A 71,794-nucleotide genomic window follows, 5' to 3' on the forward strand; every position below is an offset into this window, starting at 1 on the left:
ACTTCAGCGCTTGCATCAGCATGAATTAACTACAGGCTAATTCGATAAATATATAGGGCCAAAGTTACCTCTAAGGTACAGAAAATATTATTTTGGTCTAAACTAAAACCACCTGAATTTCAATGCAAAATAACAAAAAAGTCATGTGCATGTCCATTCATCCAGAGTTCAATATTTTTGAAATTTCAAGGCAAAGACAGTATTGGTGCCTTCTGCCCGATTCACAGAAGTGTTTTATTAAGGAAGGTAACTTCACTGAGCTCATAATGCAAGTAAGCAAGCAAATGAACAAACCAACTTAGCATTGGACAGTTCATAACGTTAGCATTATTGTTCACATCTGTAACTAGAGACGATTGCGCTCCTCAGCCTTTTAACTGACGGGTGACCGTACAGTATTCAGAGCAATAGCTTATACTGGGAACATCAAAAGCACTGGTTTAGGCAAAAACCTTGGCATAAGGATAGACTTCAGCTTTGTATCATAATCCTGTGCAATTAACCATGACATTACGAAGGGCAAATACCTCAGTGTCTCACTGCCAGATCTTGTCATTTTAGAGGTATTTCACATTGTGATATTTTTCTCACCCTTGTGAGAGCTCTGCTCTGTCTGTCAGGAAAACTTGCCTTTTCCCTTCTGAGTAAGAATGCAAGTAGAAGCTTTTAGACATGTGGCACCAAGGTATTTTGCAGTTTTAGGTAATATCAGAGAGCCCACCCACAAACTCCTTTTCCCTGATACTTCCAGTTCCAGGAACAATGTTTACAAGAAACATAATTCATTTCCCTGGAAGAAAACAGGGAGTGGATAAATGCTACCACCAGGGAGCATTTCATATACTTCATAAACCATCAATTCAAGTTAGTGCATATGGACTCACAGAATGTAAATGCGATGCCAAGGAAAAACATATGCTTTCCATACAGAAACAATAAAAACTTTCCAAAACTGTCTTTCAAGATTCTCTTTCTTCTTTGGCCTGAGCCAATGCAGTCTAATTACAGGCAGTCACTTGGGTGAACCATGCAAAAAATGCCTTGACTGGTGCTGCATTGTTCCTTGCAGCATTTTGAAGCAGTTTCCTTTTCCATGAGCTATGCTCATTACATCCTTCATTTATTTTTTCCAGAAAAGGTTCCCTAACCCTAGCCTGTTTGTCTGAAACACTGTTGCTCCATTCCTTACCTCTGCTGCCTCACCATGTGAAAAACAATCACTTCAGGGAGGAGAGATACAACACATCTGTTCTGAACCCCTTTATTATCAACTAGACAAACTGGTGGCCCAGCTGGTAGAGGTCAGAAGAGAGCCTGGGTCTTGCATAGCTTGAAATTTTGCATCTCAAAGCCTAGGAATGCAACTGACTGACAGCTTCGAACCAACACTTCCATCCACTGTTTCTCTGTGATATCCTTCCCATAAGCATCTTAAATGGAAAATGCTCAAATTAGCATCCAGAAAAAACTGTGGCTGCCTTGTAGGAAAAAAAAAAGTTTTAATGTTTTGTAAAGGAATATAGATAAGACAGTAAGATGGCTTCTGAAGAGAGACATCAAACATATTTACCAACTGAAAGTTCAATCATAACTAAAATAGTGACACCTTCATATACGGATGTTTACTTACTCAGGCAGCCAGGAACACAGCCTTACAGTCATCAACATAACCCCTTCCAGATCTTCTAACAGTCACGTTAACCAATAATAACATTCATAATTTTATCTGTTACCTTAAGCTATCACAAATAAACTATGTTTCAATTTGGGGCCTGCCTCTTTCAGTCAAATCTATAGAAGAGATAACAAATACCAGGAAACATGCAGGCTGAGGGTTAGGAATTTATTCTTAAGAATTCCCTATATTACTTCAGAAACCTTGTTAACACTTCCAACCTTCCACAGATATGTGTAAGTGTATATACACACACAAGTACGAGTGAACCATAGAGACCGTATTCTAGGGCAGGCACTAAACTGGTCAAGAGGATTTTCTGTTCATTGAAAAAAAGTGATCCACTTTCATTGCATAGCCTACTCTTTTGTCTAGCAAGAAGAAAATTCTCTAATAGTTAAAGAATTGTCTGTAATATTCTAGATAGGGGAATACAAACTGGGTAATCTAAATACAAAGGCATCCCTTTTTTCATTTGCATATACATCAAACATTTTGAGGAACAGATTGCCATACAAGAACATCATAGAATGGTTTAGGTTAGAAAGGACCTTGAAGATCATCGAGTTCCAACCCCCCTGCCATACACAAGGACACCTCCCACTAGACCAGGTTGCCCAAGGCCACGTCCAGCCTGGCCTTGAACACCTCCAGGGATGGGGCCTCAACAACATCTCTGGGCAACCTGTTCCAGTGCCTTACCACCCTCAAAGTGAAAAATTTCTTCCTAATGTTTAATCTAAACCTGCCCTCTTCCAGTTTAAAGCCATTCCCCCTCGTCCTATCGCTACATGCCCTAGTAAAAAGTTGCAACCACAGTGGCTTTATGCATAACTAAAGACGCTAATTTTTGCAACTAAGAATTATATGCACACTAATGTTTAGCCTTTGACCTAATAAGGTATTTTTTTCTGCTGCTATTTAAATAAAATCTGAGTGAAATCCAGAAGAATTCCTTTCTGAAATACTTGGATTTTGGAATTACACTCTTGCAGTTTTGTCAGTCTTTCTGATACAAAAATGTTAACTTAAAACCACATCAGAAAAGGTGTGTTCATCCAAGCCTTCATCTGCAATTCTTTGGCACCATCTCTTTATTATAAAAGACAAAGTAAAACGTGTAATGGGGGCCACGTGTCTCCGATTCTGCTGGTTTTGTCTTTACCTAGGGCACGTGGAAGTCTGCAGGCAAGACAGTGTAATATAATACACATAGATAGATCAAAGAATCATAGAATGGTTTAGGTTGGAAAGGACCTTGAAGATCATTGAGTTCCAACCCCCTTGCCATAAACAGGGACACCTCCCACTAGACCAGGTTGCCCAAGGCCACGTCCTGCCTGGCCTTGAACACCTCCAAGGATGGGGCCTCAACAACCTCTCTGGGCAACCTGTTCCAGTGCCTTACCACCCTCAAAGTGAAAAATTTCTTCCTAATGTTTAATCTAAACCTGCACTCTTCCAGTTTAAAGCCATTCCCCCTCGTCCTATCGCTACATGCCCTAGTAAAAAGTCCTTCCCCAGCTCTCCTATAAGCCCCCTTTAGGTACTAGAAGGTTGCAATAAGATTTCCCTGGAGCTTTCTCTTCTCCAGACTGAACAGCCCCAACTCTTTCAGCCTCTCCTCATAGGAGAGGTGCTGCAGCCCTCGGATCATCCTCGTGGCTCTCCTCTGGACACGCTCCAGCAGGTCCACGTCCTTCTTATGTTGGGGACTCCAGAGCTGGATGCAGAACTGCAGGTGGGGTCTCACAAGAGTGGAGTAGAGGGGCAGAATCACCTCCTTTGACCTGTTGGCCACACTTCTTTTGATGCAGCCCAGGATACGGTTGGCCTTCTGGGCTGCAATCGCGCATTGCTGGCTCATGTTGAGCTTCTCGTCAATCAGCACCCCCAGGTCCTTCTCCTCAGGGCTGCTCTCCAGCCATCCCCCTCCAAGCCTGTATTTGTGATTGGGATTGCCCCAACCCAGATGTAAGACCTTGCACTTGACCTTGTTGAACTGCATGAGGTTGGCTTGGGCCCACCTCTCCAGCCTGTCTAGGTCCCTCCGGATGGCATCCCTCCCCTCCAGCATGTCTACCTCGCCAAAGAGCTTGGTATCATCGGCAAACTTGCTGAGGGTGCACTCAACCCCACTATCCATGTCGCCCACAAAGATGTTGAACAGTACACATCCCAGTACTGACCCCTGAGGAATGCCACTCGTCACTGCTCTCCACTTGGACATCGAGCTGTTGACCGCAACTCTTCGAGTGTGACCGTCCAGCCAGTTCTTTATTCACCAAGTGGTCCATCTGTCAAATCCATGTCTCTTCAATTTAGAGACCAGGATATCGTGTGGGACAGTGTCAAATGCTTTGCACAAGTCCAAGTAGATGACATCAGTTGATCTTCCCTTTTCCACTGCCGCTGTAACCCCTTTGTAGAAGGCCACCAGATTTGTCAGGCATGACTTGCCCTTGGTGAAGCCATGCTGGCTGTCACCAATCACCTCCTTGTTTTCTATGTGCCTCAGCAGAGTTTCCAGGAGGGTCTGCTCCATGATCTTGCCAGGCACAGGGGTAAGACTGACTGGCCTGTAGTTCCCCGGGTCTTCCTTATTTCCTTACATCCTCCAGCACTCTGACCTTCCTACCAGAAAAAATAATGGTTGGGTGCTGATCTTGCTTATACACAAGGGACTATTATGAATTCTGGCCTTACAGATGATGAAGTTTTAGTAAGTAGTGGGGTTTTTTGTTAATAGTTATATGTATATATATTACATATTGTAGTGGAATACTGAGAGACTGTTAGTGTTCCCAGTGCATTCAATTTCTCCTGGGTTGGGAGGATTAGAAATGTTTTCCCTTCCTAAATAGGACTGAAGAAAGTACACAGGTTAAACTCCTTGTAATACTTTAAAATCTCCCTTAACCAGAAAACGTGGAAAACTTTAAGCCTCAGGAGACAGCAGCTAGTAGAATTGCATTTAGATGGCTTTGACTTACAAAGTACAGTTTAGACAAGAATGCCACCACCTCCCTAAAGTAAGGTATATGCCACTTATGAAAATGAAAATAGAATCTCAAATGCCAGCACACAAATGAAAAGATCTAAGCTCCTTTTTTGTTTTCGAAGGCAAGGCTGATCAACTAGCTCATGCTTGTGTATTGTCTTCACCTGCAAACAGGAGTAAGCACTGTTATGGACTCCTGCAATCGTTAACATGCCTCACATGGATGCTAAACCCCCATTTCAAACAAGCATGTGAACTAGGGACAGTCTCAGTGGCACTGGAAAATACACACTCCTGGTCTTAAACATCACAGAGAAAACCTTGAAAAAACCCATGACTTTAATGAGTGTACAAGCTCAGAAAGCCAGAATAAAACAAATCAAAAGCAGTCAGATCTCGGAGTTCAGTTTGGTTTACAAATAAGTTTTACAAATATTAAGCCGCTACCATCATTTTTGACTGCTTGTGGTCAGCAATATTGGATCAGAACAATGACAAAAAACTAAAGGGGAAGATTAGTAGGTAATACCAGGATGCCAACTATGCAGATGATGGTCTGATGTAGCAAGATTCATTACGGGGATGCACTGGTTCAACTGCAGAGACTAGGCTCCACAAGGGAGAACTGCTGCTGAAAGAAGGCACAATTGCAACCCAGCATTGCAAGGCAGAGATACGGAGATGGAATATAAATGATTTCTCACACTTCCACAAAGCTCACGACTGCTGGACCAGGCTGATATCTGAGCAGAGAACCCAATGACTTCTGAGCAGTCTGCACTCCTTTGGGAGCTCCGTCTAGGACAGTTTTTTTAAAAATTAAAAACAGCAAAGAGGTAACAGAGGGAATAGGTAGCCAAGGGGAGGAAGGAGAGGAGTAAACCTTTCTTTGCCCGCAATTAAATTGTTTGTGGTGTGGCGTGCTTAGGAGCATTGCGCTGACTGCTGCCACATGAGGATCCTGGGGAGAAAGCACATGCTGCAGCAGTACTCTTTACTCATGAAGGTGAGCATGGTGAGTTTTTAAATCACCACTGACTATTTTATCTTTTCTCTGAGAGGCATAGCTGTTAACCAGAGAGCTACATGAATCAGGAAGTATTTTCTACTTTCCTTTTCTAGTGTTTTGTCAACAGTTAGTAAGAAGTCTGGGTCAGAGCTTATAAATAAGATGAAGCTTGAAGGTAGGCTAACAAATAGTGCAGAGCTTGCAAGAGAATGAGAGCTGTGTTTCTTCTATTTGAGCAAGTAGTACAGTACACAATTTGCTGAACCAAAATACTCTATGATGCGTTGCATTGTAATTCAATCTCTGTCTCTTTTAATTGATGTCCTGCATATGCCTTTTTTCCACACCCTCGTCTTGATTGCCAGGAAGATCTGACTCTTGCCCTCTGCATAACCCAGAGGACTGTTAAATAGGAAAGAGAATTATAATGTAGAAAAATAAGGCACTGATAAACTTAAGTCTTAAATCAATATTAGAACAGGAAGCTTTAGTCTGGTATATAAGTGAGGGAAGTACTTGAAGGACAAACAGTGGGCAATTCGATTCATGGAGAGGGCTGGCTCAGAGAGCCCTGCTGCTCTGAGAAAAGCAGCATACAGCTGCTCTGGGCAGCCAGGCTGTCACCCATGTAACACCATAGAGGCTATTTTACTGCTCCAAGACCATGTTAGGGTAGAACAGGTCTGGTTTCACGCAAAGCTGGGCTTTGGTCTGCACTCAAGAGAGGAAAATCATTGTTCCTGCTCTGTGACAAAGCAACATACACAGTAAGGCTCAATAATGTTCCGAGCAGCTCTCAAGAAAATTTATCAAACTGAGGCTCAGATTTATAAAAGGAATCTAAAACTGGAATTATAAAGTCTGCAATGTGACAAGCACTCTGGTCATAATTCTGACACCCCTCGCCCCCCCCAGAAAAAAAAGAAACCAAAAAAACCCCAAAAACCACAACCAACCCCCCCAAAAACCCAGAACCCCAAAAAACCCAAACAAACCAAAATTCCTACAAATCCATGAAACTTAAAAAGCAAGACTAAAACTATACAATCTGTGGTACTTCTAAGGAATATTTAGTAGGACTGGGGCTAGTACACTCAACAGCATCTTGTATTGTTGAGTGCCCAGGCTCCTCAGTGAATTGCAGCATATTCTGAAGCATGCTGAAATCAAAGGGAGTCATTTACAAGACTGAATAGGTTTTGAGTCATGTCTTATGTGAGCCAACTTCAGCAGTGCAACTGTCTAATACTATTCACTAAGTCATTGAAAAAGCCTAGGTACTCAGGCTTTGGAAAAATAGAGGTATGAGGTCTCAAACAAGCAAAATGCATGCTTTAAAAGAACATGCTAATGAAGCACAAACACTGGAGGTAGACTGACCTGACAGAAATTGAACTAGGCCGAGACTGGAGAACTGCATCCTCTTGTTGGCTCAGCAGGTGCACCTGGATATTCAAGACCTCCTCCACCCACCCCCTATTTCCATCTGTAAATGAACATATTAAATAAAATGCTCTGAAAGCTGCATGCAAAACAGGTTTTTCATTTCTCAGTGATTTCAAGAGACCAGGTACAATGGTTGGCTTATAGGGCACACGTACATTAATATTCTGTATGTATACAACGCCTTTTTAGGAGTGATATATACCTTAGGTTTCTGCACCTTATCCTTATTGCAAATACACTGAGGGGTTAGTGCATGATATGCAGTTAAACTCACTGCTTGTGAGCTGGTTAAACAGCTGTATACCCAGGAAAATATGAAGCTGTGTAGCAAGCATAAAGGACAGTAGTTCTTTAAGAATTCCATTGAGAACTAATCATAAGGAAGGTGATCAAAATGGAAACAATACTTCAAACACAAGGATTATTTTGACAGCATGTCATATATTTACACAGGCCTTCTGACCTCTCTGAAGTGTTTGTGCCTTATGCCACACGGGGACTTCCTTCGGTGCCTTTTATTTAAAAAACTGCCAAAGGATACCCACACACAGCTCTACAGTGTATGGCTTAAGAATTTTGGCAGACCCATCCCAGTATAACATTAATCACGCAGTAGCTTGCACACTGTCTGAAGAAATTCCATGCAATACAGTTCACTCTTGCCTACAAAGACAAAACAAAATGGGAAGAATTACAAATTCTTATCTCTCCTCAGTACTGTCTTCCCAGGGACAATACTCTTGTATTCCCAAAGTGTCTTTTCTTCCACATTTACTTGGTGTTGCTCTTGTCTGTGTTAGCAGAAATCACCATTAAAAATACTAGAATGGAGCAAGGCATTGAGAATAATGGGATGGAAGCTATTTAAACAAGTGATAATAACCACACTGTATTTGAATCCCCTGAACACATACAGTGTTTCCTATTTAGGATCTTTGATCTGCACTCAGGACCAGACATTCAAATATCCACTGAAAATATAATCTTTCTGGACAATCTCCAGGGAGAAAAGCAAAGCAGAAGAGAAGAAAACATTTAAAACACAGAAGCTAAAATCCAAACCCAGAGCTGTTTCACAAACTAAGGAGCATAAGAAATTAATCTAAGTTAAGCTGCTACAGCAGACTATAGGACTAACATGCAAGCGTTTGATGCATATGAGAGAACCTTGAATGAGAAAAGGCATGTGAATAAAATATGACTCAATAAAATAATTCATGCTGAAATAACAGGATTTTAATTATGTGCAACTTCAGCCCTGTGAATATGAAGCAGGAAGCACCTCAGGCATTTAGGGCCCTGATGACAGAAGTTACAAATTTATTCAGTGATTTACTTTTTGAAACATTATGTTGGATGCAGCATTTTGGGGAAAAAAAACCCAAACAAACCACAACCCAACAAAAAAAAAACCCAAAAAACAAACCAAACAAACAATAACCCCCCCAAAAAAAACCACAAAGACCACATTTCTAGATGTAATCCTGATTATTGATGAAGACCACCAGTTCAAGAACACCTGAAGTGACAGTATCAAGCCACTTCCCTCAGATATCTGCATGCTCAAAATTACTGTGTAGTCAGCAAAGGCACACTGCAATAGCGCTGTCAAGACTTCACAAAGAAATGCAACAGAAATGTGGGCAAGGAAAATGGAAATATGTGAAAGTGCATATATAGATTTCAAACCAGTCTTGTTCAGGACTAATTTCGGAACATGGAGAGCTAACACATTTGGGAGAAGGATGTATATTTGAATAAAAGCTCCAAATAGTTCCCAAATCATTCAGGAAGAAAGCAAGAATGGTAAAACAATTACATATGGTGCTGTTCACAAAGAAAACAGGAAATATAGTCCACTAGGGAGAAATATAGAAGACTACTAAAACAGGCAGCCTGTTTTGAATAGCTTTCTCATCTCTTTTAATTTCTTGTTTGCATTCACAACTCCCCCACAACAGCTCTTACAAACCACAAAGTCCAGCAAACCAGCTAAGAAGCAAGCACTGTACACTATATATCTAATTGAATCCTTTTAAAATCGTCTTTGCTTTGTTGCTCATTCTACATCGAAATGGTACAGGTAGGGTTCTTTAAGCAGATGGCTAGTGAAAGTTCTAGAAAAAATTTAGCAATAAGGAAAGATCATGTAAATGTAAGTTAAAAGGGCATTATCTTAGTAAAGCAGCACAGAAGCTAAAGCAAACAATCAGGTCTTTTGTGCTCAAACAATTGACTTGATTAGTGCTTGAATGGACACAGAAATTTTACATATCAAATAAACCGCATTGAGAGTTAGGATATCAATTTACATAAGACTGTGACTAGAGACCTGTGCAGGAGGGGGCATGCACTGTGACATGGTACTCTGGTCAATTTTCAAAATCCCTTGCATCCAGACAGGCCTTGACTTCAAGTGACACAGCTATGTCTGTCCCGGCAGAGACATGCAAACAAGCAGCCAGATAAGAGCTCATGAAAATCTGAGAACAGGAAACTAATGCTGGCCTTCCTTTGGAATTTTTTGAATATCTGAACCAGCACACTTTTTTTTTTTTTTTTAAGTAGCTTTGGACGTAATCTTTGAAACACAGATATCTTTTTTTTCTGGGCACAGGATGAAAGAAATCATCACTTAATGCACCATAAAGAAAGCAAAAGGAACAAGAAAGAAGGGAAGAGCATACTGAATATAGTGGAAAGACTAGGAACACACAAAGTGAAGAGAAACTATGGTGGTAATGTGTCATTGCACACACACAAAAAAAAAAAAAAAGAAAAAGAAAACCAACAATGAAACAAGGAAAGAAATCCTTATCGGTCACACACAGGGTCAGAAATAATGCTAGGGAGAAATCTGAAGATCTGAAGTACTCTTTGCTCCTATACTTAAGAGGAGAAATGAGATCCTGCAAACCAAGCTTGAGAATACATAAAAAGAAGTATGAAATTAGAGGAAATTATTCCAACACCAGATAAATACAGCAGGCTCATCTGCAATGGCGTGCTCAGCTCTGGTTAGGCTCTTAGAGACACTGAGATGTCTAAGAAAAGACAATCAAATGATTCTGATACTCCAATGAGATTAATGCATCTACAAATGAGTACCACCAGCTAATCTCCTGAATTAGCCACTGTACAAATACTAGATCTGCAAGAAGGTTAGGAAAGAAGAGGGTTGTGTGAAAGTAAGTAGGAAAGCAAGAAAGCCATTTGACTGCAGACTGAATATATCAGACAGTCTCATGAGAAGGCACTGACTGCTGCTAAAGAGAAGTAACACAGGGTCTTGCAAGTGAAGGCTTCAGCAGATGTGCCTTCACATTTTAAAGTTTTCTGAAGACTTCCCTCACAACTCAGCAAACCACTGTAAATCTTCTAGACCTAGTTTCTTCCTGTTAACAGAGATTATCCTACTTTTATCACACAATCAAGATAAATTCTATTGCCTATTTAGGTTGCTGATAGGCTAGGTGGAAAGGAGAATTTCTTGTAGGATTGAGGTGGTGTCCTGACAAAAACAAGTACAACACTGCAATTTCTGAGAAAAAATTAACACTCACCTACCTTTTAGCAGAGATGAGCAGCTAGAGAAAAATGTCCAGTCAGAACACTGACCCTCTCACAATGTTTTTATTTTGCTCAGTTTAGAAAAACTTACTTCCATTTCAGGGCTGTTACAGCTTCTGCTCTGAGGAGTCAGAATACGTACCGCTTCCTCTTTATATGAATCTTGCATTACATTCCACCTTTGATCCCCTTCCTCTCTCTACTTCTGCTGTTATAATTTCACAGATTTTGCCAGAAGGAGCCATTAGACTAAAGCAGATCTCCAGTATAATGCAGGCACTTTCACCCAGCTACCTCTGCTGAAACCCATATACTTCAGTGAAACGAAAGCAAGAGATTAAATTGTACACTGCAGGAGACCCTGCAGCACAGGCTGTACCCAGGGACACTGTACTGGCATAAAACAGGACAAAATGCATGCAGATGATTCCATCAGGATACAACAGACTCCACTGCAGAGAAAGATAGTGAATCTTACCTATCTGGAATTCAAAAAAACCTCCTTTCCAACCCAGAACACAAGAGTAGAATATGGCATGTGTAAGAATGACTGACCAGATAAAGAATCCACGTATCCCTTAGATGACTATGCTATCTCTGAGCAATGGAACGCTTTCTTCAGCCCCGACTAACTGCTGGTGTTTAGGAGCGAATAAAAACCAAAACGCAAACAAACAAAACCCACCACAAAATAATGTGAATGATAATGGATAAAGCCCTCCCTTACTCACAGTAGAAATCATGCTACCTAAAGTTTTAATTATTGTTTTAATGCAGCTGAATGCTGCTAGAAATTCAGATTCAAAATATGATCTGTCAATTTGCTTCTGAAACTTTTAAGTAGATACACAATCTAATAGTTTATAATCCGAGCCACAATGAGTCTACCATCTTTACAAGTATTTGTACAAATGTTTTACTACCCTCTTAGACAGAGGACTGGAACCTTATAGCGAGACTGAAATCACACAGTTTAATTCTCTCACCAGTGGCTTGCACCATGCTTTCACATGCAGAGACTGAACTACAACAGCAGGAACAATGCCTTCTCAAAGCACTTCTCAGTAGAAGTCCATACAGAATTCTGTGTATTAATAATGGAAACTCCAACCTATGCCAACAAGCAGTGCACACTGCACACAGAGGATCAGCGATTTCTCTATTGTTCTACCTTATGAAGACTCCCTCTTACCCTGGCAAAAAAAAGTGACTTAATGACACTAGCAACAAAAATGTAGAGAACAGGCTAACAGCTCAGGAGGTTCTGCTAGAGGGGCCTGAACCTGAGGTAGACCTAAGGGACAGTCACCCCACTGGTAATTAAAAATCACAAAGTACCTGACTGAGCTCATTATGGATTTTAATAATATATGTACTTTGAACATACAAGAAATTAGAGATTTCAGGCAGCTGCCAATCCAAGATAGATCTCTTAATGACTTAATTTCCACCCCAATCAAGCCAGCAGTGATTAGACGTTCACCTGTTTAATAATCAATGCTTTGCACAACATGAGTTAGACTACACAATTTCGTTTTAATTAGCTTGCTCTTCATTTTATTTTGCAGTCTTTCAGCCTTGTTCCCCAAGCCACTATTTCTATTTATCAGTTACCATTTTACTAAACAATACACACATCACAAAAAAATATCAGAAGTAATGACCTTATTTGCTGTCCTGCAGATAAGGAGCTTGAAGGTCCTTAAAGAGCGTAACACCACCAGCAAGCACGGAAACTGACATTCTGGCAGACCGATGGGCTTTAACAAGGCTACCCACATACTCAAGTTGCACCACTGAAACTTTAGCCTCCAGACTTGGCAGCTGGTACTTAAGTTATGGATACTGCACTTGCTAAATAATTCCAGAAAGTTCAGAAGAGAGAGATTATCAAGGCATTTCCCTCCCCTTTTTCATGCCTGATTTCTAGGGATGTGCCAGCTAATTACTTTAAGGCAGGGACAGCCTGTAGCTGGCTCTGATTTACCACAATTTTACCTGGGCAGCCTCTCCCATGCCTCCCCAATCAGACTGTGAAATCTCTGCAAACTTAAGGTTGGACTTCAGTTCTAATCTTGGAAACTCAGATCCTTCCCTTACGTACAAATGAGAGGAGAAGTACAGCTTGTTATGTAAAAGGTTACCATCAACTGCAAAATATAATTTAGAAAACCATTCAGGTCACCACTTGTTTCCCTATACATGCCAAATCTCCCACATCCTTGAGGCAAAGGGCTGCATCCTTGGTGAAATGCCATCTCTGCCAGGTGCAACAGTAGGAAATCAGGGATAGAAGATTTCCAATGCCAAAAAGACAGATTTGCCCATGTGGACAATCTCATCCTAACAGCCTGACACTACTGTGATCTAACCTTGCTTACACATGCACTTTGCTTTGCTTGTCCTGCTCCTTTCCCTCATAGATCCTGAGCATCACAGTACTAAGCTCACTATCAAAAGTCTTGTTCTGACAGCAAAGAAGGGAAGAAATGGCACACACCAAACTACAACGCGTCTAATTTTAGCTTGCCTCTATTTCTGAGAGAATAACTTCAAAGGCAGCAAAAATGTTGCACTCAGTCTGCTCTCATTAAAATCCATGACAGTTTCCTCATCAACTTCAATAGGAGGACCTTATATTAGGAAAAGCATCCATCATTGAATTCAGACAAAATACACATAAGAGACAGAGTTGTGATGAAGGGCATGTTTTCAATAGTGCTGTAGATATACATAGTGACTTACTCAACCTCCATCCTATTTGGCAGGACTGTAGAAACCCAAAAGAATAGCACATCAGCAATGGAAAAAAAAAAGATGGTAAAAGGAGTGAAACCCCTGTGACTCATTGCGACCAGTACTCACTGTGCAACTCCATTTGGCCCAGCTGCCCTTCCCTTAGAAGAATAAAAGCACAGCTACATAGGCAATATTTGCTTTTATAACAGCTAAATACCTCCTCCTATGCCCACATGTGGCCCAGTGCTTAGAGACCAATGGTCACATCCACATATGAGAAAGAGATGAAGCTGGAAATACTTCCTAGTACACACACTTGTATCCCATCTCATATAAGCTGGGACCCATCATGTGACAACAGCCTGCGAGGAATCTCAAAAGCCCCCACCTGCAGCCAATGAGGCACATGGGGCAGAAAACAAGTTTAACCACATTACACAATTAAAAACAGAAGCACGGGCTTGTGAAGTTTTGAAGGAGTATGATCACTATTGTGACATACAACATAACTTTTACTACTAAACAGCTTTCCAGCCATAAGACCTGAAAATAATTAACTAAATAGAACCTGGAATGAAGGTAAGGTCAAGCTTGAACACGTCTTAAAAACTGGAAAAGTTGAATGCGTTCCCCAAATGAACCAGGCAATGCTGGGACAGGAGGGAAAGGAACCACAACCATGATGATAAACATACTTTAAATCGTGAATATAAAACTCAGGCTTGCTACTGTCAGACATTAAGGTGCCCATGTGAATTCACATGTACAACTAATCTTTCCCATATTAAGAATGCTGTTAAATTGCCACTTTAAAATGGGTAGGCACTGCAGAGAGAACACAAGACACTATCATTGACTCAGGATGAAAGCCAGTAAGAATATGAAGACTTTTAATATGACAAGTCTAAATGATTTAAATAGCACTTAAACGAGAATCAATGCCTCTACTATCTTGTTCTTTATCCCTCTTACACTGTCACTAGTATCAGTCACTTCCTAGCCACAACAGCTTTGTGACCAAGGCCACCTACTGGTGAGTAGGGTGTGCAAATTAATAGGGTTTTTGTTGGTCAGATTTAATTGGTGCTTGTCAAGATTTAGACACATGCATTGAAATTGTGCCAAGCAGCTGTTTACAGTTGAGTAGTGTCAGTAATTAGTAAACACAACCACAGTTTCAGATGAACAAAACAAAACAATAAATAAATAAAGGTTTCCCAAACTTCACACGAACCTAAAGAAACATGACTTCACCCAGAGAAGAATGTGGTACTTTGAATCTCCATCCCCAGTTTAAGTGTAGTCCAGACACCTTGTGACCTCACTGTTCTGTGTAACATGAATCAGAAATGTCTGCATTGCTAATAGATATATGAATTTTACCCCCAAAATCACTACCAGACCTGGTAACATTGTTTTCTAGAATTACTGTGGTCTGAATGAAGAAGTTTGCAGACTAAAACTGCAAATACTTTAGACCGGCATGTATGGGGATTTTCAGGTTGTACACCATAATTACAATTGTACTTGTCCTCCTGACTTAAAACAACAGAAATGAAAGTCAGGCAAGGAGATGGAAGGGAAATAAAGGACACCCAAATCCTTACACACTGTGATTTTTAAGGTGATGCCTGAGACAAATCAGTAAGAGAATTTGGGAGCAATAGCATGCTGTGACAGAGATCCCCACATTGTTCTAGTGTTCCCTGTTCAGCATCATTATTCCTAAATCATGAAGATGTTTCTAACAAAACAGTTCCTTTAGCTCTGTTTTTAAATTCTATAACACTTAAGTTAGCATTGTGATGTTTAGAGTAAGGTGTTTGAATGGCAGCACTGGAAATCCCTGAATTACAAAACAATATTCTCCTCCATCTTTGTCTTAGATCAAGGTGAAGCAAACAACCCTTTATTCATTCTTTTAGCTATGAGAATTTAGGACAACTTTAATAGCATTCACTAGGAGCTAGCTAAATACACTAAATACATTTTTTATCTTAGATAATAGGAGGTTTGGGTAGATATATTTGGCTGGCAACGAAGAAATCAGAAGTTCCTGTTTTGCCTGAACAAGCGACATGGAAGAAAAGTATTTCCACAAGAAAAAATGTGGATGCCATAAGAAGACAAACAGCCTTCACTGACATTCACTTCAGTCTGATTAATTGCTATGACAATGAGAATTTATGGATGGCAGGTAAAAAGGAGTCAAAGCTTCCTGTAAACTTCAATGCCCTCTTCTTTAGGATGTACATTTATCCATTCCTTTGAAGTCAGGTTTGGGGTTGGTTTGGGTTTTTTTGGAGGGGTGGGGGGTGGGTTTTTCTGAAGCCAATATTAGACTGTAAATCCAGTTTAATTACACCAGTTTTATTCAATGTGGAAGCAAACCACTTCCCAGTACATTATGCTTAGTAATTTACATGCCTTTCTGACTTATTTGTGGTATAGTAAGGCCAGTGGTAATTCTGCATCCGATGTAGATTTGTAGTCTTCAGGATAATTTTAAAAATTAAGATTAGAGGAAAAAAGCCCAAACATCCAACAGCCTTCCCCCCGACCTACAAGACAAACACAACTTTGAAAGAATAAAATAGCACATGTAAGTTTCCAATTACATCTCTTTTTTCAGCAAAACTGTCTTATCAATTTGGAGCATGTTCATATCAAGTGAACAAAACAAAAAAAATATTTTTTCATTATAAGTCATACAGAAGGGTCTACTCTGCCTTTGCTTCCAAATATGGAGCACTCACTAGTAAACGGCAATACTTCATCAGTCATGACAGACTCCTGTTTTGATATATCAAATCAAAGAAAAAGATACTAATAAAGTAACCCAAATTAAAAATTAAGATATACTAGCATCTCTAGATAGACGTCTGTTACTTTAACGTGAAAGCAGACACTCTTGAACGCAAACATGGCTTCACTGATTTTGTCTTTTTTTACTCCATAATAATGACTTCTTTTAGAAGTGCATTTGCACACTTCACTAGTGTTCTGCTTGTTTCTCCTGTTACTATCTTAAATACAGCTGATTGCAGCTTCTTGTGGCACACCATTCAGTGGCCAAACTGGACATGTTACCATTTAGCATCACTCCACCAAATGGCCCACTTTGTCTCAAACTTTTCCAGACTGACTGCATACAAAATAGCTATATATAATTTTAAATACATAATTTTATTTATCCCCTGAAAACAAGGCTCTCTGTCATCACTGAACTTTGTCCAGAGGACAAATCACAAATTCGCCATTATAAGGCCAGGATGCTCCTGCTAAGGCAGAGCAAAATACCATAATTATTTTGCCAAGATTTGACATAAAAACTTGTTGAGAAGCTTTAATCATTCTTCTCATTAAATCACTGCATCAAAAAAGCTAAACCACAGAAAATTTAATTTATACTTTTCAATCACAACTACTGTGAATCACAGTAATTATACTTATTTTACACTTTCAAGACACTGCATGAATCTTTACAATATGCCTGGGTAGAAAGTTAGCTTTCTCTTTACAGTTGAGATAGGGAATTAAAAAAAAAACCAAAAAACAAACCAACTGTTATAATGATCTCCAGTTGATCTGCATATAAAAATCTCAAGTTAGTTACACCAGGAATCTCATGTTCCAGGAACAGAGATAACCTGATAAATGGGAAACTGTTAAGCTGCAACATCTAATTTTATGATTTGCTCATTTCTTCAACAGGCATTTCAAACAGACTTCATTTAGTTTCACTGTCAGGTCCTCTTTTAAATTCATGTTTTCGACTGATTTTTCTTTCATAAACTTCTAAACTTGGAATTGCCTGTAGGTTATTGAATTGAAAATCACGTTGTTTTTATTTTTATGTGTATATATCTATATATCTTTGATCCACTTTCCCAGTGCAATGCTAAAAGTTTTTTACTCCAATCCTGTACCAAATACTGATTATGGCTCTAACTTTCTTCTTCTCAAATATATTCAAAAGCAAGATTACCTCAAAATGAACCGCTGAGGCTAGACAATCTAAGAAGTCCATCTACCTTTTATTTCATCTTGCATATTATTCAATTATATATTGTACAGTCCCTAGAGAAAAAAGAAACATATGGAAATCACTCAGAAGGGCAACCAGCCATGAAACTGTTGTTTATCTTCAAGGAGTACCATTTCTTTTCAGAATGTAGTAAGTTGACATACCTGTAATACCAGCCTGCGTGAAACTGCACTGTGTAAATGCCTTGGATGAGCATTAGTACCAATTAAACTTGTACTAGCCTGTTCCAGGGAAAAGGCTTTATTGCAATGCTGCAGCATAGTGTAAATTTCAGAAAAAAAATTTGGGAAATCAAACATACAAAATTCATTCCTCTTTTGGAGGAGGTGGTAGGAAGGGGAAAAAAAGAGACCAAAAGAAGCCTGATATTTGTTACATCAGAACATTTACAATGGTACATAAAAAGACTACAGAAGGCATTTATTCTAATAGCCTGGGATGTTCAATCCGTGTAATTGTCCAGTCTGGTTTTACTCCTTCTGTAAATTCCCTTTGGAACCTGGAAAAGGAAAGACAGTAAGTGAAGAGTTCTTAAAATTTACTTGATCCTTAATGATCACCAACATGAAATCATGAAGAAATATTTCACTTCAAAGTTATTCCTGTAAGAGCTCCTTAGGCTCTGATGCTTATGCCCCAAAAAGGAAGTTCAAAATAAATTCTATAGTAAGAAACAAACTGCATTGACTTGAGAGTGTTTTAGTTCAGATCCAACAGACAGGATCAAGCAGCAACAGTATAGACCTTGATATCAAGAGAGCACTCAGTTTTCATAGCAGTAGCTACGAATATAGCTTTATGGCAGATCTTCATCCTAAATAAAGGGTTTCATTTAATGGGATGGTAACTGCATTGTAAAGGGAAATCACATGCTATGAATTCTACCTGAAAATTTTCATTTTTACCGAACTACACTTTAAAAAGTGATATATTTTCAGAAATACAAAGATCAAGCTAACAGTAGTACTGAATCTCCCTGAAAGAAAATTCCACAATTGTTGATAGGAAAATGAAAATGTCTACCCCTATTTTTAAAGAATCTTCCTCTTTCAAGTCTGAGCTTCAAGCTAATTATTCATGCTCCCAAGTAACTTGCATGTTGTGGACAAGAGTAGTATAACCTCATTGCTTTGCAGTTACATGCAAATCCACTCCGGGAAACCATCTTCTCCAGACACCCAAATACTTAACGCTAGGCTAGTATCTTTGCCCATTTGAGTTTAGGTTAGCACTGCAAGCAGCAGAAGGAATGTACACTTGCAAAGATCTCTCTGCTAGGGATTAGGAACAGATATTTAGGGCTTTAAGGGGAGGTTCTTGAGGTTAATGAAGTCTCAGAAGCCTCCAACTCTAAAAAAGATGCTGAATTCAGCTAAGGGATGGATCCACAAAAATCCATCCAGCCAAAAAGCACTGGTGTCCTCAGAGTGTTTCCTTTGTTTCAGAGCTCTTGATCTAGACCCCAGAGCCTCTCCATTTCAAACATGGGTGTAGAAGTCATTGATTATATTGCATTTCTCTGACAAAAATCCTCACTTTTCCCAACTTCTGAGAATGTTATTTTCAGTACATTTTGACAACCATGCAGATATTTCTGCACTGCTCTGAGATCAGTACACTAACACAGACATTATTTACAAGCATTTCTATGAAAATTCATCTGTGTAACATGTGCTTTCAGGGTTTGGATCAGAGTGGCATGAATTATCTGAACACCGGGCGATGCTTGCTTTGTTCTGCCTTTCTGCAAAAGGCATTTGGCTAAAAAGTTTCCTCTTTCATGAGCTACTTTTTCAGCTAATTGCAGTTTTGACTTCTGTGTGGGAAGTGGCAAATCAACAGAACCACTCTTGACTGCTAGCTTAACTGCACTGCTGTTAGCTGTGCTACAAGAACTGGGAAACAAGGACTGATATGGGCCTATTTCTTGAAAGCTGCAGAAGCAGTATAGGAAGGGATCAGAAACCTCATTTAATGTTCCAACTATTGCTCTTCCTGCCAGAGAAAGAGTTCTCATTAATCCCAACTCAGAAGCAAGGTAATAATACAATGACTTTAAGACATATTTCAAAAAATCGTCCCTAGAATAAGAACTGGAAAGCTGGACGGGAACTAACTTAGATTAGAATCAAGGTAAATTAAAACATAACAAGTTCTGCACTGGCACAGTGTGAATACTTTCAGTTTGCAAACTGCTTTCCACACAGTTACCCCATGTACATGGAGAAAAAAAAAAAATCAAACCAGTAAACTTACTCATAGTTTGCTGTTAGAAGATGTCTTTTTTCTTTTGTGCTTTCATCTCCAAACACAATCTGGAAAACTTTGGTTTCACCTGGTACTTCATCAGGTAGGTTAGCACCATTTAGATACCAGAAACGCATCAAGATACTAACAAACTTTCTTCCTGTTGGAAATAAATCAAAGCAAAAGGTAGATCAGATCTCATTTTTCTGGTAAGACCCTGGAAGAGCAGCTGACTTCAGCCATAAAGAATGCATGATAGAATAATGAACAATAAAGCTATTTAAAACCACATTCATGCTGTTTAGCAACAATAAAAATACACTCTGTAGAAAGGTATGTGTTTTACCATGAGTGTTGCATGATATCATACGTAATCAAACCATATGAAAAAAAAGTTGGTTACCACAAAGTCCAAAGCCAACTAGTGACACTAAAAAAAAAAAAAAAAAAAAAAAAAAAAAAAGAGTAGTGTCCTGGTTTCAGCTGGGTTAAAATTGACTTTTTTTCTAGTAACTGCCGTGTTTTGGATTTAGTATGAGAATAATGCTGATAACACATATTGCATATTGTTTTAGTTGTTGCTAAGTAATGCTTATATTAGTCAAGGACTTTTTCAACTTCTCATAGAAGCTGAAAGGGAACATAGACAGGACAAGCTGGCCAAAGGAATATTCCATACCACAGATGTCATGCTTGGTATATAAATGGGGCACAGCCCGTGGGCAGGAACCCACAATCGCTGCTTGGAACAGGCTGTGCAATCGATCATCAGGTGGTGAGAGTGACTTGTGTTATATCACTTTATTTTGTATATTCTTTTACCATTATTATTACCTTCCTCTTTCATTACTGTTCTATTAAACTGTCTTTATTTCAACACATGAGTTCCCCCTGCTCCTCCTTTTCTCCCTCTTCTCCCTACCTTACTGGGGGTAGAAGTGGGCAAGCAGCTGCGTGGTCCTAATTAGTGGCTAGGGTTAAACCATGACAAGTAGTGTAAAATCAGGAGCAAACTAAGAGAAAAAAATATCACTATCCCCCCAAAAAGGAGAAAAGCTCACTGGGTCTGACAATTTGAAATGCTCATTGGAAGACCCATGGTTAGACTATAAACCATCTCAACTGTGTCTGATAGTGAACTGAGCACAAAATGCTGGTGTTCAACCAAAAGAAAAACTTGTTTGAGCTCATCACTAGCTTAAAAAAATAATAATAAATCAAGAAGTCCCAGAACAAAGTGTATTCCAGGAAAGCAGAATAAAATGAAGACTGCAAAATTTATTTCATTATCCAGCTTTCACTACTCTTCTCGGAAGATATATTTTCATTGCTGAAGCAACAGGTTTCTGCATATAGTAGAATAATTGTTTTTGAGTGGTTTGAGATTGCTAAGGACAAATAATGTAAAAATCTGAAATTGCAAAAGAAGAATGAGCAAGACCTAAACAGAAGTCAAAAGAGTATCATGACTTATTAACAATAATCTCTCAAGTTCTGATTTAAAAGGAAATCAGGGAATTATATATAGATGAACTATAAACAGAAGAACAAGGAATGAGAAACAGTACTCAAACACATCTGTAGGGAGAATGCCTGCTTAGTAGCAAAACCAGGAAATAGGACTGCCCATTGCCGAAATGTTTTAGAATTCTAAACATACCGTCATCATCATAGTAAATACGAACATCTCCTTCTGTTGTGTACATGATTGCATCAATGTCAGCTGCTAAAGCATCCCTGTGGTTGTCAGGGAGTGAAGAAATCTTCTCCTTCAGCACCTGAAGTACCTAATTTCAGAAAAACTGATAGTTTTTCACTAGGAAATTGAAGTAACAATCTTTTCTACTGCAGTTAATAAAATGAGCTATATCCCTAAAACATTTCTATAACACATACTACAGCGGAACTGAAAAAGCACTGGGAAGTTTGGTCACTCCCAAACCCTAATTCAGCAACATTAAAGAAGATCCATTTAATGCTCAAACCAATGAAAATAAATTATTTAAAAAAAATATTTAGAAAAGGTATTGTCAAACAGAAGTTGCAAAGCAAGGCACGTAAGCCCAGAGAATACCAGTTAAGCTTGCTTCCACAATCATACTTACACTCTGTCTTCTCACTGCTGATTTCTCACTATGTGTATATTCCTTAGCTTTTGATTCAATTATTTCTCAGTTATCTTTCACAAATTTCTTTGAAAATCAGTTCCATTACAACTAAGTTTATCTTTGCCATTTTGTGATCCACATTTCCATTAGAAAAAGTTTATACACCACCAGGAAAGACTGAAAAATAATTGCTCTTGGACTTAAGTTCCATATCGCATTCACATCCATAGTATTTGAGTGTCCTAAGACCTGCACAGCTGTGTTAAGTAGAAAAAGTGTGTGGTGCACAAACTGAACAGAGGCATCACCTCAAACACCACATGAGAAAGACACATCACAAGGAAGGATGAAGCTATGCAGCACTCATTTTAAACTCATACTCAGTTTTTAGCCTAACCTGAAGTAACAAACAAATCCAGAGGTCACATGGAAGCAAGAGGTGATCTTCACTAGAACACGTTGGTTTCTAGCACATTTTGCTGGTATAAAATTCACTGGCCAAAGCAACAACAAAGTTGTGTGGTATCACAGCCTCAACAACTATATGTTCTGGTTACATGAGGTCTCTAGATCAATGTTAACCCAATCACCTGAAGATTTTAAGATGAGCAGAGGAAAAGGAGATGCTCTTTCAAAATAACTATAAGAAACAAACTCACATTTTATTCCTATCTGCTCAGAGAGAGGATGCAAGATTGTCCAGTGGGGATGCACTAGAACAGCACCAAAATTTTTGCTGCAAAGGCATGGGTGGCAATAGGGCAGGCCAAGCTGACATCCAGTAACAAGGCAGACATAGACCTGAAGTATCTCCTCCACTTGACTCTGATGCATCTGCTACCTCCGTCCCCTGGGAAGGCCAAGACAACTTCAGCAACTAAAAATTCATAAAAACACAGAACACACAGCACCAATGTTTAACTAGCCAGGTCAGCCATATCCCTGAGACCATGACACAAGACTGAGGCCTTCCAGCTGAGGCCAGTAACTGGCTGTATGATCTGCTTGGGGGTGGGAATGTATTAGTGTAGCAGGGATGAGCATGTACCAGTTCCTTTCTTCACCTGAATTCTGGTACACAGACCGAAAACATCAGCTATCTGCCTACACCAATAGAGGTATGCAACTCTGCCTACCATCCAGAACCTTCAACTGCCTTTCAATCCTTTCTGGTACGCCAGCAGTCCTTCTGGCAGTTGGCCCTTATGCTCAATGGCAAGAACATTTTTTTATTTTTTCAATACAGTAACTTCAAATTAAGTTTCACGCCTTGAAATTAAACACAAAAAAGTTGCAGGACAATTACCCTGTTCCGCGTTACACTGTTTTTCCCAAATTAAACCAAACTGGCAGTATCCGTAGATAAACCTGTAGACAATGCACATTACTTCATAATGGAAAATCAATTGCTAGAATAAGAGGTGTAAAGCATTTACCTCTGCTGACACAAGTTCATCCAGCAGGTCAAGTTTACGCTGAGACAGCAGCTTTGAAACAACAGAAAAGGCCTACCGCCCCCCAAAAAAAAAAAGAGAAAACCATTATGTGACAAGCTACCCAAATATTCCATGATTTAAGATTTTGATGTCTGCACAGTATACCACCATTGAAATGGGAGCCTTGCAACATTAAAAAGGAACAGATAAAAACTAAGTTTCTTTTCAGTCTGTTATTTAAAACATCAAACCTTTTGTTAACAGGCAGGTGAATGCATAACTTAACAAAAACAGAGTAAAACCAACTGATATACTGTGATGTTTTTCTTTAGTAATTTGAACAGCCTGCGTTTGCTGTGTAAATATTTTGTTCCCCTGCCCTTTTCCCAGCCCATCTCCTGGTTTCAGTCAAAACTGAAGCCCTAGTTTTGAGCAAATTTCTTTATAAATCTGGTTTTGTCTCTAAACTTCAGGAAATTCCACTCCCCTTCTCCCCTCAATTTTGCAGGCATAGTTACGCATATGCAATAATGCCTCTACATATTCAAATGGTGTACTTGTGAAATGGTATCAGAGTGTTTAGGGCTCTACAGCAAGTACAAACAAAAACACCAGGGCCGGGTAAACAGGTGGTTCTGCATGCACAGCAATAAATTCAGTGTAGGTTTTTTTTCCCCTTGAATAAATCTTAAGCATTTTAACATTCCGTCCCTTTCCACTTAGTGTGTTGTTTTGGTTTGGGGTTGGGGTTTTTTTTTGTCATTGTTTTGGGGTTTGTTGTACTGTTTTGAGGTTTTGTTAATTAAACACAATTCCATAGCAGGTAACTGTAATTTTTACATTGTTAGCTTTGAGATTGCTACCTCTTTGACACATTCTGTTGACAAAGCTTATTAAGTTCATAAATTTGGGGAAACAAACGTATGTACCAGATCTATGCCTGATTAAGTTTTTGCCATTTTAGGAAAAACTAGCTAAGATGAGATACATTTCCCCTGGCAAGTCTCTAAAACATCCAGAAGTGCTTTTCTTCATACTACTTCGGGGGGTGGCTAAACCAACTCATTTTAGTTCTGAAACCTGGGAAAAATAAAACAAGAAAAGCACACCTCCCATTATTCTCACTCCCTCCAAAAGTGAGGTACCTGGAGCCCCAGTTGGGGAACTCCACCTATTTCCCATACGAGTTCCAGAGAATCGAGAGATGCACCAACGCTACGATCAAACCCGGGCACCGGCAGCCGCCCCACCCCGGGGGAGGCTCGGCGGGGCCGCCCTGAGTGGCCGCCGGCGGGCAGGGCCGCAGCCTGCCCGCCTCGGGCACCTTTTCCCCTCAGGCGGGCCGGCCCTTCCCCCCCTCCTCCCTGAGCCACGGCACCGCACCGGGCCGGGTGACCCCCGCCCCGCCGCCCACCTGCTTGGCCCCACGCGTGAACTCCTCCACGCTGAACTCCTGGTCGAAGTAGAGGCGGATGAGGAGGTAGTAGAAGCGGGTGCGGAGCCAGGCGAAGGGGCTGGTGATCCTCACCACCACCACCCGCCGCTGCGGACCCTCAGCCTCCGGCCCCTGCCCGGCGCTGCTGACGAAGCGCACGGTGGGCCGGAGCGGTCGGAGCCCCGTCAGCGGCGGGGCCGAGGCGGAGAGCGGCGGCAGCAGGACCCGGGTCGCCCCCGGTACCGCGAGCGCGCGCGCGAGCCAACGGCCACGGCCGTGAGCCGCGCGCAGCGCCATGACAGCCGCTGCTCGCCGGCTCCGCGGGAAACAGAGCCGCCCGGAGGCGGAGGCCTCCTCCGGAGGCGGTGGAGGTGCGGCTGACCGGCGGTTCCGATGGCGCTGGCTCTAGAGAAAGGCGCAGGCAGCGCGGGAGCCGCCTCCCGGAGAAGGGAGGAACGCACCGTCTCCCCGGCCCTCGCCTAGCGAGAGGAGGGGGGGAACGTTTCTGCGTGAGCTCTGCTTTCCGGGGGAAGCGGCGGGAGGAGGACGCGGTGGGGGAGGGGTGTCACCAGCGCGGAAGCGGCCATGGAGCGGCGGGAGCAGCCGGTGGTGCCGGTGGCGCGGATGGCAGCGGTCACGCGGGAGAAGTTCCTCCAAGACGTCTACCCTCGGGTGCGGCTCGATGCCAACGAGAGGCCCGCGGCAGCGGCGGGGAAGGCGGGCGGGCTTCCAGGGCCGCGGTGGGCCGGGGGCCCGAGCTGGCGTGGCGCAGGCTGGGGGCGGTGAGCGGGGCCCGGCCGGGGCGGGCCGGGGGAGAAGACTGCCTGTGGCAGCGGCGCAGCGGGCGGAGCTGGTGCAGACAGGCCGCAGGTTCGGGGTTTGTGTGTTTCCTGAGAGGTGTCGTGACCCGTTAAAGGGTGTGCGGGTTTAGGAGCAAGGAGCTTCTACAGGCAAATCTTTTTGGAGCTGCTGAGAAGCTCAGGCAGCTGATCGCTCTATGGGGTCCTTTTCTTTGACAGTGGTTAAAAAAAAAGGCGACTGCTGTTTCTGTTTCCTTTTTCCTCCGAGGTCCCAATTCAAAGCAAAAGTGTCTTTGCCGATTTTTTTGTGCGTGCTGGGTCAAACCTGTTCGTGGTTGTCAGCATCAGGGAGCCTTAATGTAGGTGGAAAGAGCTTCTTTCATGAGAACATAAGCACAACCATAGCTCTCAGCCTACACCTTAACTATATGGGGTTTTGTCTGTTTTCTGCTAAGCTCTAGCTAGAATGACTAAAACTATTCCTTAGCCTGGCTAGATTACTCAAACGGCCTGAGCACAAAGCTGAATGTTAAAATTGTCTTTGCCTCTCCATATCCTTTCTTACGCTGCTAGGAAAGATGATATAGTAAACAGAGAAACAGTCCTACGATCTACACCATTTTGTTTCTACATTCAGCATTCTGATTCACTTTGTTCATTTGTGAACAGATCAGTTGTGACTTTGTGTAGCAGGTCCTGATATTCAACTGACTTGTTTGCATGTACTTTGTTTGAAAAACTAATTCTGAGTTGTTTTTTTTTTTTTTCCACTGGATGCTACAATCATTTCATCATTGATTTTTTGTTTGTTTGTTCCTTAGAGAAAGCCAGTAGTGCTGAAAGGAATGGAACTGGGCACTTGCACAACCAAATGGACAATGGATTACTTGAGCCAAGCTGAAGGTTCTAAAGAAGTAAAGATTCATGTTTCTGCGGTGCCACAGATGGATTTCCTCAGTAAGAACTTTGTGTATAGGTACTTCATTCCAAGGCCTCTTGTATTTTAAAGGCATTTGCTTGTAATGTTCAGACATACAGTGTCTGTTTGAAGCTGAGGGTGAGAATATGAAGATACTTTGTGAAAACTTTAAATTCTGTTCTAAAGTACTGTCCTTGATTTCCCCCTCTTCTTTTCATTCCATAAATACCTCAACACCCTGAATAAATACTTCAGGGTGAAAGGAGGAGCCAAACAAGGCCTTAAAAGGGATGGCATGAAGAAGTATTTTGACAGAGCACTCTTGTAGGAAATTTGAGCCTGGCATTTGGTGGCATTAGTGAAAAAAAAGACCAAACAAATCAAAAAATCCCTTGATACTAAATGATATGCCATTTTGTTCTAATTATATGGTGCGTTTTCAATGTTACTGAATAGTGCTAGTTTCTGACTCACCATGTGTCTGAACCTCTTTGAATGCTGGCATATGGCAGGCATGATATTCCACTCTAGGGGGATGTTACTAATTAGAACCAAGCTCCTTTCAAAGTTAGCATGTGCTAACTACTGGATACCACACGTTTCACCAGCTCTTTAATCTTGTTGTGGGTCACATAAATGCTTGATCTCCTCTGAAGTTCCTCTCATGTAGCTTCCAAAACATTTCTTCAGAGCTCATCTAATCTCAGTCATTTTGTTGCCCTTCAAGGGCATAAATGCCTCTATGTCAGTTGTTGTTTGCTTTCCCTAAGTGGGAACAAGATGTGTTCAGTCTGTTAAACTTATAAAAAGGCTGAAGCATACGCTGTAAATGTAAATAAGCTACAAGTCTCTATGAGTGGAGCCTGTTGTTCAGGGGAAAAAAACACCTTATAATCATGCTGTACTCTGCTCACTGCATAATGAACTTTTGAATCTTTGAAATTAGGTTGTACTTGAATGACTTTGCCTTACGTCTATATTTCCTTTTCCCGCCCCTATTTTGTTTCTTATTATAATACCTCTTACTGTGAGTTCATGTACAGTTGATCTGGCATGTTAGTTTTGGCAGGTTTGTAGACAGCCACATGGAGGTGCTCTGATAACCCTTCATTGTAGCAGGTGTTAGGAGTTTCACCTACTTCACTTAAAATTCAGGAAGCTTTGACGCTTTCCACAGCAAGACCCTCATTCTAATGTGAAGGGAGAATAAGTAGAACTGAAACAATAGAAACACTGAGACTTAACGTGCAGTTCCATGATTTTAAACTGATGCATGTGAGTAGTAGTACTGCAGCCCTGTTCTAAGTTGCATGCTCCTACTCCTGTCTTTGTGTTGGTTCTGGAGCTCATTCAGCCACATTGTGATGTGCTGCAGAAATCTGATTGTTTTTCTGCTGTTTTAGCTTTGCTAGCAGGTTCACCATGAGGTCAGATGAGTGCCAGTGCTAGCGTAAGGGAGAAGATGTGATGATTAGGGTAGACAGCAAGGTTAGAGCTGTGGCAGCACCAGTATGCATCAGTTTAAGCTGTCATAGAGTTCTGCTCTCACTTTTTTTTTTTTTTCAGTAAATGAGCATGATATAACAGTTCTGAAGTCAGTGGGTTCAGTTTTGTTTGTTTATTTGTTTTTCCATTGACTTAGGCGGTTGTTCTATTTGACTATTACAAACAAGCCTAAAATGTTTAGAGAAGATGTCTAAGTGCTGTCAGATGCAGGTCACATTCTGGTAGAAGGTATAACAGGATTGTGAAAAATTTTCCTTGAGGATAGTTTTGTCTTAACTCAGGGTACGTAGTGGCTGCTCTGAAATGTGATGTTTACATGCAATATATTTGTTATCCAGTGACAATATGAGATGGTGAGTTGAATGAACATAATACTGAATTCATAACATAATATTAATAACAATGAATGCATGTTGTATTACTACTTGTGCTTGGTTTGCTATTCAGGTATCAACTGATGCCAGAATCTGTAATCCTTATGAAAAGCTCCCATTATTTAAATAAATATGTAACGCTTTCATTGACTTCAGACTCTAATGCCCAGTGATTCTTTTTGAATCTTCTTAATAAAGTCAAAGAAAACTGTAAAGAAACACTTGAAAATACCAAGATTCCTGTGTTTTGCTTAGCTGAGGTGGCACATATTTAAAAAAATTCAGGTAGCTGAAATAACTTTTATAGATCTACAAATGAAGATAGGTATCTCTGTTCATGCACAAATTCATAGCAGAAAATGCATAGATGTAAACATATGTATATCACCAGCAGTAGTTTTCTTGATGCTGAGCTTTTCTGCAAATTTATAAAAATGTACAGTAAACAAACCTAAAAATGACACACTGTTAGAGAAATAATCTAAGCAAGTACTGTCAGGCGTTGACCGCATGTAAGTCAAACTGGACTGTGAAGAAATTTCTTGCACTGTGACTTAAACCATTCAGGCCTCATAAGCTCAAGGGGGGATCTTATCAAAGTGTATAAATGGCTGACGGAGGGAGTAAAAAAGATGGAGCTGGATTCTTCTCAGTGGTTCGTGGTGACAAGACGAGAGACAATGGGCACAACCTGAAATACAGGAAATTCTGTTAAACTATTTAAAAAAACAAACCCCTATTTTTACAGTGAGAGTGGTCAAACAATGGAACAGGTAGCCTGGAGAGGTTATGGAGTCTCCATCCTTGGCGATATGCAAAACCCAACAGGACGCTATCCTGAGCACTCTTCTATAGTTGACACTGCTCTTGGCAAGGGGATTGGACTGGAGGATCTTCCAATCTCAGCAATTACATGATTCTGTTTGGATCTAGAGTAGGGCTATTTACAAAGCAGAGAGGCTTGTAAGCGTAGGATTTCTATCTTGATAGAACTCTTCAAACATGCACTGCAAACACAGATTAGTCACCATGTTTAAAAAAAAAAAAAAAGGTAGCATATTGCATCTTCAGTTATACTAGATATGGTAAGAGAGCTCATGATTTTAAACCTGGTATTTAGACCATGTGTTGTTACATTGATTCATTGTATAAATTTAAATATTTATATTTCAGAACTCTGCCTTTTGATGTATTTGTACGAAGAGCAGCTGAAGTCAAACACAAGGAATACTTTCTTTCTGAGGTAATTTCCTTAGTGAGGCAGTTACTTGTATTGGTTATTTTGCCAGTGTGTGGAGGGGAATACAATGGTTTGTAATTTAAAGTCTTACTTCACTAAAGCACTTGATCTTAGATTTAACTGTTTTGTGTGGCTTGGAGCTATGGGAAAAAGTGTGGGGAGAAGATAATTTTTCTTGGAAATTGCTTTCTATGCGTGCAGTGTGGTTAACTTCAGCGGTCCTGTTTCTGTTAACAAAAACTGCTTATGTGACAAAAAATTCCAGCATAAAATTGAGATATCAAACCTTGCTTTAGAATAATAACTATCATTAGGTGTTTTGCAAGAAAATGTCATGAAGATATTTTAGAGTTTGAATACATCTGCTATCAAAATACAAATACAGATTGATTGTAACATAATTTGCGAGTAGCAAATGTGTGGCTATCTTTATGTAACCATGTTCAAACTAGGGATTTTTCAGATAACTGTGATTAGGAAGCAGTTTTGAATGCAGACATGCTTTTCACCTTTTAGGCTACGTAGAATGCTTTAAGTTTTAAAGACAATTGAAATAGCTTCCTTTATCAGTGTTCTGAAGAATTTAAATTATAATCTGCATTTGCTTTGAATCTGTTCAGTAACAGCAGTGCTGAAGCAGTTGACAAGTATCCCCCTACTTCACTCTTCTACTCTCAGTTAATTAACATATTATTCCTGTTTCTTGAGATGAACAGCAGGGAGCAGTAGAGTAAAGGGAGTAAAACAAAGTAGCTGAATTTCTGTGTGCCATTGATTTGTACCATGTTTTAATGAAGCCCTGTATTAGATTAATGAGAAAATTCAGGCTCTTTGTTTAACTGTGTTTGTAATTCATATTAAAAAACAAAACAAAACAACTCTCTTTTTTATATTCTCTTCAGGATGAAAAGTACTACTTGCGATCAGTGGGTGAAGATGCTAGGAAGGTGAGTTACTTGAGATTACAGTTCTAATATTTAAAGCAGCAGTTTAGGAATATTTTTTAAAGCCTGTTGTTGTCTGCCGGCTGTGTAGTACAGGCATATGACTTGTTTATGGTCACTTGGCCTCTGACTCTGACTGGATTTAGGTCAGAATATTTAAACCTAAGCATCTAAACCAGTTGCTGTTATACAAGAGCTTAGCTGATCACTGAAGAGTACATTCGTCATCTCCCATTCTTTAGCTTGTGTTGTAAACTAATATAAAATGATTTCTGATGTTCTCTTGCTTCTTCAGTGTGATTTCTTGCAGCCATGGTTTGAAGCAGCTCCCTGGCTGTTCTTATTAGTGTCGTTGACCAAGTCAATGCTGGAAGGGTGACCACCAAAAAGCATTGCTATTTTCAGCTATTGGCCAATGCTGAAGTTCTAGCCCCATGTTTCACATGATGGGAAATGATGGTGAAGTGCTCCCTTATTTGAGTGTGCATATATGGTTCTCTAAGAGTTATGTCCTTTTTGTTTCAGGATATTGCAGATATCAGAAAGCAGTTTCCTATTTTGGCAGAAGATGTTCAGATTCCAGAGTATTTTGAGAAGGAACAGTTTTTCTCTAGCGTCTTCCGCATCAGCTCAGCTGGATTACAGTTATGGACACATTATGATGTAGGTAATACATGTGTTTAGCATAACGTGTTGCAGATGGCATTATGGAGTTGAGGTGCAAATCTCTGACAAAGATCTGTTAATGACAAACTTCACATATTTTGAAATAGTGAATCGCATTCACTGGTACAGTGAGTTTTAAATAGACGTGTTATGTGGGCATAATATCTTACTGGTTTTATGTCTAATTCCGTACATGTAAGATTAAATTATGTTCGATTTTGTTCCCTTTTTTTCTACTCTTTTGCGTTTCAGTTAAAAATCTGAAACACAGTAACTTTCAACCTTTTCATCTTCAAGATTACCTCAATTTTTTTTTATTCTCATGGCCAGATTGTTATTGTACAATAATTTGGGTGATCTGTTGCTGTGATGTGGTAGATTCCAAATAAGATTGTCTTCTAACATTGTGCAGTGTAATGCTGAATAATTTTTTTTACAAGAAAAATATTTTTTCCATTATAATTAGGAAAAAGAATCATTTATCAATAGAAAGTCTGATTTATAGGTCTGAAGTATGGTATGTCTTTGTGTTTTAAGATGAAATAACTTGATTCCTACTTAAGGAAAAACATAATGTTGTTGGAAAGCACTATTGTGTTTCCAAATATACTATTTGTCAAGAATGTGCAGCTAAGGGGATAAAGTAACACATTCTTGAGGTTTTTTTAGATTAACTATATGTGGAAGCTCCTTTAGTTGATTCTTAACATATGAAGGTTTTAATAATTCCCTCTTTTAAGCTGATGCTATTTTAGATTAGTTGCAGGCTATGTGTTCATTCTTAACTCTTGCCTGACGTGTCTCTTACTATGCTTATTCCAGGTGATGGATAACTTCCTAATCCAAGTAACAGGGAAAAAACGAGTTGTGCTGTATAGTCCTCGAGATGCACCGTATTTATATTTGTCAGGTATGCATGTCACATTTATCTAGTTCAGAATTTGGTGATTGTAGTTGCCTTTCCAGCTCACAAGTTATGCACTGTAGAAAAAAAATCACTAACAGACAGCTTGATATAAAAGAAGTAATTTGGTCCCATAATTCTGATGCTGTTTGCTTTAGTCAAGGCTAATTATTTTAGTGGGGCAGGTTAGGAAATTTGCAAAGGAGCACATCAGCTTTGCTGGGTTCTCTTTTCAGCACCTAACTGTGGAGGAGTACAGTGCTCTGTCTGGATTCAAAATGGAGTTTTAAATGTCAGGGAAAGTGTCTTTTAGTGATAACAAAGTTGCAGTTACAGGAAGAATATAGACAGCAGGAAAATATGTCTCTTCAGTAGATAAGCAGTGCCATCAGGTTTGCCTGGTTTTTAGAAGAGTTACAGAACAATAAACCAGTATTAAATTTGACTCAAGAACTGCTGTTTCCAGCAATGTGATAATGCTTTGTTACTGTTGGAAGAGTAGGAACGTTTATTCATGACTTCTGAAAACTTCCCTAGGTACTAAATCAGAGGTGCTGGATGTGGATAACCCAGACTTAGAGAAGTATCCCCTTTTTGTGAAAGCCAAGCGCTATGAATGTTTTCTGGAAGCAGGAGATGTGTTATTTATTCCAGGTAAGTAACAAACAGTTCCTGACCATGTTGTGTTTTTAAACAGTTTTGTTGGCAATTTTTCATTTCTAGGGATGGTAAAAGGCTACTAAAGCATTTCTGTGTTATAAGTAGGAGCACTTAAAGACGTTAGCAAAACTTGTCTACTTCTCCCAACTGTACTAATTAGCTTAATAAAAGGTATTATTATATCTACCTAAAAATCTTACCTTCCCTCAAGATTACACTGTATGCTTCTGAATTTGTATCTTAATGGATTAGTACTATAAAATCAACTTATGAAATCTGGAATTACTTCAGTGAGCTGCGTTTTCTAAGGGCAGAATTTGAGTGAAGTATCATTTTTGTGCTTCTGTAGCTTTGGCACTTAAGAACTGTGAGGCACGTGATTTGAAGAGAATTATGGATGACAGAGTTATTGAACCATCTGGAAATTTACAATCACCTTTGGGAATGGAAAGACAAGTCCTAATCATTTTTCTGCAGAAGTAGAAAATATAAAGCTGCTTCCTGGGCTGAGATAACAATTCTCATGATCAGAGAAAGGCATTTGAAGTACTCCTATTGAAGTGTTCCTACTTATTATTAACGTTTTATTTTAACTCATCATGAGCTTGTGGCAGATACTTATTCTGTTGCTTTTCATTTTATCTGGGCAATATAAACAGGCCCATACAGAAGAAGGCAGTAGCTTTTAGGAAGATTTAAAATAGATTCTTAGCCTTGAACTTGTTACTTAATTTTGAACTTACCATTTGTGTTTCTTTCTGAAGAAACTTTTGGTTACAGTTTGTGAAAGATATGTCACACTGTTTTTAATGTCAGCACACATAATTTCTGTTTTGTTCTATGCAGTACAGATTCTAGTTTGTCTTTCCCAGTAGGTGTGCTGGTCCAAACCTAAGACACTCAGCACTCTTAAGAATGACTGGGGAGTATAGGGATTTTTGAGTCCAGAGAATGGTGCTAGCTTTTTCAGCATTCTGGGATGCTAGTCGGTGAAAAAGGAGATATTCTTTGAGAAATGTGTATGGTTATTATGGAGACGGTATAGAAACAGCCCTTCTTCCTAACCTGAAAGAAACTTGTTCATTTCTCAGAATAAGCTTTTCTGATGTCTTCAGCACATGCAAGCAACTAAGCTGCAATAAGCACAGCATTCAGTCTTTTAGCTTAAAATTGAAATAGGGTAAATATACTATATTAAACTTGTTTTTAAAATGTACTCGGTGAAGCAAAGATATCTTTGCTTCCTTATGACAGCCATGATGATTTAATTGAAAAGCCTCATGAATTTACTATGAAAAGACAAACAACTTGCATGGGTGACCTGACTGACACTGGTGGTTTACATTAATGCTCGGACAATCTGTGTGAGGTTAGGGACTATATCTATGAAAACAAATATCTGCATTCAGGGTAGAGATGAGTGAAGTGAACAGGGAAGATGTCTTATTTTCATCCCACACGTGCTTATCTCTTGGTTACCTTTGAGTATCTCTTTATACTTCAGCAATTGTTACTTTTGTGTGAAGTTATGGATCAATGTGAATGTCTTGAAGAATTTCTTAAATTTGGTACAATGCAATATATTCAGGGATGAATATCTATAAACAAAAGATATAGTAGTTGAGGCTTTTCCTCAACTATATTTAGTTTGGATGATTCTCACACTTGTTATGAGTCACATGGAAGTTTCAGATAGTAATTTTCATTTTAGACATTCTTCTTTCTACAGCTTTGTGGTTCCACAATGTAATTTCTGAGGAATTTGGAGTGGCACTGAATGTCTTTTGGAAGCATCTTCCTGCTGAGTCCTATGATAAGAGTGACACTTACGGAAATAAAGATCCCATGGCAGCCTCTAGAGCTATACAGATCTTGGACAGGGCCTTGAAGACACTTGAAGAGCTACCTGAGGAATATAGGGATTTTTATGCACGGAGAATGGTGTTACGCATCCAAGAAAAAGCTTATAGGAACGATTATGGATAAAATAACACATTGTAATTCAGCAAGCTCCCGTGGAAGTAGAGAATCATATGTTAATATGGAAACTGTCCATGTGTACATACGTAGACTGTATGTAAGACTAATAAAAACTATGTTGATAAACTTTGATGATGAATGTTTATCTTGTAGGGTTTTTTTCTTGTTTTTTCTTCATGTGCAGTGAGTGCACAATCTGCTCGATCTGGAGATGGTCTCTCTTCTACAACGAGGCATACATTTGCAGCGCCTGCACCTATAACTCTACTTTTTTTGAGTGTTCTACTTTAATTTTTCTGAACAGAAGTTTTGGTATCTGGGCTGGGCTGGCAACATGTATGCTTAGAAGTAACTGAATGCCTTCCTGAATGCCACCTCATTTACTAAAGTTTAGGAAAACCATTGTGGTTTCTGAGGAGATCCAGAAGAGCCATTGGTGGTGGTTCTAACGGTCATGGTTTCTTTTTGAGTGGTAGCCTGGTAATAAGTGTGAGTATTTCTGCTCCCTCTTGTGGTGAAACTGAGAGTGGGCGTGGGGAAAAAAGCAAAAGCTAATCATGCAAGGTTAAGCTTAGAATTGTGCAGCAGTTTGACTGCAAGGTAAATGATTTACCCCTTTCCTAGCTGAACAAGGTATTGTGCAGGAAACCTTGTTTGTCACTGCCCCGGTGCAGTTGGGTAGCAGCTGTTTCTGCAGCTGTAAAACAAGTGCAACTAATGCGCCTACAAATCCATCCAACTATAGTCCTAGAACCTGAAATGAAGTTCATCATTCTGGAGTAGATGTAGAATCTATTGCGAGGGCTATTTGAGCTGCATTATGTTACTGTATGAAAGGGGGTTGCATCGTACCTTTTGGGATGGAGCCTGTTGTAGAGGGATTGTAGATGGTTACTTTTCAGCAGATTACAGTGCCTACAAAAGCCTTGTGAAATGAAGATAAGCATCTCACAGAAAAGATAGGTTGTCATTGTCTCTTTGAAATCCCTCTGATGTTTTACTTGTGCTGTTTGGGGAATGCAGCATTTATCTGACATTTAGGTCAGTCTCTTAACTTCTAGCAGTGTTTTTTGAGAACTGTAACTTGTCAAAAGCTCTTAGGCTGAATGGATATGCAGTGTTAATAAAGTGCTGGAAAAAGCTTTCTCTAGAGGAGCAGGAGCTTGCAACACTGTGCAGATTATTCTTCTAAACTTGTTCTTGGCAGTTCAACACAGTGAAAATAGTCTGCTACCATGTGAATGGGCACTCGGCCATCTTAATGAATAAGCATGAATGGAACCAGCCAAGCGATTCTGATGGGCATCATTGTACGTTCTGAGGGTAGAATTTAAATTTGGGATCACAAATAGGTCTCTGAAAATTTTTGTTCGAAAATGAACAAGGAGTGCTTGTGCATACTGCTGAGGCAGAATCTGTCTGTTGGGCTGGGGAAGCCTCCTGGCTTTGTTGGACTGGTAATGTTGAGGGCCCCATCTGAATTGTTCTGCAGAGGTGTACAGAGCATATTCTTTGTGTGTTAGGACTAAATGGAGAGGCTCAGAGACCCTGCAAGGCTACACAAAGCTGCGTTCCAGCACTGTGCCTGCACAGCTACTATCTATCCTGGGTGTGCTGATTGATGAGAAGCTCAACATGAGCCAGCAATGTGCGATCGCAGCCCAGAAGGCCAACCGTATCCTGGGCTGCATCAAAATAAGTGTGGCCAGCAGGTCAAAGGAGGTGATTCTGCCCCTCTACTCCACTCTCGTGAGACCTTACCTGGAGTACTGCATCCAGCTCTGGAGTCCCCAACATAAGAAGCACATGGACCTGCTGGAGCGTGTCCAGAGGAGAGCCATGAGGATGATCCAAGGGCTGGAGCACCCCTCCTATGAGGAGAGGCTGAAAGAGTTGGGGCTGTTCAGCCTGGAGAAGAGAAGGCTCCAGGGAGATCTTATTGCAACCTTCTAGTACCTAAAGGGGGCTTATAGGAGAGCTGGGGAAGGACTTTTTACTAGGGCATGTAGCGATAGGACGAGGGGGAATGGCTTTAAACTGTAAGAGTGCAGGTTTAGATTAAACATTAGGAAGAAATTTTTCACTTTGAGGGTGGTAAGGCACTGGAACAGGTTGCCCAGAGAGGTTGTTGAGGCCCCATCCCTGCAGTTGCTCAGGGCCAGGCAGGACGTGGCCTTGGGCAACCTGGCCTAGTGGGAGGTGTCCTTGTGTATGGCAGGGGGGTTGGAGCTCAATAATCTTCAAGGTCCTTTACAACCTAAACCATTCTATGATTCTATGACTTCTTTACTTTGAGGGTGACAGAGCACTGGCACAGGCCGCCCAGAGAGGTGGTGGTTTCCCACACTGGAGGCATTCAAAACCTGCCTGGATGCCATCCTGTGCAACCTGCTGTAGGTGGCCCTGCTCTGCCAGTGGCATTGGACTTATATGATCTCCAGAAGTCCCTTCCAACCCTAACCATTCCCTGATTCTATGATCTCTGTTAGCTCTAACCTCCGGCAGTTTCTCAATATGCGAGTACAGAGAACTACAGTGCTGATCCCTTATTCTGCCATTTCTTGATTCTTCATTCCCAAAAGAGAGGTGCTCGCTTAGTGTTCTCAGCACCCTTCAGTATGCAAGTATAAATAAGGAAAGCTTCATGGAGCAGCAATCAGTGTATGAGTGATCTGCTTATGTCTCGGCTTGAGAGAAGTGCCTGCTGTGCTCTGGAGGGAGGGTGGGAGCCATTTGGGGCTCTTGGGGAGAGGAGAAATAAAAGGAGGAAAATCCTTTGGGGCAAATGCATTCACTGCTGTGCCACCTAATGGTAATACTAAGATTTTCAATAATACATGTTTCATTGTATGTATGTAAAAAGCATAAATAAGATCTGTCAAGTCACAAGTATTCAGGCTGTCATTTTGAGTACATTTCAATCCCCCTTTTTATTTTGTAAGGGAGGCTATTGAACTATTAATCTAAGCACCTTAGGCCAAATGAAACCCTTGAATCCCTTAGCTGTAGTTATTAGTGCTGAGGTAGCCCAGCAGGAAAGCTGCAATAATACAATTGTTTAGGCTAGCATGAAGTTTGGACTGGAAGGTGCGTTTCTGGCTGGGAAGAGAGGGTCACGCTGAATTAAATGTGAGCCAAGTGCTATAGCAAGTGCAGCTATTTCCTCTTCACACCACCAACTTTAAAATTAAGCCCTTATTTTATTTTTATATGTCAGCAAATGAGATTATCTCACCCTGGTGGATAACCCAGCCCTGCTTGTGGTTCTTTTCCAGTGTTCTAAGAGAAATCCCTGCAACGATAGCATGTTGGGGTTTTTTCCCTCCCCATGGCCCCTTTGGTTTTCACTTCTCTAAGACTGTCAGTAAACCCCACCAGATGTGTTGTAAGTGCATATTCAAGAAAGATCAACAAAAACTATTCTATTTAGATCAGTGAGAATACCAGCACAATAATTATGTCAGTGTCACCCTTTTTTAACTTTGAACCAGTTTCTTTGATTTCTTATTTAATAACTTCCATAAAACAATGGTTCTGAAATGCTATAAAAGAAGAAACCAAGCAGTGTAAAAATATATTTTCTTAATTTGAGCATAATGTGACTAGTGATAAAAATCTTGAAGTTACTGTGTTAAAAAAAAAAAAAATATTTAGTGCTTTCTAACCACTGTGCTACATGTTGTAATACAGGCAATAAAGTGATGATTACTAGGGCATGTAGTGATAGGACGAGGGGGAATGGCTTTAAACTGGAAGAGGGCAGGTTCAGATTGAATATTAGGATGAAGTTTTTCACTTTGAGAGTGGTAAGGCACAGGAACAGGTTGCCCAGAGAGGTTGTTGAGGCCCCATCCCTGGATGTGTTCAAGGCCAGGCTGGATGTGGCCTTGGGCAACCTGGTCTAGTGGGAGGTGTCCTTGCATATGGCAGAGGGGTTGGAACTCTATGATCTTCAAAGTCCTTTCCAACCTAAACCATTCTATGATTCTATGAATGAATGGTGAAAGCATTAAAGGAATAACTTCCAGCTAATGTAGCGAGAGAATACATGTAGCCACACGTAAAAATCCATTACTGAAATAACACAAAGAATTAGAGCCACTGACATTTTGTGGACGTTTGTTCTTCAGAGAACTAAAGCAATATGGGATCATGCCACAATAAATCTGATGAAGTTGTGGCAACAAGTATTAGAAAAATAAACACTGACTATCTTAAGCATTCAAACTAGCCACTTCAAACAGAGTATTCAACAGAGGAGTTAGGTAATGCAGACTACCCAGGACTGAAAGATACTTTAAATTAAGATACTTAAATATAGACAGTATCTGAAATCAGCAGTTTAAACTTACCCAAACTTTGAATTACTCTAAAAATTTGGTGACTGAGGCTTTTAAAACATAAGGTCGTTGCAAATCAATACCTGGAAAGAATTGCTTCTTCTTGGCCATACAAAATATAAATGATGACAAATCATTTCAGAAGAAAAATGCTTTATATATTTTCTTGATGTGGTTGCTGTGGAAAGAATCAAATGAAAAAAATTATGTCAAAATATTCTCTTGTCAAACTATTAAACAGGTCGTTAAAAATCTGCTTATCATGTATGTGCTCAAGATTTGATGTACCTAACTTAACGTGTTTCTCTCCAGGAGCTATACAGGTTCTAGGTTCTTCATACGAGTGTCAAGTTAAATGCCTAACGTGAAAGGGTTTGACTTGATCGTGAAGGATCAGAAAAATATTTGCAATCCTTTTTAAACGTGTAAGATGAAACTATTTGCCTCATTCATACCGTTAGTCCCACAACGGGACTACTAACTTCACTAAGAGGATGATTTTACCACAGTAGAGGTTATATTACATGTGGTGTGATCTCCATATGCGTTACTTCACAGTTTCAAAAAAAATTCCTGTGCACCCTTGATACTTTTTTCCTCTGGCCAAAATGTATCTTCTGAAACCTGATACATTTAGATGTTTCCATACAGGCAACACAGATGCTGAAGATACATGTTCTGAGACAGTAACTTTCAGTAACTTCTACAAGGGATTCTCTCTAAGATAGTACGACTCAATAACCAAAGATTCCAGTGTTACTAGAAGCACAGATGAAATTTTTGAATTTTTTTTCCAGTCATCTAAGTTTTTGGTAAAGTTGCATGTTAAGATGTCCTAATTTGGTTTGGGTGAGACTCTGGGGCCAGGGATAGATTCCAATCTCTGTATGTGGTAATTCCTGAGAGCAATGATCTCTTTTAAGTGGTGATTCCTGAGAGCAACACGAGCATATTACTTCCTTTCCAATTGTTCAGATCTGTTCCTAGTCAACATTTTTAAGACCAGATAGAAAATATTAAAAGAGCTGCTCAACCATGTAAAATGCGCTGCTCCACGTGCAATGCTATGTTTGTACAAAAATGCTCAGAAGCTATTGCTTGCAATAATAACACAGATCGCAGGAATAGACAATTTTTGCTGTGAAAACATTTATACTTCAGCTGTGAATTGCTTAAAACATCCATCACGCAAAATCAATGTATTTCTCATGATGGGGAATGAGAAAGAAGAGCTACGCAGATAGCCTGTAAGAGATGCGATAGCTTTATCTGACACTCGGGAGTATTGCTCAGAGGGTAAACTCTGGTGTGGGAGATGGAACCAGCCTTGTTTTGCACTTCAGCATTGGTATGTCCTTGACTGTCTTCTGTGTCTTGCAGCAGTGCTTTCTTTAGAAACAACTCAGCTCTGAAGTGCCAAGTTTAACAAAGGAAACAAACAATCGTGACTGAAAGTGCTCTCTGAAAGCTTACTAAAAGAAGGAAAATTTATTCTGAACCTTTAAGTAATGGCATTCTGCTCCTTTTCAAGTACATGAGATGTTTATACACATGAACTAAAAACAGATAAGAATATATTTTTCCCTTTTGTTCTACCAGATGCTTTTCTGGTCATTTGCTTAAGTAGAATTCAGCACTTCTTGGGTCACTTGGAAACATGTAATGAAGCCCTAATGACAGGAAATTACTAGAAAGCCATCGCTACTTTATAACCCACAGTACATTGTATGCAAAATGATTGCCTGAATCGGTTTTCCATGGTTTCCACAGTGATGTGGAACAGCTAATCCTGTGCATTTTTTGTCAGTAGGAAGAGTGATTTATGCTGTTAATATCGATAGAATGATTTAGTCAGGAACAGTGTATCTGGCATTGGGAGAAGCAGTGCCTGTCTCTGCCACATAGGTGTTCTTGCTTAACAGCTTCGTGTTATTTTGAGTTTAAAAGTCACCTTGCATCTGAACAGAGTTAAGAGATCCATAAGACCAAGAGAAAGGTCTCCATCAGCAATATTTAAATGTGTCTAAATTTTCATCGGGTTACGAGCATCAGAGGTAAACTTTTTTTTTCTTTAATCTACCATCCTTTAAAAAGTGAAACGAGATTTCAATATAAGAATAAAAAGGTTATGAAGAAGTAACTCCAAAGGTGGTCTGAAGAGGCTGTCTCTTGTGGATTGCAGTCTGAGATGTATGCCTTTGCTTTTGTATTGCACAGGGACCCCAGACACACGATTCCTGTTTGTGGATTCTGCTAAGCAGTGATATACCTAAAAATGTGGCTCACGACAGAGCACACACATTCCAAAATTTTTACCATTCTTTACCATCCCTCTTATATTAACTAATAAGACCCCATGTAATTTAAAATAAGAATTTCAAGGTAAATGCATGGGTATACTTTAACCTCAGTTCTTCAACTTTCAAAGGACAAATATTATTTATCTGCAGAGACGGTGAAGTAACTGTTAGCTTAGGAAAGACAGCATTGTAAAAAGCACCATGAGAAGGAGGAAAAAAACAGCTGATGTTTTCTTTCTGCAAATAGCTCAAAAAGAACCTGTTGGGAAAACTTGAGCACATGATCATGCACCATCACTTTTATCTGTGAATATCCACAGTGGTAACATCTTAACTCCTGAATTGACTTTGCAGTCTTATTTAAAATAATTTCTATGAGTATGGAAATACTCCTGTCAGTTATCTCTAGCAGCAATAATGTTAATTTAGTAAGGTAGAACAGCTCACCAGAAAGTGTTTATGCTACCACAAGGGAGGCAGCAGGATGTTATCAATGGGAGGACAGAAAAGATTGCTCCTTTCAGCAATATGTTAAGACTTGGATCCTTAATCACCTTTCAAAATTAGGAGCTGATCCTGATTTATGCAGTAGCATTTACAGAGATGCAATTAAATTAGTTCTAGGTAGGAAGAAGGTTACCAAAGTTTCTAGTATTTAAGATGCACACAAAATAAAACCATTTAGGTCATAAAGAATTTGGACAATTTCACAGAATCAAGCCCTGTTTTAAAGGAATTTAACAGGCACAGCTTAAAACATCTTAGCATTTCTCAAAATCAGAAGAACGTCTTGTCTATTGTACAAGAAATAAGCACATAATATAAAGAATACCAGATATTACATACCATATCATACTAAGGACTATGTAATGTTGCTCACTCCATTCAAAACCAGAAATATTTTGAACTAATCAACTGTAAGTAAGCATGAGAATCATTTACCTTTAGGCATTTACATCTAAGCTTATTAAAAACTGCCTTTACAGTTAATGTCAAGAAACAGGCATATACAAACTATGACCCACTTCATCCTAACATAGAAATGTTCACACCCTTGGATACTTCATGTCAGCTTTCCCAAGTACGCAAGATACCAGTAAGCTGTTTTAGAATTACAGATGCTGACTACACAAATACAAAGCCTGCCTTGAAGAAAAGTTATCAAATAAATCTGATTTTCTTAAACTAGGTCTCCACAAACACCTGATAAAGCTTAATCTACAAAACTTAACTGCATATTCCTTGTTTAATGGTTTTATGTTCACATCAAAGTGGTTTCACCCATTAGAAATAGTTTATTTTCTACACGGTTTGCAAAATTTATTTTTAGCATGCATTGTAGTGAATGACAGAGGCACATTCCAACAGAGTACTACAACTGTTTAGAGAATGAAAAAAAGTCAGTTTTCCCTCCACAACATGAGGTCTCAAAACAAGATTAGTTTTACAACAAAGTGCATATTCTTCAAATTAATACAGCAATACTTGAGCCTATTTAACAGCCTCCATCAAACAGGTTAATATTATTTTCATGGGACAGCCATCCAGAAACTTCTGAAGATAACATCAGTATTTTAATAGCTGTTTCCAAAAGTTTGCAACAACCTACTCTGGCTGTTTTGGCCGGCACAGAATTGTTTAGAAATTGGTCTGTGATCTCCACTGTTATTGGATAGGGCAAGTGTTAGCATACTCAAGTTAGCCTGGTCAGTCTGAAACTGAAATGAGAGGGAGCAAGATCAGTGGGGATGTTATGGATATTTTGTTTATTTTTTTAACTTTTATTTTATAAGTGGATAATCAAAGATATTCCAAGCAATATGTAGGCTTTCTATTAAAACCACTTTGTTAGGTGACTCGTATTTCCTTTACAGAATAAAGTCCTTGCATATGGTGCAAGTGTAATCAAAAGGACCAAAAAAGGGAAATAGCCTTCCTTGGAAAACATAAACAAGTTGTTATAAGCCCATTAAGAAGGTAATCAATAAATAAAATTGAAGACTCTCCAAGAAAGAGTTTTAGAAAAAAAGCTGATGGAACTAGATTTCAGATTCTTTCATAAAATGTTAGAATTAGTTTGCATGTTCCACTTTACTCCATCGATTAAAATGGATTATTTCCCCTTTTGATCATACATTAGTCTAACATACGTTAGTCTAACATATGTTACTCTAATTATTATTAGTGATAGAGTTCACATTCACATTGCAAGGTACACAGTTTATGCCTAATCCTACCACCCTTTATATTTTGAGTACTAAGAAAATTTTCATAAGAGTTTAACACACTTTTCTCATTCTTCAGTGTTCACTAACATGTGCACAACCACTGCAAGAGCTCTAAAAATACTGTCTCCAGTGAATCTTGCAAGTTTTAATGATGCCAACAGAAGAAAAATGAACCAGGACTCTCTTTCCCTGTGTAAGAGCCATGGGAAGCAAGGAGCGAGGGGAAGATGTGGCTAAGGCATCAAACATAGGAACAAAGTTAAATAAAATGCCTTTTTTCAGCAGCGAGTCACATTTGTGTAATCTTCACAGTGTTTTGCTAACTTGCTTTTGTATTCCTATACTTCCAGGAAATCCAAAAACATTTTAAAATACTGGTTCATTGTAGCTCCAGTTGTCTTTAAGAGTGATTCTAAGATTTATTTGTAGATAAATGGAAAAAGTTACTTACAACAATGGAAAAGTTCCACTAACACCCTCATTTGTCGATCTTTCAGCAATTCTTTCTGAAGAACATTCAGGTTTGGGGCCTGAACTAGATTACATCTTTTGTATCTGATTTGTCCAGCTTTGTATTTATTAGAAGAGTTTTTTTTTTTTTCTGTAAGAAAACCTAGGCTCTGAAAATAGATTTTGGGGTGGCTGTAGAAGCAACTACTGATACACATTTAAAGAAGATAATCATTCTAAAAACTGAAGCATTTTGAAACAGCTACAGTCAACACAGTCTAAAATTTTTATGCAACTGGTAATACACTGTGTACTTATGGCTCCATTTAGATCAACATCAATGCAACAATTATCAAGAAAAAACCTCACCAGTCCAAGGCAGGGATAAAGACACCTCTTGACTTGAAAATACAGATATTACTGCTGCTCCTTATAGAAGTTAGTCAAAGCAATAGCAAGGTATGTTGAAATAGCAATAAGCTACACCCTCATCAACATTCTTGGTCACTTCACTTAGCTATGCAAAAATTTTCAAGCCCCCAGGTGAAATGGCTATTCACTAGCAGATACTACACAATGAAACTTCATAGCAACAAAAAAGGCAAGGCGCACACAAGGAAGAAAAATGGATTGGCACTATTACTGCAAAGGTAAATACTTGTGACTTTGTTTCAATAGCAGAAATGTAACAAAACTGGAAGATTTAATTAACTATTAAAACAATTTTCACCAAAATATATAACCAAGATTGTTCTAACAGTCATCATTTTCCTTAAGCCAAAAAGGAAAGTCTGTTATTGACAAAGACCAAAGTTTTTAGCCCTGGAAGCTACTAAATGGAAGTATCCAGACATTTGAAAGTCTTGAGTACTTTAAACTCATATTAAAGGCAGTATATGACATTAGACATCTAGGACTAAAAATCTTGCCAACAGTTTGAAAATAAATGTTCACATTTAACAACAACAACAAAGAAGTATAGGATAGTTCTTCATAATACTTTTTTTTCCAGGAATCAAATGACATGTGTTGTAGGTATGGGATCCCAATCCTCCTTTTTAAGCTACTGACATTTATGTATAGTATCTATCAGTAACGCAGAACTGAGTATTCTCTTCAGAAAGCATCTGCTCAAAGTTGTAAATCTAAATGACAACATTTACAGTATCAAAAGTGCTTTTACAATGAATATACTATTCATGTACATACAGTCTTAAAATACTTCATGAACTCTGAAATGGTTATCTAAGGAGGGAACGTCATCAGCAAAATGTAGTTGATCATTTATTTCCACACCAAATTCTTCAAGCATCTGTACAAATTTCTCATGCTCTCTTCCAATCCATGACCTCATTGTGTCAAACACTTGGTATGGTGTAACATGAGCATGAACTTCAATTCCTGTCTGTGCAAGTTCTTTCAGCACTTCAGGATAAGTAACCCAAGTATTGCTTCCTCCCGAGTGACCACCATCCAACCAGTAAATTGCTTTTATGTTTTTTAGGAAGGCGTCTGTATTCTTGTCTTTTTTAGCTTCCTTCAGCTCATAAAGCAGCTGGTTCAAAACCACACAACCTTTACTGAAGCCAATCAAAGTAAACGACGCTGCACCTACAGCAGACGGTATAATGAAGTTCATAGCGGAATTATTAGAGCATTCACAATCTCTCTCTCTCTCTGTGGATGAACAGCCATTCGTTGTAGGAACAGACTGCGGCTGTGATTTACAAGCAGCTATTTTTGCATCCTTGCTGACACCATATACACTTTTCTGGGACAGCAGAATATTCTGAGAGAGTCTGAATGCATTAACTAGCAATGCATGGAGATGCTTGAAAGCTCCAAAGTCAGTGCTGTGCTCTGGTGCTCCAAACATGTTGCTCGCCACAAAGTTGTCATAACAACTGAATTTGTGCAGGTGCATTCGAGAACACTTTACAACCCAAATAAAGCTATTAGGGAACCGGCGAGCAAGTATGGTAGCCACATTTTCAAAACTCCAGTGCTCCCACTGAAAGTTTTCTGGGTGGCAAGACATGACGTCATGATAGTTCTGAAAAATTAAACAAAATAGAGAAAAACCATTACTACATTGTGAAAATACTTCAGCACTGTCTAGTGTACTTATATTCATAAGAAAGGACCATAACTAACAGAGTTAAAGAGGTACTCACTTGCTAGGCTTCCAGAACAAGAAACACATTAAAGGAACTGCCATATTTAGATTTACTTATTCTACTTTAATACTTTTACCACATATTTTTAATACCCCCCAAATTAATACAATAAAAATTAAACACATGGAAGTATTAATAACTTTTGTTGACTTCACTCCAAGAGAAGATTAAAGTAGTATTCAACTTAGTATAACAGAATACATAATTTTACTGTATTATCTCTATCAGCAGAAATACTGATCATCTTATTACAGAAAAACAATAGATTTAAAGCTTTGTAACAAGTTTTCTATTTTTATACAGAAAAAAAACCTCTCATTCAGCTGTAGGGAATCTATGTTCCCCTTGTTCATATCCATATGGGTCATAGATGGAAAAAAATTAACCCCCAAGTCGTGAATCATCCTCACCTCTGAATTCATAATAGCAGAGAATACGAATTAGTTTACTTTATTAAGCAATAATACTGCCATACCCAGGAATGATAATCAAAAAGGTTTTCTTAGGCCATTCCAAGCCTTAAAATGAAAATCCACAAAGGTCTGCATCTTTACCTTACAGAAAAGGAAAGCCTTTTCCCAGAACAAAAAGACACTACCCTTGCTTTTTAGAAGTAGCGACTTTTGACATTAGCTGACTAACCAGAGTAGGAGAGTATGTACTGTTACTGGGGGGTCGACCACACGCTTAGGGACAGCGCTTCAGAGTCTCTCTTTCCAATTTCTTGTCAACTCCGAGGCAACGCGTGCCTCCTTCAGGGTCAGCACCTGCACAGAGGCGCGGTGCTCAGCCTGACGAGGAAAACTTGCCGTCTTAGGATTTCATCCGTCTTCTCTCCATAGGGACTCTTTGATACGACTTACAGATATTGCCGTCACCGCCAATCTCAGGCAGTACTATGGAAGAAGTCTCCCCCTCCGCTGCTGCTCCCGTTCCAGCTTTCGAGAACGGCCCACTCCCGCTACCTTAGCCCGACGGTAGCGGGCGGAGAGCGCCGCAAGAGATGCTTCTTCCCCCGGAGGAGAGCTCTGACTCACTGCGGCGGGATCGCCGCACCCCGGCGTGGGCTGCGGGCACCACCACCTCCCCCTCCCCACCCCTCAACCCGGCAGGCCCCCTGCGCTCTGCGGTCCCCTCCAGCGCCGCTTCCCTGCTCCCGCCCTCCCTCAGCCGCCCGGGCCGCTCCCACCCGCCATTGCTCACAGCCCTCAGCAGCTCGCCCCGCCGTACCTGCACGTCCCCCGGGAAGTAGACAACGTGATGCTGCGGCGGGGCCAGGCCGCGGGGGACCAGCGGCGGCGGCAGCAATAGCAGCAGCTCGTTAACCCGGTGCGGCTCCGCGCCCGGCACCTCAGGCAGCCGCAGCCACGGCGAGCTCAGCCGCGCTGAGAAGCCCACGCCGCCGCCGCCGCCGCTGCTGCTGCTGCCGCCGCCGCCCGCAGGCCCCGCGGCGCAGGCAGCCGGCGCCCCGCAGAGGCTCATGCTCCTGCCCAGGCAGAAGGCAGCGGGGCCGACGAGCCCCCGCAGCAGCGAGGCGGCGGCCGGCGGCGGGCAGCGCCTGCTCATGGGGAGCGCCGGCCCCCGCGCCCCGGCGGCGAACTGCTACTGCCACTACTACTACCACTACCGCCGCCGCCTGCCCGGCCGGCCTGCCGCCCGCTCGCTCGCGGCCCGGCCACGGACTGCGCCTGCGCATCGCCCCTACCCCGCGCCTCCGCCTATCGGCACCGCCCACGGCCCCCTCCAGAGACCCGGCAGGGGGCGTCGCACGTGCGCGCCCGCGAGGCCGCGGCCCGAGCGCCGGGGGCGGGGCTCGCGCGCGCGCCTAACGGCCAGCCCGCTTCAGGCGGTGACGTCGCCGAAGCCTTTAAAAGGAAGCATGGCGGGAAACGCCGAGATATCAGGCGGACATCGCGCGGTTGGCGGCGCCCGTCCTTGGGGGCGTCCCTCGGGGCGCTTCTCAGAGGCCTTCCGTCACTGCGACCTCGGGCGCTGGCTTTACCCCTGGGTGCTACCGGGCTCACCTCTCCTCAGGCCGCGTGGAGCCTGCCGGCCTCACCCTGCCCTGCCGAAAGCTAAATTGAGATAGTGGTGCCCAGCTCGTGTCCTGTCTGTGCGGCTTTAACTTGAAAATAGGACTGAGGTGATAAATCCTGAGGAGAGGTAGGCCAGTATGCCTACCTACAAATCCTTGCCTCTGGATTTGGTAGCATAGCCGTTGAAGGCCTCATGCAGTGCAGTAAAATCCCAGAGCATGTGGCTCTAGCACAGTTACAGCACTGGGGTATCTCACTCTCCATGTAGAGCAGTTAATTTCAAAGCAAAGAGGTATGTGGATTCAGTTATTTCTTAAAGGTGTGAGTTGAATTTAAAACAAAAACCAAACTCAGATATGCTTACTTTACTTTGGTCATACTAGTGCTACCATACTGGAAGAAAAGCTTTCATGTGTACCATTGTGAGAGACTTAACATTTTACATGGCAAGCGAAGCAAGGAAAAGGAACCTTTCCTTTATTCCTAAGCATTCCTGGTTGGTTTGTCTAGAACTTTCCTATTTCTTGTATTTACCCCTTTGTTCTATCTTCACAGTCTAGTTAAAATGCTTATATGCAAACCTGAGAAACTACCAGATACTGAGTCTGACTTACTGAGTCAGCTATGCAAGAAAGCAGAGTTACTTGATTATGTAATCACTGTTCAATTAACTTGCATCAAACTATTGACTGGTTATCATCTTGTCGGAAAATTAAATAAATGAAAAAGAAGTGTGGTGATATTAAGGTTATTTGTCAGTGTAACAAGCTAGTAACCAGCAGAGTATTTTAAAATGGCTTGTTTCCTAAGTATAAATTCTGGCCTGCGTGTTTTTGTGCAGTCTACTCATAGAGCTTCAGGTTGAGCAATAATGTGTTCATGGTTCCCTCGGCATGCTTGTATTTTTCATGGCTATGTGTTTGGACTTATGCTAGAGCAAGGTCAACAGCTCTTACTTCCTATATTCTGAAGCTTATCCAAAAGTTCTTCCAGAAACCAGACCTTGTGATTACGGTCCACATACCAGCTCAGAAGAACATTGTGTTGTGATGTATACTTTGAGGTTTCATTGTTTATTACGTGAGCAATATGTATTCCTCTTTACTTGCAGAAATCAGAACAAAGTTGATGCCTGGTCCCCTTGATGAAGAAGGTAAGACATTTTAAAGGATATTTTTTCAGTTTGTGTGTTTCTAGGGATAAAAGGGGTTAATAAAATTTTTGTTAATTTTAAATTGCTTATTTTTAAACTTAATTTTCATACAAGAAATAGTAATATTATGTTTGATGTGGTTAGAGCTTTTTTCTCAAAGCCTGAAAGAAAAAAAATCCAACTTTTTGCTCACCAGAAGATGGTGCTGTGCAGTGTGGTTTGAAAAAACTGTATCAGAACAGCTATCTGATTATAATTGCTTTCATGTCTTCAGAGTCTGATGTTAGAAGTGCATTTCAGCAATGCTTTCTTTTGTTTAGCAGCTGATTAATACAGGCAGTATTTCTAATACCTTTAGAGTAGGGCTAGTCATCAGTTCCAAAGTCTATCTTTGGAACTGGAATTCCTCTGGGAATTCCTGCCTGTGCTCCCAGGAGCTTAAAGCTCTGAGCAATTTAGAACTGTGGAGTGGCTGAGGCTGGAAGATGATTCTGAAAATGGTCTAGACCAGTCCACCTGCTCAAACCAGGGTCAGCTAAAGCAGGTTGCTCAGGGCCATGTCTTGCTGGGCTTTTGAATATCCTGTTCTAGTGTTTGATCATTCTCATGGGAAGAAAGATGTTTTGTTAATGGCTGAACACTTTCCTGTATTTAAACTTGTGCCCATTGCTTCACGTTGTGTCACTGGATGCTACTGAAAAGTCTGGCTCTGTCATCTTACTCACCTCATCAGGTGTTTGTACACATTGGTAATGCCCTCCTGAGCTTTCTCTTCTGTAGGCTAAACAGTTCCAGCTTTCAACCTCTCCTTGTATAACAGATGTTCCTGTCTCTTAATCGTGTTGCCAGCTTTTCATTGGACTTTCCTCAAAATGGCCACGGCTCTCTTGTAGTGGAAAAAGTGCAGAACTGGACACAGCACTTCAGCACTGGTGTTGCCAAATCTGAGAAGAGGGGAAGCAGCACCTCACTTGACCTGCTTATGAAGCTTTTTCCTACACAGCCCAGGATACTGTTGGCTTGCTTTGCCACAAGGGCACATTGCATGTTGTGTCCTGTATATTTATAACTTATATTGCAGGTTTACCATTTTCCTGTAGCATACATCATCTAGGAAGTCTCAGTGTGTAATCTGTTCATGCAGCCACCAGGATAACAGACTCCAAATACCCACTTCAAAGAGCCACAGAGTAAGTTTGGTGTAAGAACTTGAAACAGTTTGATGACATTTCAGGCTATGTTTGAAAAAAAGTAGAAATTGATGCCTGAATTAGCTCCTAAAGTTAGGCACATACATGAGTAGTTTGATTTTTTTTCTGAAAAGATTTAATTGAGCTATTTAACATGCCACTTGTATGTATTAGAAATCAAACTATGAGGGTCCAAATGTGTTTGTCACATACTCAGGAATATACTTAGCTTGACTATCTGGAGGAGATGTCTTTATTATTTAACATTACTACAGCAAGTAAATGTTTGCAAGTGTGGAACCCTATTTCACTCCTGCTTCTGCACAGGCTGTGGGTGGGGGGCTGCCCTGAGTTAGTGGGTCTCTGTATGGAAGGAGGACTCATTTACGAAAAAAGTTAGGGTCAAGGTTCCTAAAAGTCTTGTGAGGCACCTGTGTGTTGGGAGTGCACCTTATTGTGCCTGGGGCCAGCTAGAAATATTTAGGTGTTTACTTTGGAATCTTCCCAAGCAAATCCTCATTCTCATTCTGGTTTGAGTTTGGGGGCTATAGTTGTAGAATGTTTTCTAGATTTTTCTCTGTGAGCATGCCCCAAGGCTAAAATCTTAGTGGAAACTTTCACAATGGCTCTGCTAATGAAGTAAAATTATTAAGGAAAAAATCTCTAGCTCCCTCCCTACAACTCTTTATTTCAGTTCATGCAGGCATATTTTCTTAAGCCAATTATGAGCAATTCTGGTCCATGCTGACACTAACACTTTTAATTAGAAGGGCTAATGAAACCCTGTCACTTCTGTTCCCTATTAGGTACTGTGTTAAGGAAATACTAGGTAAGACCTGCTAAATGTATAAGCATAAGAAAAAACAAGTGGTCTGCTTTTCTTATATATATTTCATGGTACTTCAGAAATCTTCAGAAAAATACAATTCCTGCCCAACTGATGTGCATATGAAGCAGATATTTAAAAAAAAAAAAAAAAAAAAGCCCACAAAAGTATAGAAACAATACAATGCTTGTGCTCTGAAAATCTAGTTACTTGGACCTTCATTGCCAAAGCTTACTTACACAGGCAAACGTCTATTATGGTTAATGATATCTGATGAAGTAGTGAGGATCCATCTAAGAGAAGTGTCTAGGAAAAATGAAAGTTTCTATTTTAGTAATTATTTTTGAGAAATGTGGCTAATTACTATCAGTAATGTGGAAAAAAAAAAAATCTGTGCTCCTTTTGTTGCCTGTATGCCCTTCTCTTGTTTCTCTAGATGAGAGGTTAGCTTGTCCAGAAGGGGTTACAGACATTATTAACATTCTAGCAACAGTTATTTATGGTAACCAAAGGTGATGCTGTTACTTTGCCCAGAAATCCTTATACAGTGTGTTAACGATGCAACTCTTAACAGATAATTAAAGCTAATATATAAGGTAGTATATAGGCTTCCATCTTCATCCCAAATGCTACATGAGCATTATGGGAGAGTGTGAAAATTAGTCCCTATTTTAGCCAGAGTTCAGATACCCACAATCACCAAAATGATGAAATGGAGTCCCTTTGGTTATAGGATATAATGGTACACATAACATGTTGTTCCCATTTAAAATAGAAAGCACCAATCTATTCCTACTTTCAAGAAGATACAAGAAATCTTCCACAGTATCCTATAAATTTTAATGGTGGAGTGATTGCTTATGAGTTTGCTTCTAATCTTTCTCTTGTGGCTATTGCAATATGCAACCCCAGATACAATAAACTTGAGTGAATCAATACTTACACATATCACCCAAGGTAGGCACAAAATACTACATCGTGAGGGGTCTTTGTCAGCCTTCACATTTGTCCTGTTCTTTGTGATGCTTCATTCCTCCAATCCTCTACTTTCTTGTTCTTTACAAGTTTTTGCTTGCTATGCTCTCTACTGTAGTAAAAGGAAAGACCTTTTCTTTTTACATTCTCTTCTTACCCCATCTGTTCTTTCCCTACAGCAGGGCTCACTTTTCTTATACTGAATCACTCATGAGCCAGCCACTGAATTGCTAGCCCATCCTGCATGCCTACACTGTGCAGTTCACTGCTCAGTTTTGCTGCCTATAGGTTGGACAGGGATGTAAAGTGCATAGTGTTTTTTCATGACTCTGCAGAAGTCTATCCGTATATTTCAGGGAGTCTGGCAGAAAGAATGTGTATCATGGTTGATTAGCAGTGATGAAAGACATGCCTATCAAAATTAATTCCTCTGGAGAGAACTAATGGCTTATTCACTGCTTCAGTCTCTCTGAGCTCCCATATAGACCTTTGTGGCTGCCCGCAGAGTAGTTAATTAGTTTTGTCTATCAGAGGCAACTACAGGTGCAGCTTCTAAGTAGAAAGGGTACCACTGCAAAAGTAATCTTTATTAAAATCAAAGCACTTTTTCTGGAATCAGCTATGTTTCTTTGCCTTTATAGCTCATATGCTAATCCTGTGCTTTCATTCAGAGCATATGCAAACAGCACAGAATATAATATCATACCGGTTATTTTCTCAGACCAAGAAAATATGTTGCAGTTTGTTTTAATCATACCATTTAAATTGAAGCATTTTGCTAGATGCGTTACCAGAATTCTAGGTGAACAGCTGTCTGGTGATGTGAAAGTAATATCTTTAGCCAATTATCTAATATATATATGAATTTCTATCTGTTAATACGTAGTAACTGTAATATTTCGTGGTACTTCAGAAATCTTCAGAAAAATACACTTCCTGCCCAACTGATGTGCATATATACATATTTGCATAGCTGTGTATTGTATTTCACATTTGAATTTCCTTTTAAACATTTTTCAGCTGCATATGCATTCAAATTGCTAGTTTGCATTTTGGCAGAGGATTGGAATAGCTGTGGAGACACACCTGTTAAATACTGATAGGAAACTCCTTTGCAGTTGATATGCAGCTGTGTCTTTCACTATTAAGAGAATGTGCCAGGCCTGGCTCATCATTCTTTCAGGTATTGTAACACTTAAAGGACTGAGTTACCTGTCTCTGTGGTGAAGTGTGCACAGAGAAATTCCCAGCGGCTACACAGTGATGAATGGCTAGGTCTTGACTCGTATTTTTATTAGCTTATTAGTGGCAACAGTTCAAATGAAATTACAGCTATTATGCTCCATTATAAGTACTAAACAATTTACTTCTGCTGAAATTCCTACTGACAGCTCTGCCTGCCAGCATCCATCTTTTGTGTGTGTATGGTTATACAGGAGAGCATAGGGGAGAATAAATTACTCTCTTGGCAATTTACTGAGTTGTATGAAAGTGAGAATAAAAGCTTTTCAGCATGAAAAATAAATCCATGTTCTTCTGTCAGCTATGTGAAGAAGCTACTAAAGTAACAGGATATGTGATCTCATTTCTGTTTTTTTTCATTGCTGGAAAAATCGGGGTGTATAAAGAATTAACAACTACTGCTACTGTTTAAAGTATCTTTTTCTCTAGTGCTATTTTTTTCTGTGGAAATTGGTTTTGTTTAGTCATGCGGTCTGTCTGTCAGTCCTTCCCAATGGCCCTATTGGCCACTTTAAATGAAGAGTGGGAGTAGTAGAGCAAATAATCTAGGAGTATTGGGAAAACTGCTGAACAAATAGATAAGGATAACTCAAACTAATGCCCCTACTGAAGGAAAGTTGGCGAGAATTTGGCCTTTGTACAGCACATTTGAAAGCAATGGGCTGAAAATTCTCAGTGTTGGCTCTCCATACTGGAGCCAGCATGTGCTGTCTCTGTCCTCATCCAGTTCACAGAGGACATGGTGGGTAGGAAGGGCTGGAATTACTTTCATACAAAAGTTAAGGACAAAGGACATGAGTCCATCAAAAAGGTTTGGTAGTTCTGCTGTTCATGGAACTCAGTTAAATGACAAGCAAAATTTCTGTGCTTTGCAGTTTGCTTAAGTACACAAGAAAAACTTGCGGCTTAAGGAAGCTGTATGCTGTCTGGTATAAACCAGTATAAACTGGGAAAACTCATCGGGATTCAAAAGAACTGATGGTGGCCCAGGAAGTGGAATAGAAGAGGGTTTTCTTGCTTTAAAAAAAAAAAAAAAAAAAGAACCAGAGCTCAGCCCCCTAACCGTTTCTACAGTCTGAGGTTTGTCTGGCAGTGAAATTATGAAATTTTGGCTTGTGCATGCTTGTATCTCAGTTTCCTTTCTTTCTTGTACTTTTTCTTAGAATATTCTGGCTTTGTGGACGGGTACTGCAGTATGTTCAACACGAGACTAACTTCTGCCATCCCATTTATTAACTTTGATCTCTGCATGCAGAAAAATGAGGTCAGTATTTGGCCTTAGATAATTAATATCTTTGCACCATGGGTTTCTGGAATTTATACTACATCCTCTGCACTAGTTTTTCTTTCTGCAAGTGGTTTGGGACAGTGCTTGCATGGTACATTGCACAAATAGGAAGAAAATAGGTCCTTAACTTGAAATTAGTTATTTGTCAGAGAACAATATTTGCTTAGTTGGAGCGCTGCAAAAGTTCAGGACTCTGTGCAAGTTCATTTGTTTATGGGATGCTGATCTAAAAAGGTACTATTCAAGTGGAGTACAGTTATATGAAATGAGGGACAGATTCAGCTGTGTGACTTCTAGTGGATGCAGATTCTTCAGCTTCCAGTAATATTCTGCAATATTTAATTACAATAGAAAGTATGCAACAGGCAACACTTGTGGTTTTACAGTATCAGGCCTCTAAAGGCAATTCTTTGTTCCCTTTAATGCAAATAATCCTGTTGCAGTCAGTGCATAACTTGGATGAAGAATATCCCTTTTATTTGCAAATAGACTTGGAAGATTTCAGCATGTGTAATATAGATACTGTAAATAAAATCTCTAATAACTTAAATCGTTATCATTCAAAGTATTTAAGCACATCCTTGTGTTCAGCTTTATCAAAGGACTTGTCTTTAAGTAAGTGCAGGCAGAAAGTTTTATATATGCTTGTATGGAGATTTGAGGGTTTTGCTGTTTGCTGCATACTCCAAATCTTGATTTTTATCTCCCCCTAGGACAGAAATGTAGTCAAAAGTAGCAATGCTAAATACATCTCCAGATTATGCCTATAACAAGTCTGTTTTAATCAAAACAACTCTTGTTCATATGTTAAGTAAGATATCTTATTTTTTTAGTGTTCCTAAACCCCTTCTAACTCTTGTCCCAAAAGAAACTTCTGTCTAGAAGAAAGATGGAGGTTATTTCCCACTTATCTGATGTATTTACCACGGGTTTTTGCTTTTTCCATTTGCAGAGCTTTGCTATTGCAAGTACCAGTAGTGAATTCAGACTTACGGATGATAGGTTTACTTTTTTCTTATCTTTCTTGGATGCCTTTGACATTGTCCATAGATTTGCAGACCTGACTAGAGATTTACTGAATAAATCAGGATTTAGGGGTTCATCCTATGATAATTTTGTAAGAAGTATTAAACATGTGGGTTTTAATCAAAGTGGATACTAATTAATGATAACATTAAACTTAATGGAAGATGTTTGCATGAATGGTGAGATTTGCGCATCTACCAGCAGAAGTTAGCTATCTAATTCATATGTGGGGTTTGAATACTACCAGTGAGGTGAAAAGACAGTCATCTACTAAAAAGACACTGCTATAGCAGGAAATATATATATTTCTATATCAAGAAATTTGCTTAGATAATGGAAATAACTGTAAGAATGCTTGCATCTTTGTAGGATTATCTGAGAGCGATACTTTCATAAAGGTAGAAATTAACAAAAAATAGTTTTGATGTTATGCAGGCATTATTTATTTAAATATTCAATAGACTGGTATTTTACCACAGTCTTTACAGTATCAACATTAAAACAACACTTCTATTCAAAAAGAGTCAGAACTTTTTTCTTACATTAAAATAGACATGTGAAGGATAGTGGTGCAACTGTTCTCAGATGTGTATGATATTTTAAATAGTCAGGTCAAATATTAAAATGGCACAAAGCCAATCTGTGGGTTTAAAGTTTCTCTTTGCAGGGAATGCTTTCATTATGGAGGCGATATAAAACTTTTGCCCTTACTATTCATTTCTCCTTGTTGAAGTACTTGAGATTTGCACCTCATGCAAATATGTTTTTGTCATACCAACTCAAAGTTGCTTTTTAAAATCTTCTGTTTGATAGAGAAATAAGACATCTTTTTTCCTTTAAAAGGCATTGATTTGCTATTTGACGTGCACAAACACGGGATATTGATAATAAAGCAATATGCAATTGTCAAGAACCATCAAATATTAACATTCTAATATTCAGTGCCCAAATAAAATAAACTGTTACTGAGTTTTGTACAATACCAAAACCAGCAGCATAAAATGATGGTTGTATTCTGAAAAGGGTTTATTTACCTCCAAAAGTTTTTGAGTAAATTTCTTAGTATATAACAGGCTTTCTTAAAATAAGTACATTTCTAAGAGTTGCAAGACCTTGTATATCTCTTTAAAATCTGTAATCTGAGATCATGCTGGAGGAAAAAAAATCAAGCTATTGATGTGTTTTCAAATGTGGATTCATGTGGAACCCATTGTCTTGACTTAAAATGCTTCTTTCTGCTTTTCTAGTACTTTACAAACTCTGCATTATCTCATTCTTATGTTGGAATTACATTCCTCTTTTGTGAAGCAACTAAATGTCACTGAACTCATTACCCAAATGTCCAAAGCTAAGACCACCATTTTGCAAAGCACTGGTTTCAAATGAGTTAAAATGACGTCAGCAAAAGTCAGATATTTCTAGCACCTTTGTTGAAAATCTTTAGTCTGCAGTCAAGAAAACTGAGGTAACGCACTCTCGTGTCTGCTAAAACTTAGACTTGGTAACTGATACAGTGTTGAAGTATCAGTGGAATGATGTACCATTTTGGCATTGAAATTCTGACATTTTACTGATTTGTTATATTTTTGCTTTATTAGGCTCGTACAGTTAAATATAAATTTGTGCTCTGTAAAATAAAGAAATTTATTTAAGTTTTTTTTTCCTTTTTCTTCCTTATCCCCTCTTTGACTCATTTTTCATTGTTTTTCCCTTTCCCCTCTTTCTTCTGATCTAGATGAGCATCTGACTTTGTCCTAGGAATAGTGTATTTCTTGGGCAAGCTGGCAAATGAAGTCTTATTCAAAGAACGGAGGTGGGCTTTTTTTAAGGAAGGATTTCAGTTTACTGGCACTTTAACTTGAGGTAGCAGTTCTATCTTCCCAATGATAATGTCCAAGAGGTAGGAACTGCAACACTTTATTCTGTGAATAAAGTGTACAAATTCAGTGTAGTCAGAAATATTTGCTTTCAGCCTGATGTGAAGTCAATTAGTCTATGGATTATCTCCCACTGAGTTTGCTGAGGCTTTTGAACATGCTTGCTGGAAGACTTCTAATTCCTTTTGTAAGATTGTTATTCAGACAGTGAGAGCAAGTGATGAGGTCCATTGGTCTTCATAATTAGATAAAACAATTTAGGGTTTGACTTTGTAGTAAAATCTAAACAGATTATGCTGACAGTTATTAAAAAGTACAGTAGAGAGCTTTTTAATGTTATAAAACCCTCAATCTATATCAAATTAAAAAGTCTTAGTTTCTAGGAGTAAGGTGAGGCGAGTACGTGGTCTGAGTTGTGAGAAATAGATTATTTAGCAGCTGTTGAACCATTATGGAAAAGGAACAGAATCTTCCATGTTTCATGAGAGCAGGCAGGCCTCACTTCCTGCTTTACAAGTAAATCTGCTTAGAATTGAAAATTCTTGTTCAAGACTGGCATTTATCATTATTTTCTCAGCCAGCAGCTCCTGAGAAGAAAACATTGAGAGAGAAGCTTCTCTAAGCATTTAAATTATTTTCCCCATGGTCATCTACAAATATGCAGAGAATTTTGTCTAAACCACTACTGGTTGTGTTTTTATTTTAAATTTCTATGCAAATCTGCTAATTCATAATTTCATCCTGAATACTTTATGGAAAATACAGATATGCTTTCTCCCGAGTAGAGTAAAAGTCTGTGCTACAAGGCACACCACTTAGAAATCATATGGAATTTTCTTTTTTATATTAAAATGTAACCATAAGCAAAGATTTGTCCAGAACAGATTTAATTAACTGTCATTAGAACTTCAGATAAAGGACAAATAAGTAAAATTAGTAGTATTCCTCATTTACTGATCTTAAGTATTCAATGAATGTCTGTGAGACTGATGTCTTTTAATACTTCAGGTCTAGTGTTTGCAAAGGAACCTGAAGGAAGGTAATTTTCTTTCATTCCATAACAAACACAAGTAAACTTTGCATGAAATTGCATAAGGAAATGACAAGCAAATTCTTACAGGCTGTATTCACAGAATGACAGTAAGAAGTCAGACTGTATCACTTTAACAGAGGATGAAAGTTCATAAAATAAGTTTCATGTTGAGGATTCCAAAATGTTATACATGTAAATAAGTGATAAGCAAAGATGACAGAATAGCCCTTTTATAAAGTCCTGTTATAAACTTGAGTTACAGCTTTACTGTGAGTGAAGTTCTATCAGTAAAGTTTAATATTGCAGTGGATTCCATAGGATAATTCTGGTTTATGTGATAGCTATTGTATTTGCCTGTATTGCATCTAATATTGTTTATCAGCAGATTCAGGATTTCAGTCAGTGTCATCTTCTCTCTGAATTTTCTACAACCTATTAAAAAAAAAGTGATCCCTACTTTCTGACTCTTGACCTCTTACAATGTCATGTCATTTGTGGGTGGACTATTGATAAGAATCCTTTAGTCATGATTGTTGAATTTTAGTAAATAATATAATTTTTAAAATGCCTGAATATTTTAAAGCTCTTATTTGGAACACTCTTTGATCATCAAGGAAATGCATAAAAATGTCCAAACTGATCAGATTTTGAATCTTAACTGGAACCTCGCACTGCAATAAAATGAAATTCAGGAGTACTCTGAAATCTGCTAATGAATTTTCAGAGCATCAGGAATTCTGACATTGCCACTACTGAGATCCTGATTTCATTGGTCTTATGATTGTTCAGGATACATGCAAGCATATGTAAGCGTGGAATAGAAACTCAGGGCACTTTATCAAATGCAAATCTGTATGATTACACTGCAAGTTAATGTGAAGAAAACTTCCCACAATTCTGGTTTCTAGAATAGCTTTGTGGAAAGAGGTCTGTGCACCTGCAGTGGGGTTGAAAACACCCATGACAATCATTCTGCTCTAGGACTTAAAGCTATAATTCTGTAAAACCTAGTAGTTTTTGGTTTGTCTCCTAAGCTTTGTTTTGAATTTTAGGGTTTTGAAAACAAATACATGTTGTGGGGGAGGGAAAAGATAAGGAAGTCTCCTGTGGAAGAGAAGACTATCCAGCTGGAAAGCTTTGGAAAAAAGGCACTGTGGGTCCTGGTGGACACCAAGCTGACCATGAGCCATCGAGCCAGCAGTGGCACGTCATGGTAAAAGCCAGTGACACCTTCGGCTTGCTAGGAAAAGTGCTTTCAGCAGGTTGAGGGAGGTCGTCCTTTCCCCTCTGTGCTGGTGATGCCACATCTGCAGTGCTGTGTCCATTTCTGTGCTTTCCACTGCAAGGGACATAGAGGCATTGGAGCAAGTCCAATGAAAAGCTAGTGACATGATTAAGAAACAGGGACATCTGTGTTGTGGTTTAACCCCAGCTGGCAACTAAGCACCATGCAGCTGCTTGCTCACTCCCCCGCCCGGTGGGATGGGGGGGGAGAATCAGAAGAGTAGAATTGAGAGAACTTGTGGGCTGAGATAGAGATTAATAGGTAAAGCAAAAGCTGTGTGCCCAAGCGAAGCAAGGAACTCATTCAGTAGTTCCCATCGGCAGGCAGGTGTTCAGACATTTCCAGGAAAGCAGGGCTGCATCAAGTGTAATGGTTGCTTGGGAACACAAAATGCTGTAACTCTGAACATATCCCCCTTCCTGCTCTTTCCCCCAGCTTTATATGCTGAACATGATGTCATATGGTATGGAATAATCTCTTTGGTCAGTTGGGGTCAGCTGTCCTGGCTGTATCCCCTCCCAACTTTTGCATACTCACACTTTACTCTCTGGCAGGGTGGTATGAGAAGCAGAAAAAGCCTTAGCTCTGCATAAGCACTGCTCAGCAATAACAAAACATCCCTGTGTTATCAACACTATTTTCAGCGCAAATTCAAAACATAGCACCATACTAGCTGCTATTAAGAAAACTAAGTCTATCCCAGCCAAAACCAGCACAATCTGTCATACACGGAGAGGTTGAGAGAGCTGGGCCTAGAAAAGACAAAGCTCTATGGGATGTTATCAATGTGTATAAACGCCTGATGAAGTGAGTAAAGATGACAAAGCCAGACTCTTCTCAGTGGTGTCCAGTGACAGGACAAGAGGCAAAGGACACAGTCTGAAGTACAGGAAGCTGTGTCTAAATATAAGAAAAAAACTCTTTCCTGTGAGGGTGATGAAACACTGGAACAGGTTGCCTAGAGAGGCTGTGGAGTCTCCGTACTTAGAGATATTCAGAAGCCCAACTAGTCGGGGTCCTGAGCAACCTGCCCAAGCTGACACTCCTCTGAGCAGGTGTGTTGGTCTAGATGTCTCTGGAGGCCCCTTCCAACCTTAGCCATTCTGTGATTCTCTCAGTCGTTTGAAGTAAACACATGTGAAATGTGAGACAAAGAAACATGTTGCAGGCCAGGTTGACCTGAAGCTAAATCTCTTTGTGATACAAAAGTTTCCTAATCCTTTTACTCATTGATCTAAGGGCTTGTAATGACATTCAGGATTCTGTTTTGTTCTGTCAGGAGTTCCATATCCAGACTTCATTCAGCTGCATTTTAAATAAAAGTCCATCTTCAAACAGCTAGCGACATTCACAAGTGTCTCTAGCTGGTGTAGGCTTGCCCATTTGTGTTTTTCTGGGAAAAAAAAAAAAAAGCCAACTAAAAAACCCTCCAAAAACCTAAAAACTTAATTGATTAAAGATCCAACAGAGCAGTTACTTGTCAAGAGGAATTTGTTGCAATCTTGTGAAGTTTTGTTTATGTTAAATGTAACAGTGGAAGCAATGTGACTGATAGCAATATGAATAGACAAATTTTGGCAGGATGCTTTGCCAGAAGTGACTGCCAGAAACCCCCATGCACCAAGAAGATGACAGGATGGGTATTTTCTGCCTACCTAGATCATGGGTTTCCCAAAGCCTCTAGTAAGACTATGTTCAGTGTTTTATGTCCTTAAAAATTAAGAGCAATAATCACCAGAATGTTTCTATGTGCCTATCTCACAAAAGGACTAATTGGTCGGACTGGTTTTACATAGCATTAGCAAACACTGTAGAATGTCTCAATAGGAACAGGCAAGGGAACAAATTCATATTGTCCTACTTTAGCCCCTTATAATAGGCAGCTAAATTCCATGGATAGTCAGTGAAAGGATGCACCTCCAGATGCTGATTTAAAACCAGAGATCAATTTAGAAGACTGTCTAGCAAAGGGATGCCTCATGTCAGTTTGCTGTGAACTGCTTCTCTAAACTGCCAGCAATTTTCATTGCATCCCTTACTCAAATTGAGAAGACCCAATTCTATGATCTATTTTTAAAGATGTAAATTCTTAAACCCAAGTTAATAAATGAAGCCATTAATGTAGCTAGACTCCTCAGCCTGTTTAGTACCATTTTATTTAACCTGAAAAATGTTCAGGGAAAATAAGCAAAAATGGTACTGAGCTATCTTTCTTCCTTTAAAGAAAACAAGGATTTGCATATACTTTAACAATATAACCTCTCAGAAACTTAGATTTTATTGAGAATGGCATTTGGATCCATTTTAAGAAAAGTTATATGTGAATAACTTCCTGAGAGAAGAATACATGTTTTTCTTTTGTAATCACTGCTTTTAATTTTCTTAATGCACTTTTCACTGTTGTTTTGTCTGAATACATTTTTATTTTTGTTCATCCAGACAGGATCCTGCCACAAGCATTTTTAAATCAGACATTAATAGCATAGTTCACAGTTGTTACTGCCAGGCCTCAAACACAAATACTGCATTTGTGTTTGGAGGAAAAAGCAAACATCAGATCTTAATTATGTGCATTTGTGCTTTCTTCTGTGCTTAAACAATCTGGTGTAAGGAGTTTACATCACTATCAGTTAACGGCAGGTCTTTAACTGTCAGGATCTCCAGGTGTATGGTTTGCATTGGTAGGGTATTTTTCCCATTTTATGCCTGTTGTTTTTAAATGGCAGAATTTTCAGGGAAACTTCAAGCTTTGTATGATTCCTTTATCCATAAGAAAAATTCTAGGACAGACTTTTGTATTGAATGCTTAAATAAAATCGGTCAATTTATATGCAGACTGTTTGCAAACAGGTTTTTGGTTTCTGTATGGGATTCAGTATGACTGAACAGGCTGAGCATTAGAGCAGAGATCACAATTATGGAGTCCTGTCTTCATTACTGTGTCCTGCACTATAACCTCTTCTTGTGTTCCTGTTTCTGAATGGACAAATGATGAGTGGTTTGTCAGCTCTTTGGAGCATGGATTGAATTTCAGTATGCCTGTCACCATAGGACTGTTCTCTTGGTGATTCTAGTGATAAGCTTTAAAACTTGAAAAATGTGTGTAGGTCATTCAGGCTTTGGATTGCTGGTCAGTTGTTGAAAGCTGTTATTGAGATTCATCATTCTCTGATGGATCACTAGAATCTCATCATAATTACTCCTTCAATTTTGTAAGGTATGGGAGGTCCTGAACTTCAACACGAGTAAAATCATATAAAGACATTTATTGTTTGCAAAGAACTATAAACAACATATAAAGAATTGTTAAGATAGAAAGGTGACAAAGAAAATTCTATTGCCTGTTGTGGAACTTGGTCAGATCTCATTTGTAGAAACATGAATAGAATTGGGCCTATTATGAGTTAACTGCCAGGGAGTGCTCAGAGAATATCCAGCAAGGACTGTCATCAAGTCACTGCCCAGAATAAAAGAAATATTGTCTAGACCTAAGAAGGATGGGGGCCATGCAGAGCCCCAGGCCTTTATCAATAGAACTGTGGCAAGTAAACTAGGAATGTTGTCACCTGAGATTCCAAGCATTTGCAAATTGTACCACTGAATGAAGTAAAACTTCAGCATACTAGTTTTGGGTCTATGTAAATCCACTTACACTTGTTTCTCATTTTGAAGTCTGATCTTCTAACATACCATCATTTTGGTTTAGATTGTTATTGTAAACAGCTGAAACGATTTTTAATTATTGTGTAATATATTTAACTGAGAATATGAATCTGATATAGCTGGCAGTGAACAGCAGATTTAGATTTGGTTGACTTGTCCCCTTTTTCATATAAACGGGACTTAGCACTTATTATTTCAGTTAAAAGTTTGATTATCATCTAGAGACTCTTGTTAAAGTGTTGGCTAAAAGGAGTGTTACAAGCAAGATGTTTTCATTTTATGTGTAGCTAGGAGAGCTTTGTTAAATGTGCTGTTGTGCCAAAGCCACAGAAATAGTTGCTTTTTTTCTGCAGTGTGAAGTCAAGTCCGGCAGACTGAACATTAAGATCTTTCTAGAGCAACAAATATTGGTGACTTGGAGAGATAAGTTCTCATTAATGGTATATCAAAATTTTGAAGACTGATCAAAACAGAATCTGTGTTCAAGATTCTTTCTAAAACACAATGATACATCAATTTATTGTTGATCTTGACTGGAAAAAAGTATATACCAATTATTACTTATATCTACCTAAATTCATTTTAGAGACATCTTATACTCCATTTTTTATTAGAAGATACTAAAGAAGTTTAGTATTAATGAAAAACTCTTTTTTTTTTCTAGCTTTTTAATGCAAAAGACTCAACAGGAAAACCAAGAGACCCATCTTAAAAAATGAATTATTATTTAGGTGCTACTTTATAGTATGGACAATGAAGCTGATATGAGTGGATAAAAGGGGACAAATGAAATGCATCTTGTCTCTTTTCAAGAAATGCCTTACTCTGTACATGCAAAAGACCTTTATTTTTAGCACACTGAAATAAAGGAACAGAAGAAATAGCAAGCAAAGTAAAAGGAAATTGAGTGTGTACATATTGGATATTTGTGATTAAGTCACTTGGAGACAATGAACTTTGAGAAACAAACTGAACTTAAAATAAATACTAATGGGACAAGTGAGGCATTATCAGTCTAGGAACTCTTACCTGAGTCAGGATGCCAGCAGGATAGGTTTGGAAAAGCCAGAACCTGATCTTAATTTTTTTTTTTATAAATATGAGGGAACGTATAGAAGAAATAGTGAGGATTTTTGTTCTGACAAATCTGTTTTTCTAATGATTATAGGTATTGGAGCCAGCTCATATGCAATGAGGTGCAGTGTGACTGTGGACACTCAAGACTTGGCTACACAAGGAGAAATAGCAAGTGCTATCCAAGGTAACAGTACAAGTGGTTTGAAGGATCTGTGGATGATCACTTTTCCTCACAATGTGAAAATCAAACTAACTTGTGGTGTGGAAGGCTTTAAAGATAAGATATTTAATAGACTGAATATATTTAATATGTTCTTGAGGATACTTCTTGTATGTCTGTCCTCAGCCAGCGGAAGCGTGCTTTAAAGAGTTGGCCCATGACCCTGGAAAGAAGACTGCTGGGACGGAACTAGTTGGAATCGCTCCAGAGGACTATAAGTGTTGTGCATTAATGAAAGGCACTGGATAATTTTGGAAGAGGGGAAGCAATTTTCATATTATTTTGTAAGATGTACATATGTATAATCATATGTCTTAAACACGTATTTTAAATTTCAGCATTGGAAAACGTTGCTGTATTGAATTGGTGGAGTATATGAACTTAAATAATGCTAACTTGCTGTGTTTGAAGACGCACAAATGAACACTGTGAACCTGGAATCATTCCATGTTAATGACTGTGCTTTGTTCAAATTAATTAGGGAATGGTGTCACGTGTTGCCATAGAATATCAGGGTTTAGCTGCCCCTATCTGATGATCTTTTAGCTTTAATAACAAATAAGAACATAGTCCTCTTTGGAATGGCTTTGAAGGTATGAGATGAAAATATTATTCAAAGATGGATAAAATTAATACATCCCTTTAGAAATACACACAGTGAAGTTAACTGACCTGCTCAAGATACATTAGCAAAGTGTGTCAGTAGTCAAGAGCATTGAAATTTCCCGATTCCCAGTCCCTCTTTTTACCTAATTTTTTCCAGATCAGTCTACAGAATGGTACTCTCACCGGTGACTGAGGCAGTCAACAGAACTGAAATATTGTGTATATATTTTTCCTACAATGAGCTTTCTTCTTGTAAGTAACTTACCTCTTTAGGATTTTCTGGTTTGTGGGTTTTTTGGATGAGGGGAAGATAAAAGGAGTGAAGGAGATAAAAAGGGAGGCAAGTTAAATCTGAAAGATAACTTTCACATTCTTATTGATAGTTATACTTCAGAAGGAAATGGACATCACTGTAAGTTAACAAAATGAAAATATATGTATATTAAAATGATATTTTTGTTATTCCTGCCTCAATAGAATGCCTTGACTAACAATAATTGGTTTCATGTCTTGGAATTGGGGTCAGTGGCCAGGAAAAGTCCTATAACAGATTTGTAAGAAACGTATCATTTCTTCTGGCTTATCTAAAGCAAGAGTTCATGTGTTACTCCTACTTCAGATATGCTCATTTGATGATTTACTTTGTGGAAGGTAAGACTGTCAGTCAGTGCATTAAGTCCATTATTTTTGGAGATGTTTTTGACCCTTCTTTATTTACAGTTTATGTAGCAGTGCTGATTTCTCTGCTGCACAGCGAATTCAAGTTGCTGTCTAAAAATTAAGCTTTGAACCCTGTATGAATATCTGTGGAAGTAGTCCCTGTATTACCTGAAGTTCTTTCAAAAATCTTATTTGTCTGGAATTACATGTAAGAATATAGCTTTGTTTTGGAGAATCTGTGCTGTGTTGCTGTCATTTAGCTATTGCAGGGAATGTTATGGAATGTACTGATGAACGAAAAATTCATTATAAATAATCCTGTGTTTACTAGTCCTCTAAACTAGAGAGGGATTACAGTGTATCAAACAAACTGGATGCAATAGTAGCAAGGATAGAATGACCCAAATCGCATTTTCTGTTGACATCTGTTAAAGATTGCTCTGTTTTCATCTATATGGTAAACTTTAGACTCATTGAATTTTTAGGTAATTTTGCTATTGATGCTATTAGGACTAAAATTTTAGCTACAATATGCAGCACTGCTGGGTATTTCTGCTGACTTCTCCTTTTGAATACCTGACTCTTCTATGCTTTTTAGTATTTAGTCTTTTTTGGTTGTGAATGTTTAATTCTATTTGTTGGTTTACTTGTTATGTCTTTTTTGATGTTAAACACATCTGTTCTTCTTTTGAAATGCTTCTTAGTAAATATTCAGCAGACCAAATAAACACCAAGTGGAACTAGTCCTTGTCACAGCTGTGTAACAAAGCCTTCCAATGTATCTCAATATCCACCCAAGTTAGTGCACCCCACAGCAGGACCATCAGAATTCAATGATCCTACACATGCTGATCCAGTGTGATGATGTGCCTCTCATCTGGTGCACTCTAATTCCTTACTGTTTCACAATGGTGAAGTACCTGCTTTAGTACTGTTTCTGCGCCACAGATACTAACTCTTCTTTTTTGTTTTTTGCCTGTCAGGTTGTTTGAAATAATTAGGCCAAAATAAGAGACATGTTTTCTAACCTGGTTTTGGCTTCCTGTTTGCTGCTGCTTTGACAAATTGGATACAAGTATTTTTTCTGAAGTCCATTCTGTTTAAGTGTAGTCATTACTCTGGTAGTTTCCACTGGAAACTTGGATAGCCACTGTGGAATGAACCACAAAAAAATGAGGTTTTCATGACAAATTTGTAGACCAAGCTTTTTAAATCTCGGGAGTGATCCTGACTGCTTAACTAACGTTAATTGAGGAGCTTGATTTCCTAACATTACTCTATTCTCTGGTAGCTCAGATACTTTTCATATAGCACGATATGATTACTCCAAAATTAAGCTATGAAAAAGCATTAGAAGCATTTGAAATATACAGTTGTAAAGTTACGGAATCTAAGTTTTACTTCAGAATTCAAAATTAATTGAGGCAAATATGATCTTCTCAGGACAAATAAACCTCTTAGTGAAATCATGCTTTTCAGAAAAGCATTGCCTTTAAAAATGTTATGCATCTTAATGTACTTTGTAGTTTTCATCTCCATGTGTTTAATAGTTTTCAACTGCCAGACAAGCTAACACAGATGAACAAAGGCTGATACGTGATTTTTGACAGCTTTGGATGAAGTGAGTGAAAAGCAGCATAATTCATGTGAACAGTTTACAGGGAGACTGAGTGTTGTCATAGCTATTAGCACTCAGCTGATCTCAAGAGTTATATCACCCTAACTTCAAGCACTGGATGCATTTTATGTTAGACCTTCTTATTCTATAAGTAATGTACACGATAGTTGAGTTCTCAGAAGAAATTAAATTAAGGCAGGAGGGGAGGAAAAGCAGAGGAGCTTTTTCTGTGTATTAAATTAGTGATGTATGACTCTTAAATTTCTAATACTACAATTTGTTAAACTGCTCATCCCTTTTGATAGTACTGGAATCCCTGAAGCTTTATTTCATGCATAAAAATTGTCCTGTTTGCAGGTCATATTAGTTTCAGTAATTTTTCAGTTTAGTACTTGCAGCATAGATATCTGTGTTTGCTTTTAACCCATTCTCACAAAGCTAGCCTGAGCAGGAGCATAATTTGTTACTGTGATCTCCTGAACACTTGAGCTTTGCAACCTCTTCAGTTAGAGAAGCAGAGCCTAGCTTTTACCCTCTTATTCTCCAGCTTCATCAAACATACAAAGAAAAATAAAGTAAGCTATTACACCCACCCCAAGTGTATGCTGTTAACTGCTCCAGTACTTTTCACAGTACCCTGGCCTGTGTGATTTTCTCTCAGGCTGCATTGGCCGAGTTCAAGTCACCAAAAATTGCCTCTGCTTTTGGAGTTTCTACTGCTGGATGTGGTTCCATAACAATATATAACAGTTAAAGTTGGTATAGTACTGTGCTGCTATTTCCATGATTTTACACTTTCCTGACAGTGTTCTTGTGTGATTAGGGTTTGAGTTTATTCTGCTCAAGATTAGTCACTCTTCTGTTGGCTAACTTTCTCTGAAGTGCTTCTCCATTAGAGTAGAGTATGTTGCTCAGGATGGAGAAATGTGTGGGGCGGCAGCAGCTACAGTTCAGATGAGACTGAATTGCTATGGGACCTCTCCTTGAGAACACACCAATATGGTAACCATGGGAGAAACTATTCCCTGTCTGTTGCAGCATAGTATGGCTCAAACTTTGAAAGTTTTATAACAGCATCTCTCATTTTCAATGAAAAGGACTCTATTGGATTTGTACTGAGCAGTTAGGGCTTCCCAAATTCTGCTGAATGAAGGGTAAAAAGAACAGCATGCAAGATACACAGATGGCAAAGTTGCAATTTGGAACAAGCAATTTAGCTTTACGTCTCTTCCCAGATTCTGAGAAAATTATTTTCTCCATCTTATTATTCAGAACTATTAATCAAATAGCTGTGGGCATTTTTTCATGGTATGTATTTTGCACATAGGCGATTGACTGCATACATTTGTCAACTCGAATTCTGAGCTGATATTTGATTGGATGTTTAGGTCACATGATGTGTTTCCTTTCTCTGGCTTGATTCATATTTTCTGATTAAAGTTTCCTCAATAAATGTTTGCTTCTTAAATTATCTGCAGATTATTCTTTGTACTTATAAAATTCCCTGTTTTCATCACTTTTGCTGATAAATTAGAGTACTCCTAAGTTTCTATAAACAGTGGCCATGAACTGAAAGATTGAGACAGATTTGAGAATATTTGGGGGTAGAAAAATGAAACAGTTTCAGTTGTGTTTCTGTCCATCTGAATTTGAAAGATCATGCAGGTCAGTGAAGTTGGAGTAGGACATCATATTTGTCCCATTCTAGAATATCCTTTCTGGTTATAACAAAATAACTGATAATATTTTATGTTTAGAGCAGGATATTGGTGCTTTTAAATCTAAAGGTCTCCAAAGGGAAGCAGATTTTTTTTTTCCTTATAGAGCATGCTTTAGAGCTGCAATGTGTTTTGATGCAAGCAATCTGTCTTTCTGTCCTAAACCATTTCCTGTCCATGGAACACCTGTAGATTGGAATAACTTCATCTGAATTTTTCTGCTTAATACTGATTTAAGATTAAAATGTCACCGTTGTGGCATGTGGTTCAAATGTTGCTGTTATGCAGTGTGTTACATACATGCTGTCTGCATCTTCACATCTGGCACTGCAGAGCTGTCTGTGAAAAAACAAAGCTCAGATATGAAAGGCGAGGAATGTCCTTAGTTTCTCTTGACTTCAGCTGGAGGCGCAGCACTCAGGCTTTTGTTAGAGCACTGCAGGATGAGCAGTGCCATGTAAATCACTATTCATTCTGTGGCTGGTTGAAAGTCATCACTGTTTCACTGACTTCATAGGCTTTGAAGCCTAAAAGTTTTTGGTAAAGTATATGATAAGTGTACTGGCTTTTAAAAAAAAAAAAAAAATCATTTGTATACGGCTTTTAATGCTAGGTTGGTGGGGTAAGTAATAATTTTCTAAATAGGAGGAAGTGCCAGAATGCATACATAGTATTCACGTGGCCTAAAGCAGAAAACTTTGTGGTGAAAAGGCTCACTGTTTATTCCACACAATAAAGCATCTTTCCTTTTCCTTCAGGAAAGGTTTGTTTCTCATTTGTATCTTATCAGCACAGAATGAGATGCACCCAGTTTTGCGACTCTACCTATTACTATGGTTACTAATTTTGAGGTTTGTTTGTGGAGTGAGGAGGAAACAGTTGAAAAGCACTGGGCACAGTCCTGCACTTTCTGAAATCATTAGAATATTTCATACTGATTAGACCAAGAGTTGAAGCAAATTCACAGAGGTGAAAGGAAATAATGTAATGACAATGTCTGAATTAAACATGGGCCCTTATTTGCTGTTGTCACAGCAAATTGTTTACCACATTGCACTGCAAGCCATGCTTTAACATTGAGGAAGAAATCATGGTTTCAAGGAGCAAGAGGAATGCCAGTCTCATTCATATTCTACATGCTGGTTACTTTTAATGTTATGGCCTGTGAGGGTAGTGCATCTAGCCTGAACCACAGAAATGAAAAGTTTTTCTAAAGACGCAGCAGCGGAAAAAGAGAAATGTATACCCAGCTTAAACATCTTATTTTAACTCTGAATTGTAGTGAGAGGACGTGGTTATAATAAATCTTGTGGTTAGACACTTTTTATTGTTACTCAGTTTAACAGTTCTTCAGATTTTCTGTGCTGAATCCTCTTTCTTTTATTTTGTAGATGTTTAAATCTCATCCACACATCATGCATTGTGATGGAAATTGTCATTTTAGACCCGAATCCAATGTTATAGTAGTGCAACTCAACTGACTTCTGCTTTACAGGTTTGTAAAGTGAGATCAGACCTGGGTCACTACTTAAAGTGTTATTTCTCAATATGCTATGTCACTTCAGTAAAGAATAAGATATTGCCAGTAGCCCTCCAGCATATATTTGGAGGGAAGTGCATCTATTCACCCTTTCCTTGTTGTTCTATCCTGTTTGCAGGTAGTATTTGATAAAAGCATCTGAGAAACAGCAGAATTTACTTGTAAAGGCCTTTTTTGGTTTTGTGACCTCCATTAGTAGTATCTTACAGACCAATACTGGTAGGAGGCGGTCTTTAAGTTAGTCTTTTGGTATAATACATTGTGTGGCTCTGGGAAGTGGAGGAATAGGTGGGGAGGTAGCCCTCTAGACCTGAAATTTTGTATTACTGAAATTTTTGTTGAAATAATTCCCCCAAATTATTCTTAATGGAAAATATCTTAAAAATTTCTGGTAACAAGAGGTGGTTTTCTTTTAAAAAAGACACTCTACGATTACAATGAATCCTTTCCTATGTTTTCCTTAAGACTGGAGCCCATCCCACCCCATGGATGTGAGTTTCATGTCAAATTCCACATTCTAGGAGTAAGCATTTAGGATTAGAGAAGCTTAGCAAGGACT

General features: G+C 39.3%; 3 protein-coding genes across 4 annotated transcripts; 1 reads left to right on the forward strand and 2 right to left on the reverse strand.

Annotated features, from left to right (window-relative positions):
* Positions 1-5,359: 5,359 nt before the first annotated feature.
* Positions 5,360-25,100, reverse strand: MAIP1 (matrix AAA peptidase interacting protein 1). Of its 2 annotated transcripts, XR_014269261.1 has the most exons (7): positions 24,694-25,100; positions 23,280-23,351; positions 21,396-21,522; positions 19,745-19,895; positions 17,429-17,987; positions 7,066-7,171; positions 5,360-5,474 (listed from the first exon to the last, which is right to left on the reverse strand). XR_014269261.1 is itself a non-coding variant. In XM_082484362.1 (5 exons), the coding sequence occupies exons 1-5, from the start codon at positions 25,009-25,011 to the stop codon at positions 17,909-17,911; spliced, it is 747 nt and encodes a 248-aa protein (XP_082340488.1). In that variant the 5' UTR covers positions 25,012-25,100; the 3' UTR covers positions 15,795-17,908. The 2 variants fall into 2 exon arrangements, 1 of the variants encoding a protein (XP_082340488.1); XM_082484362.1 differs by lacking the exons at positions 5,360-5,474; positions 7,066-7,171 and having other exon boundaries at positions 15,795-17,987.
* A 37-nt stretch (positions 25,101-25,137) lies between these two features.
* Positions 25,138-34,816, forward strand: TYW5 (tRNA-yW synthesizing protein 5). The gene is made up of 8 exons (XM_082484084.1): positions 25,138-25,386; positions 26,336-26,490; positions 29,487-29,556; positions 30,456-30,500; positions 31,023-31,160; positions 31,986-32,073; positions 32,605-32,721; positions 34,457-34,816. The coding sequence occupies exons 1-8, from the start codon at positions 25,300-25,302 to the stop codon at positions 34,711-34,713; spliced, it is 957 nt and encodes a 318-aa protein (XP_082340210.1). The 5' UTR covers positions 25,138-25,299; the 3' UTR covers positions 34,714-34,816.
* Positions 34,817-45,117: 10,301 nt separating this feature from the next.
* On the reverse strand, positions 45,118-47,853 carry LOC309672897 (mitochondrial protein C2orf69 homolog). The gene is made up of 2 exons (XM_082484513.1): positions 47,433-47,853; positions 45,118-46,078 (listed from the first exon to the last, which is right to left on the reverse strand). The coding sequence occupies exons 1-2, from the start codon at positions 47,766-47,768 to the stop codon at positions 45,239-45,241; spliced, it is 1,176 nt and encodes a 391-aa protein (XP_082340639.1). The 5' UTR covers positions 47,769-47,853; the 3' UTR covers positions 45,118-45,238.
* Positions 47,854-71,794: the final 23,941 nt, after the last annotated feature.

The sequence above is a fragment of the Vanellus vanellus genome, assembly GCF_965231255.1.
Source record: "Vanellus vanellus genome assembly, chromosome: 5".
Lineage (NCBI taxonomy): Eukaryota > Metazoa > Chordata > Aves > Charadriiformes > Charadriidae > Vanellus > Vanellus vanellus.

Excerpts from the sequence above, each read along its gene's own strand:
- MAIP1 (XM_082484362.1), bottom strand. The coding sequence starts at position 25,011 with ATGGCGCTGCGCGCGGCTCACGGCCGTGGCCGTTGGCTCGCGCGCGCG. Across the intron at positions 23,352-24,693 it reads TCACGCGTGGGGCCAAGCAG|GCCTTTTCTGTTGTTTCAAA; the intron begins GTGGGCGGCGGG and ends GGGGGGCGGTAG. Across the intron at positions 17,988-19,744 it reads CTTCTAACAGCAAACTATGA|GTTCCAAAGGGAATTTACAG; the intron begins GTAAGTTTACTG and ends TTCCTTTTCCAG.
- TYW5 (XM_082484084.1), top strand. The coding sequence starts at position 25,300 with ATGGAGCGGCGGGAGCAGCCGGTGGTGCCGGTGGCGCGGATGGCAGCG. Across the intron at positions 29,557-30,455 it reads AGGAATACTTTCTTTCTGAG|GATGAAAAGTACTACTTGCG; the intron begins GTAATTTCCTTA and ends TATTCTCTTCAG. Across the intron at positions 31,161-31,985 it reads AGTTATGGACACATTATGAT|GTGATGGATAACTTCCTAAT; the intron begins GTAGGTAATACA and ends TGCTTATTCCAG.
- LOC309672897 (XM_082484513.1), bottom strand. The coding sequence starts at position 47,768 with ATGAGCAGGCGCTGCCCGCCGCCGGCCGCCGCCTCGCTGCTGCGGGGG. Across the intron at positions 46,079-47,432 it reads ACTTCCCGGGGGACGTGCAG|AACTATCATGACGTCATGTC; the intron begins GTACGGCGGGGC and ends TTAATTTTTCAG.